Raw genomic sequence first — 72,089 nt, forward strand, 5'->3', positions numbered from 1 at the left:
GACAAACATTACATAAGCAAGGGTTTTGTTTGGGGAAACTGGTTATTTAAGAGTGATGGGCATAATAGTGACTGTGAACTATTCACATGTGTCACTGTCCATGTGTTTGCTGCCACTTGTCAAGCTTTTTCTTTCTACTGACTTAAAGTCTGTGTTTGGGTTTTTCTAATTATGGTAGCATTTAAACACCATGAGAGACATTTCATTGGTCCCTTTCTAGTGTCCAGAGTAGTATTTTCACATCAACACCATACAGGAGAAAATTTTTTTTTTAAAGAATTACTTAGAGACTAAAGAAATGTCTCAGTTATATGGTGGTGCCTTCACAAAGCCTGAAGGAGAGAATCTGCTCCCAGAAATTGTCCTCTGATGTCCACATGTGTGATGTGACACCTCCCAAGTAAATAAATATCATTTAAAACTTTAAAAATTAAATTTCTAGTTTGACCTATTTATTCATTAGTAGTGATAGTCTCAGGGTATTTTAACATCTGTCAGCAGTCTTCTTTCCTATAATACATCCATTCTTCTGTGAATGATGTCTTCAAGCAACGTATGCACTATTATTACTTTATTTCAATTAAACTCAAATACTTTTTTTCAAGATAACTAGTTAGATCTGCTTTATCTAGCATATGAATTTCACTCAGAAGAGAGAACTTTTAAATCCTTAAATCATCCAAGAAATCTCTTCAATTCTTTCATGTCAAGGTTAATAATTAAATGTTTAATACCTCTTTAAGCTATTAAGCTAGCAATAAAAATGCAATATTTTAACCCAATTTACTCGATTAAAGAACAATCCCAGATGTTATTTAACATGAAGAATTGCACTGATCTGCATTTCATTAACATCTGAATGCTAGAAAGAGAATTTCAAATATGCAAGAAGCCCGTTTGACCCTTTTCCTATAACTGAATAGTATCTCCATTTCCCTTGGTGCACATCTCTCAATGCTAGGTACCATGTGCACCTGACATAGTTTCTACTGTTTACTACCAAACTGTATCCTAGCAGGGGTGACCCAACCAATAATCATCTTAAATTTACATGGAGGTTTTAGTTACTATTTGTGACAGTATTTTTTCTACTGCTTCTTGTTTGTTGGTTTTCATGAACTGAACATTACTTTGGTTTGGAAATCAATGATACATATAAAATTTATTTGCCATGTGATTCTCAGTTCTGAGAAGTTATGTGTAAATTATGGAAGAAGCAACACATCTGGGCAGGGTGGTGTAAACCTTTAATATCAGCAATTGGGAAGCAGAGGTAGGCAGATTTCTATGAGTTCTAGGCCAGACTTATCTATATTTGACTTTGTTCCCAGAACAAACAAACAAACAAACAAAGGAAAAAAATTGTGACTGGAAAGATTGCTCAGTGCTTAAAAGCATATAATGCATTTACAGAGGACACCATTTTAGTTCATAGCACCAATGCCAAGTGGCTCACAACCACCTTTTTGCAAGTGATCCCTGTGGGCTCCATAGGCTCTGGAACTCATGTGCACATACTCATATGCACATACACAGGCAGACAATTAAAAACTATACAAATGAACTTAAAAAAGAAAACATGGTGTTCTTTGCAACAAATCTGTTCACTTTTTCTAACAATGCACATGGTCAGTAAAACAGTAAAGAACATTTAAGGATATTGCTAATACTTCCTAGGTTATCTTGTTTCATTTGAGGAAAATTGAAAAATATAGCCATTTGTGAATGTTAAGATTTAAAGAGAAACAAACATTAAATATCCTAGACTGATGTTCTCCTCTCATAATTGACTAATATACTTGTATGTTAACCACCTCTAAACGATGTGACTGTCAAAAAGACATACTGTGCTGCTTCTTAACCCTTAGTGTGCAGTGAATCTGAGTTGTGGTGCCACTCTAAAACTCTTGTCTAAATTCTAAGGCCCACTTAAACCAAGACCTGGCTTAGCTGAACAAATAAGACCGTGATAAAAAATGCCTTTCAGTTTTATTGTTCAGCTTCAGATGAAGTTGTTTTTTCTTTAGTTTTAGGTACATGGATGCTAAAATCTAGCTCTTACCTCATGCCTTGGGAGCAGTGAATTTCTCTAGGAAATCATTGTTCTTTATGGCAGGTCAACCACAGCACAAACCTGCAAATATTTATAGAGCTTTTACCTAGTACTGCTCTCTGGTCAACCCTGTGGAGAACTCAACTAGGAATAAGGCTTTTACCAACAGAAAGAATTGGTCTGCTCAGAAAGGTCGAAATTTACATTGTTGATAAAAAAGGAAGATGTACAATAAATCTAATTGGACAAACCACTAAGAAGGAATGACATGGGAAGATTTATGAAGGAAAAAAACCAAGGCTGGTGGGCCTGGGTTCTATAAGAAAACAGGCTGAGCAAGCCATGGAGGGCAAGGTAGTAAGCAACACTTCTCTATGGCCTCTCTATCAGCTCCTATCTCCAAGTTTCTTCCCTGTTTGAGTTCCTGCCCTGACCTCCTTAGGTGAGGGACTACAATGTGGAAGTGGAAGCCAAGTTAACCTTTTCCTCCCCACCTTATTGTGGTCATGGTGTTTCATCACAGCAATAGAAACCCCAATTAAGAGAGAAATCTCTTCCTGCCTGTGGATCAGGATCCAAGACCTTTTCTAAGCTACTTTTCTAGTGCTGTGTTTGCTGCCATGCTCCTTGCCATAATAATAATGGACTAAACCTCTGAGGCTATAAGCCAGCTCCCAATTAAATATTATATTTTAAAAGGGTTGCCTTGGTTGGTCATAGTGTCTCGTCATAGCATTAGGACAGTGGAGAAGACAGAAATTGGTACCATGACAGTGGGGTATTGCTGTAGCATACCTTACTATGCTGCTTTGGGGAGGGTTGTGGAAGAGCTCTGGAACTTTGGGCTAGAAAAGCCATTAAGTGTTACAAGCTTGGTAAGCTTTCTGTGGAAACCTGGAAGATAAGAATATTGAGAGCAATGCAGATGATGAAGGCCTAGCTTTCAAAGTTCTGGAGGGAAGATTGAGAATCATTTAAAGACTATCAGGGCCATTTTTTCAAGTTGAGACTCTGTTGTTCTGATCAGTTGTGGCTAAAGAAACAGCTGTGATTACCAGTAAACTTGAACCACTGAAATGAAATCTTTGCTTTACTCAACAACTGATGGTGGTCAACTGGAGCTGAGAAATTAGCAATGATTAAAACCATACTCATTGAGGTAAAATATTCTGGAAAGTGTTCTCAAAGTCAGTGCACACAAGATGTTATCCTGAGGTGGCCAAGGCTGTATCTACACTAGCAGCCAAACTTGGGTAGTATAAGAGTGCCCCTGCTGTGGGATACTGTTTTTGTACACTGCTTTAATAAAATGCTGATTGACCAGTAGCAAGGCAGAAATTATAAGTGGGATGAGCAGACAAGAAGAATTCTGGGAAGAGGAAGGCCTGAGTCAGAAGATGCCAGCCCACCATCCAGGGAGCAACATGTAATAGCACACAAGTAAAGCCATGGAAAATGTAACAACACATAGATTAACAGAAATGGGATGAGTTTAAGTATAAGAGCTAGTCAGTAGTAAGTGTGAGCTAATGGCCAGGAGTTTTAATTAATATAAGCCTCTGTGTGTTTACTTGGGTCTGAGCGGCTGCAGACTGGGCAGGACACAGTAAAACTTCTGGCTACATTCACCAGGTGGTATATGTTTTGAAGGCATGAAGGGGTCATGAAAAACAGCTGAAGCTTGGCACTATGAGATGTCAGAAAAGGTCATTGTTGAAGATGCACCCTCAGAAGCAGTTGGAATCCCAAGATTGAGGTGATCATGCAGAGAGTTTCAGGCTTGTCATGACAGAGTCCAAAAGAGGCTATTGGTGAAAGTTCAGCTAAATTACATCAGACATCCCAGCATCATGGAGATGCTAGTACCAAGGGGTGAACACTTACAGCAGCAGCAGTGGTGGAGTAGAGCCATCCAGAGCTTAGAAGACTAGTCATGTGTGCTGCAGAGTAGAGCCAGAGAAGTGATCTAAGCCTCTTACAGAAGCCCAGAAGATCATGAGTGAGTCCCAGATATTGGACATTGAATTATTTACATTGTTGGATTTGGATTTTACTTTGTGCAGTTTGTGATTGTAACCTGTTTTTTTCCCCTCTTGAAGTAAGAAACTACTTATTTTTTATTTTGTATACTTTTAAAATTAAAAAGAGAACTTGGAGTTTACAGAGATTTTCAATTTTAAAAGATACTGGATGTTTTTAAAGAGAAAATTTTTAAAAGTTTGAATTACTAAGGATGTGTGTTTTTTCAGTTTGTAAAATGTTTTCTATTTTCATGTCTATTAATATGTGATCTTGGGGATGAACAAGAAAGAAAAGGTTGAGTGATATGTTTATTTTTCAAGTTAACAAGGAGTCAGTTGTGCTGGCTAGTTTAATGCCAAATTGAAGAAAGCCAGGGTCATCAGAGAGGAAGGAGTTCAGCTGAGAAAATATTTCCATAAGATTGGGCTTGTAGAGATCACAGCTGCTCCCTGAGACACAGACTGCCAGCTCCAAGTAGACCAAAAGGTGAGTCTTTATCCTCTAGGCTGATCACCCAGCCTCTAGGCTTTAGGCTCAGGGGCACAACCCTCTCCCCCATACCCTCACCCATTGCAGTCTCAGTTGCTGGCCAGCGGACAGGACTCCTGCCGGCAGATTGGACTAACACCATCACCTACCAGACCCTGTAAGGTACAAGCCCCACCCCATCCACCAAACACACACATCCTCTGAGATCACAGCTGCTCCCTGAGACACAGACTGTGCCAGCTCTTAGTGGACCAAGAGCTCCCATTGGACCAAGAGTGCCAACTGGAATAAAACAGGTTCCCTCAACTGGAATAAAACAGGTTCCCTCTAACACAGACATCATTTGCATTAATTGGAGGAAGAGATGGGTAGGCATCAGTGCAAAAGTACAGCCAACAACATAAAGACCAATGTGGCACCACCAGAAGCTAGTGGTTCTACATCATCAAGACCTGAAAACCCCAACACAGAAGAAGCAGGAGAAATTGACCTTAAAAATGACTTTAAGAAGGTGATAGAGGATTTAAGGAGAAAATGAAAAATTCCTATAAAGAAATTGAGGAAAAGACAAACAAAAAATGTAAGAAATCATAAATCCCTTAAAGAAAACCAAGAAAAAGCAATCAAACAGGTAAGGAAACAGTTCAAGACTTGAAATCAGAAATAGAGCAATAAAGAAGACATAAATTGATGGAATGCTGGAAATGGAAAATCTGAGTAAAGGGACAGAAACTACAGATGCAAATATAACCAACAGAAAGGAAGAGAGGAAAGAGAGAATCTCTAGAGTTGAAGAAATAATAGAGAAAATAGATTCATTGGTCAAAGAAAACATTAAAGCCAACAAAGTCATAACACAAAATGTCCAAGAAATCTGGGACACTATGAAAGACCAAATCTAAGAATAATAGGGATAGAAGAAGGAGAAGAAAACCAGATCAAAGGCACAGATAATATATTCAACAAAGTCATAGAAGAAAACTTTTCCAACCTAAAGAAAGAAATGCCTATGAATATACAAGAAGCTTATAGAACATCAAATAGATTAAACCCCCCAGAAATCCCCTCACCACATAATAATAAAACCATTAAACATACAAAATAAAGAAAAAAATATTAAGAGCTATGAAGGAAAAAGGCCACGTAACTCATAAAGGCAGGCCCATCAGAATAACACCTTACTTCTCAATGGAGACTCTGGAAGCCAGAAGGTCTTGGGCAGATATTATGCAGATCCTAAGAGACCATGGATGCCAACCCAGACTGTTATAGCCAGCAAAACTCTCAATCACCATAGAAGGAGCAAACAAAATATTCCATGATAAAACAAGATTTAAACAATACCTATCCAAAAATCCAGAAAAGCATTAGAAGGAAAAATCCAACCTAAAGAAGTTAAATATACTCATGAAAACATAGACAATAGATAATCTCACACCAACAAATACCAAAGAAGGGAAACATACAACATTACCACCAAAAAATAACGAGAATTAACAATCACTGGTCATTAATATCCCTTAATATTTGGGATATTAATGAGGGATTCAATTTGCCTATAAAAAGACACAGGCTAACAGAATGGCTATGAAAACAGGATCCATCCTTTTGCTGCATACAAGAAACACACCTCAACTTCAAAGACAGATACTGCCTCAGAATAACAGGCTGGGAAAAGACATTCCAATCAAATGGATTCAAGAAGCAAGGTGGTGTCGCTATCCTAATATCTAACAAAATTAACTTCAATCAAAAATCAATCAAAAGAGATCAGGAAGGACAAAATATATTCATAGAAAAAATTCACCAAGATGAAGTCTCAATTCTGAACATTTATGCCCCAAAGGGCACCCACATTTGTAAAAGAAACATTACTAAAGCCTAAATCTCACATCAAACCCCACACACTAGTAGTGGGAGGCTTCAACACCCTATTGTCACCAATGGACTGGTCTGCCAGACAGAAACTTAACAGAGAAATAAGGGAAATAATGGATACAATGAGTCAAATGGACTTTATAGATACCTACAGAACATTCCACCCTAACAAAAAAGAATATACCTTCTTTTCAGCAATCCATGGAAACTGCTCTAAAATTGACCACATACTCAGTCACAAAGAAAATCTCAACAGATACAAAAAAACTTGGAATAACCTCCTGTATTTTATCAGACCTCCATGGCTTAAAGTTAGATCTCAACAACAACAAAAACTACAGAATACCTACAATCTCATGGAAATGGAATAATGCTCAACTGAATCACCAATGGGTCAAGGAAGAAATAAAGAAAGAAATTAAAGATTTCCTAGAATTCAATGAAAATGAATGTGCAAAATACCCAAACTTATGGGACACTATGAAAGTAGTGCTAAGAGGAAAATTCATAGCACTAAATGCCCACATAAAGAAGTTGGAGAAATCTCACACTAGTGACTTAACAGCATACCTGAAAGTTCTAGAACAAAAAGAAGCAAACTCACCTAGGAGGAATAGATGCCAGGAAATAATCAAATTGAGGGCTGAAATCAATAAAATAGAAACAAAGAGAACAATACAAAGAATCAATGAAACAAAGAGTTGGTTCTTTGAGAAAATCAACAAGATAGATTAACCCTTATCCACATGAACCAAAAAGCAGAGAGAGAACATCCAAATTAACAATATAAGAAATGAAGCGGGGCGGTGGTGGCGCACGCCTTTAATCTCAGCACTTGGGAGGCAGAGGCAGGCGGATCTCTGTGAGTTCGAGGCCAGCCTGGGCTACCAAGTGAGTTCCAGGACAGGCGCAAAGCTACACAGAGAAACCCTGTCTCAAAAAACCAAAAAAAAAAAAAAAAAAAAAAGAAATGAAAAGGGAGACATAACAACAGACAATGAGTAATTACAGAGAATCATCAGGTCATACTTCAAAAACCTGTACTCCACAAAATTGGAAAATCTAAAAAAATGGACAATTTTCTGAATAAGTAACACATGCCAAAATTAAATCAAAATCAGAAAAACAATTTACATAGACGAGTAGTCCCTAAGGAAACAGAAACAGTCATTAAAAGTCTCCCAACCAAAAAAAAAGCCCAGGACCAGATGGTTTCAGCAAAGAATTCTACCAGATTTTCAAACAAAAGCTAATACCACCGGGCAGTGGTGGCGCATGCCTTTAATCCCAGCACTCGGGAGGCAGAGCCAGGTGGATCTCTGTGAGTTTGAGGCCAGCCTGGTCTACTGAGTGAGATCCAGGAAAGGCACAAAGCTACACAGAGAAACCCTGTCTCGAAAAAAACCAAAAAAAAAAAAAAAAAAAAAAAAAAACCCAATACTTTTCAAATTGTTCCACACAACCAAACTTCTTTCATGAGACTGCACTTACCCCGATACCCAAACCACACAAAGAGGCAACAAAGAAAGAGATTACAGACCAATCTACCTCTTGAACATTGGTGCAAAAATAGTCAATAAAATATTGGCAAACTGAACCAAGAACACATCAAAAACATTATCCATCATAAGCAAGTAGGCTTCATCACAGAGACGCAAGGATGGTTCAACATAGGAAAATTGTCAATGTAATATACCATAAAAACAAACTAAAAGAAAAAGAAAAACCACATGATCATCTCAGTAGATGCTGAAAAAGCCTTTGACAAAATCCAACACCCCTTCATGATAAAAGTCTTGGATAGATCAGGAATACGAAGAACATACCTAAACATAATAAAGGCAATTTACAGCAAGCCAACAACCAACATCAAATTAAATGGAGAGAAACTCAAAGTGATTCCACTAAAATCAGGAACAAGACAAGGCTGTCCACTCTCCCAATATTTATTCGACATAGTACTTGAAGTCCTAGCTAGAGCAATAAGACAACAAAAAGAGATCAAGGGAATACAAATTGGAAAGGAAGAAGTCAAACTTCTCTATTTGCAGACAATATAATAGTACATATAAGTGACCCCAAAAATTCTTTGCCCTGGAGGAGATTGGAATGGGGGGCGGGCTGGGGGAAAGGTGAGGGGGGCGGGAGGGGGGAGAACAAGGGAATCTGTGCCTGTATGTAGAACTTAATTGTATTGCAAAATAAAAATTAAAAAAAAAATTCTACCAAGGAACTCCCAAAGCTGACAAACACCTTCAGTAATGTAGCAGGATACAAGATTAACTAAAAAAAATCAGTAGCCCTCCTATATACAAATGATAAATGGGCTGAGAAAGAAATCAGAGAAGCATCACCCTTTACAATAGCCACAAATAAAATAAAATACCTTGGGATAACTCTAAGCAAATGAAAGACCTGTATGATAAGAACTTTAAGTCTCTGAAGAAAGAAAATGAAGAAGATATCAGAAAACGAAAAGATCTCCCATGCTCATGGATAGGTAGGATTAACATAGTGAAAATGGCAATCTTACCGAAAACAATCTCCAATTTCAATTCAATCCCCATTAAAATCCCAACACAACTCTTCACAGACCTGGAAAGAACAATACTCAACTTCATATCGAAAAACAAAAACCCAGGATAGCTAAAAGAATCCTGTACAATAAAGCAACCTCTGGAGGCATCACCATCCCTGACCTCAAGCTCTACTATAGAGCTACAGTAATAAAAACAGCTTGGTATTGGCAAAAAAAAAAAAAAAAAAAAAAAAAAAAAACGACATATGGATCAATGGAATTGAATTGAAGACCCTGACTTTAATCCCCATACCTATGAACACCTGGTTTTTGACAAAGAAGCCCAAACTGTACAATGAAAAAAAGAAAGCATCTTCAACAAATGGTGCTGACATAATTGGATGTCACCATGTAGAAGATTGCAAATAGATCCATATCTATTGCCATGCACAAAACTCAAGTCCAAGTGGACCAAAGACCTCCACATAAATCCAATTACACTGAACTTGATAGAAGAGAAAGTGGGAAGTGGTCTTGAATGCCTTGCCAAATGAGACCACTTCCTAAATATAACACCAGTAGCACAGACACTGAGAGCAACAATTAATAAATGGAACCTCCTGAAACTGAGAAGTTTTTGTAAGGCAAAGGACACAGTCAATAAGACAAAATGACAGCCTACAGAATTGGAAATGATCTTCACCAACTCCATATCTGACTGAGGGCTGATCTCCAAAATATATAAAGAACTCAAAAAACTAGACATCAAAATACCTAATAATCCAATTGAAAAATGGGCTATAGGGCTAAACAGAGAATTATCAAGGAAAAAATCAAATGACCAAAAGACATTTAAGGAGTTGCTTAACATCCTTAGTCATCAGGGAAATGCAAATCAAAATGACTCTGAGATATCATCTTGCACCTGTCAGAATGGCTAAGGTCAAAAACACCGAAGACAGCTTATGTTGGAGAGGATGTGGAGCAAGGGAAATACTCCTCCACTGTTCAAGTGAGTGCAAACTTGTACAGCCACTTTGGAAATCAGTATGGTGTTTTCTCAGAAAACTGGGAATAAGTCTTCCTCAAGACCCAGCTATACACTCTTCGGCATATACCCAAGTAATGCTCAGTCATACCACAAGGGCACATGCTCAACTATGTTCATAGCAGCATTATTCATAATAGCCAGAACCTGGAAACCACCTAGATGCCCCTCAACTGAAGAATGGATAAAGAAAATGTGGCACATATACACAATGGAGTACTACTCAGCAGTAAAAAACAATGACATCATGAAATTTGCAGGCAAATGGATGGAGCTAGAAAACATGATCCTGAATGAGGGAACCCAGACTCAGAAGGACAAACTTGATATGTACTCACTCATAAGTGGATAATAGATGTAAAGCAAAGGATAACCAGACTACAACCCACAGCTCCAGAGAAGCTAGCTAACAAGGAGAACCCTAAGAGGGATGCATGGATTGCTCTGGGAAGGGAAAATAGATGAGATCTCCATGAGTAAACTGGGAGTGAGGGGGGGCAATAGAGGGTAGGGGATGGGGGATGAGAACAAAAGGGAATGGGATGGTCCAACTGGAACAGGGATAGAGTTGGAGAGCAAGGAAAGAGATACCATGATAGAGGGAGACATCAAAAGAACAAAGAGAAACAGGATGCTAGGGAAGTTCCCAGGAATCCACAAGGATGACCCCACCTTAGACTAATAGCAATAGTGGAGAGGATGCCTGAACTCACCTTCTCCGGTAATCAGATTGGTGAATACCCTAACTGTCATCATAGAACCTCCATCCAGTAACTGGTGGAAGCAGATACAGAGATCCACAGCCAAGGAGCAGGCTGAGCTCCAGGAGTCCAGTTGAAGAGAGAGAAGAGGGATTCTATGAGCAAGGGCCATCAAGATCATGATGGGGAAACCTACAGAGACAAACAAACCAAACTAGTGGGAACTCATGAACTGTGGCCAGTAGCTGTTGGAGCCTCTATGGGACTGGATTAGGTCCTCTGCATATGTGAGCTCCTGTCAGTGGGATCAGGATCCATCCCTGTTGCATGACCTGGCTTTTTGGAGCCCAGTATCTGTGGTGGGACACCTTACACAGCCTTGATTCATGGTGAGGGGCTTGGACCTGCCTCAACTGAATGTACCAAGATCATCTGACTCCCCATGGGAGTCCTTGCCTTGGAGAAGGTGAGAATGAGGGGTGGTTGTGGAGGAAGGCTGAAGGAGGAACAGGAAGAGGGAAGAGAGGGACATCTGTGGTTGGTATGTAAAATGAACAGAAAGTCTCTTAATAATTAAAAAAAAAAAAGAAGACAAAGATTAGGCTGTAGGCAAGTATATAGGGCATTTTCTTAATCAGTAATTGATTTGGGAGGGCCCAGTCCATTGTGGATGGGGCTACCCCTGGGTGGGTTGTCCTGGGTTCCATAATAAAGCAGACTAAGCAAGCCATGGAAGGCAAGTTTGTAAGCAGCACCCCTCTATGGCCTCTACATCGGTTCTTGCCACCAGGTGCCTGCCCTGTTTGACTTCCTGATTTGACTTCCTTCAGTGATGGAAGTTAAGATAAATAAACCTTTCTTCCCCAATTGCTTTGGCCATGGTGTTTCATCATAACAATAAAAACCCTAACTAGGATGAAGGTAGAAAGTTCTAATAGAACTTAATTTGGAAAAACTTGTGGAGCTCACATGACTTGGTCATATGTGATAACCTGCTAGTATCTAGATACATTTTAAAAAGTTTGCTGAAAATACATACAAATGCATAATTGCTGTGTTATATAAATGTATAAACATAATACACATATGCACTTATTTATACATTTGTATATTTGGAAAGAATAAATCATACTCACGAGTAAATAAATCATTGCTTTTAGAGACTTGTTGTAAAGTTGAAGGAAAGAAGATAGAGTCATATTCTGTTCAACACGTGGCTTGCTTTTTTGTGGACTAAAGTATTACCTGTCTCATTATTACACTGAATCCTAATACTTCATAATTCCCAAATGATATTTGATGACAAAGCCTTTGAGAAGTAATTAGGTCATGAGGCTTGAGCCCTCCTTAGTGGGATTAGTGTTCTTAAATGAAGAATAGAAGAGAGTTAGCCTCCTGTTTCCTCCACCATTCCCCATCATGGTAGTACTCCAGTCATGAGCTTGTAACTCTCAGAGCTGTGGAAAATAAATCCCACTTGTTTAAGCTATCCAGATGGTGTTCCCTTGTGCAGCCCAAGTCAAGTAAGATCACTTTCCCTGCTTGTTTCTCTGATCCTCACCCTGATTTTTGCTTCACAAAGGCTCATAAAGAACTTCAATCTCCAGAAGTTATTTGTGGCTGAGTTTCTACATCTATTATAGTTTATTGTACACTTCAGTTATGTTATTGAAACTACATATGCACACAATATTGAACCATTTGGTGGTTTATTTTAACGTATGGCCAACCTGTTATTCTGATGTGGTTTTCAAAATATTTTTTCTTGACTGTAGTAGTGTCATAAATTCTATAAACTTCATTTTCTTTAGGCAAGAAGAAAAAGCCCTCTCTGTTATAGATAGAGGGCCTTCAAATTAACTCAGTTTTCACCACTGACCATTTTCCCTATGATTCTACTAAAGGTACCATCCTAACCTTAACTCTCAGAGAAACAACCTGAATTTTCCTTACGGTTACAAGATTTACCTGTTCCCACTTTTAACTTGAAGAAGAGAATATTTACAATGGTTTGGTTGTTGTTGCTATTGCTGTAAGACAAGGGATGGTTATAGGGAGCAAGTTCAGTCTTGAGTGAATGTGCATTAATTGACATGGGTCTAGCCATGTCATGGGTACCAATGTCTCAGGCTTGTGAGAATGGCAAAGTTTTTCCTAGGTGTGGTTCAGAGGGATGGCAAACCTTTCCTCTGCTTACTGTGCAGATGTTAATAGGATATGCAGAATATGTTTACCTTAGCACCTCCCCTACCCTCTCATGTTCATGGTTTTAAGACTGCTGGCCTAAAACATACAGGGACTACTCCTATTGACAGCAGAACCAGCCTCCTTGTTCATGTTCAAATAGTAACCATGCCTCATTGTTTATCTGTCTGCAATAACCCCGCTCCTTTGTTCACCTGTGTGTGATAACCTTGTCTCCCTATTCAACTATATTTTATAATCATACTGAGCTTCCAGAGTATCGCGGTTTCTCCATATGAGGTTCCACCCACCCCAGCTTTTCTGTATTCATGTGTGTGTATATTTGTCCCTTTTTCATTCCCTGCTGCCCCAGTTAGGTCAAATCCTTGAGCCATACAAGAGCATACAGCATCTGGTAGTATAATTAATCTTAAAATAAACCTAACCTATATATATATTTTGTCTGTTCCCCCTCTTTCTAAAGATGGTGCAAGCATTGCTTTTTAAAGCATGCACACCTGTGTTATCACCCCATTCTTTGATAATCCTTGAAATAGATGCTTAGTAAGTTTTTTTTTTAAACTGAACTTAGAGGAGAGGCTACTGCTTTGTGTCATCAGAGGCCAATCACAGGCCCATTTCTGTTTCATGTTTTAATATTGACTCCCAGATGTCTATTGAACTCCTTCATATACAAAGCTTTCTCCGTAAATTGGTGTTTAATTGTCTATAAGATTTTTGAAAAGTGAGTATTTTGAAGCCAAAAGTAAACACATTGATTTTCACCTCAGAAAACAATTATAGGGATGGCTTGATTTTTTGATAGATTGTTTCTTATATGTATGGTAATGAAGGGCAAGGACACAAATGAAAATGTAATTATCACTACTTCACGCTGAATTGTGTCCTTTTTCTTCTTTTGCCTATAGTGTCAAATAGTCCTCTCAACTAGGGAAATCCAGCGAGGACATGGAAGTTGCTTGTGGGAAATAAGTGACAGTGGCAACTTTATTTTCAAATATTTGTTGATTCAGTTAGTTTTTGGTTTGTGACTTAGAAAAAATTCCTTCTGTAATCCAGGCTGGCCTTGAGTTTGCCGTGTAGCCCTGGATGTTCTTGAACTCATGGCAATCATGCCTCTTCCTTTAGAAGGCTAGAATTACAGGGGTGAGCTGCCATTCCTGATTATTGCAACACCATCTCTCTCTTCACTTTCTTTATTAGGAGTTAAAGTTTATTTTGATCTTATTAAACCAGGGCTTGCAATGGAACTGCTTCACCAGCAAAATATAGAGGAACTGACACTATCTATGTCCATATTTTAAAAGAGCTATGATTTACCTTCCCACTTCCTTGGAATGTACCCAGGATTTGGAAGCAGAGGATGCTACTCTGAAATATCGTTAATATCATAAAGTTATCATTTTCTTAGAATATCAAGCTACATCACTAAAACACTTTGACTAGATTGGCTTTTCATACAAAAGCTATTTTAAAGTGTGTTTATTTTTTTATTCAATCATATAGCAAATGTACATTGAGTGCAGTTTAAGATGTAAAGATAAAATATGATACTTTTATATAAGAAATTGTCATCATAATCTGGGAAACGGAGAACCAAATATATGAAAGTAATAAAATATTGTAGGAAATAAGGCCCCAAAATATCTGGGTACAAATTGGGATACTAGGATATTAAGACACAACTTGAAGGGGCTGGATCTCTTCATCTACTCTGTGAGTCCTGGGTACCAAATTCAGGTAGTTAGGCTTAACACTAAGCATCTTTATAGACCATTTTGTGGTTTCTTATTTTTAAGAAAAATTTTCAATGTGTTTCTCAGACTGGCCTTAAAGTACTGGCCTTACACAATCATCTTGCCTGTCAAATTGCTGAGATTATAAATACTACATGCTATTTCATCCAATTTTATACATAATTACTGCTGCATATTTTTATGTTATCAATTGTAATGATTACTTTATATATATTGAGTATGTATACCAGGAATTATTTTCAATTTTATTTTATGAGTAAGGATGTTCTGCCTGCATGTATGTCTGTGTATCACTTATGTGCCTGACACCAATGGAAGCCGGAAAAGGCCATTGGATCCCCTGGAACTGGAGCTACAGATGGTTATAAACTACCAGATGTATGCTGGGAATCTAATTCAGGTGCTCCTAATTGCTCATCTGTTTTTCCAGCTCCAGAAATTGTTTTTAATATTATATTTTATGTTTAAGTATGTGTGTATGCACACATATACATATGTGTGTGTGCCCAGGGGGACCACAAGAGAATGTCACACACCTGGCAGCTAGCGTTACAGTTAATTGTGTGATACGTGCCCAATGAGTGTGCTGGGAACTAAACTTGGTCCTCTGAAAGAGCAGAAAGGACTTTGCACCACTTATATGTCTCTCCAACCTAATGCATACCAGCAATTATGCAGATGATATACTATGTTGCTTCTGTGAGGAATAAGTTAATTCTAACAAATATTTTCATTTAAAATTGTTCTTTTAAGGTCATATGACACCTAGATCAATCAAGCTTTTAGAGAAAAGGGGATAGGTAGATTATAAAACAGGATATTAAAAAATAAAATAAAATAGGATATTTCATCAAGCCTTGTCCTCTTGACAATAGTTCCCTATATAGTCACAATGAATGGTACAAGTATTTAAGATTCATTACTGACATTGTGCTACAAACATTCAACTGCCATTAACATTTTTCTCTGACAAAATCCTGTTTTATTCTCTGGATTGATGGAAATCCATGCTGAAGGAGCTGGTCTCATTAAGACAACTTCTATAATAACATATAAAAGCTACTAACAAATGTCTTCATCAGTGTGTCTTGACAAGCCTTTCTGAATGAGATAATTTGTAATTTCTACTTAATTGTTTTGAGAAGAGGAGAGTGTTAGGAATGTGACTTTTAAAAGAATTGAACATAACTTTAACCCTTTATTTTTCATAGTTTCAGTTCAAACTCCCTTGCTTTATTTTCTCATGGGTGATACAAATCAAAATTGTTAACCTAGAGCTTTCAGAAAATTATGTCTGAACCAGAATAGAGCCTAATATCATATGTTTTACTCCTGATGTCTTCTATAGGATTGAGTCCCAAATTTAACATCTTCTAGCTGCATGAATGATATATTTGAAATCACAAATGCCCATCAAAGATGAATAGGTTTTATGGTTGGTTCACAGTGCGAAACTATTGGGATGCAGTAGAGTATTCATATAGAACCCAAAGGAGTCCTTTAGGTTTTTAAGGCTACACCTTGAAGGGAATAAAAAACTCTAGGCTCTTTCCACTTTTACATCTTTGCCATGAGGTGAGTGGCTTTGCTACACGACATATCCCCTCAGCACATGTGGCCTAAAATCTTTGAGCTTATAGAAGACATTTATCTTCTATAAATTGATTTTCCTCACATATTTTACAGGGATAAAAATTTACTAATAATATGACTTCATTCCAGTCTGTGCTGTTTCCCATAGACCTTATGAGTATCAAAAGGTTTTCTTTTGTGATTTTGCTATTAAGAATCATTTTTTCTGAGAATTTCATTCCTTAAATTACTGCTAATTCATAAGACAAATATGTAAAGCACATAACCTTGGGATTACATGAAGAATCACTTATCAGTACAACTTTACATTTTTTATATATAATATAGAACATTGTAACAGTATAATCACTCATAATGTGAACCTCATTATTTTCCTGTTGACCTCCAAGGATCAAATATTTATTGCATTTATGCTTCTCACAATACTAGTGAATACACTAATTCCCATATGGGATATGGGTTTATAATTTCACTATGGAATAGATTCTTCACTAAATATTGTGCAATTGAGTTCATTGTCATAGAAAGAAGAAATGATCAGATGAAGGATATATTTCAAACATATGCAGGTATTTTAGCAGTATTTGTTTTAGGGATTACACAAGTAGACTAATAAAATACATTTGAGAGATGACTGGATAAGAAAGTTACACACATTGATCACAGAGCTTATCAGATGATTACATGTACTAATATGTGTCCTTCCTCTGCTAAAACTATCAACAAGCTACTGAACTTAATTAGAACAGAAGCTTACTTTATACATTGCTGTATATTCAGTGCCTTCCATAACATTTGATCTGTAATTAGTAATCAATATATAAGTTGACATAATTAAAATCTCTGGGATTTGGTTTCTGTGCTGCTTTCCCCCTCTTCTGACATCTGGAGAAGAATTTGTGCTCAATGTGCAAGTGGTGTCTAACATAGGAAGACAGATCTATTTAACTGTACCAATGTTTCTCCCCATTTACTGTCTTTTACTGCTTTTTTTTTTAACAAGAGACGCTTAACATACAGTTGCCTACCTTTAACAGACTTCATTGTAGAAGAGCCATTACATTGGTTTTATCTTTTTTTTAAATTGCTGTCTCATACAATGCATCCAGACCACAATTTTCCTTTTCTCCAATCCTCCTTGTCCCTCCCTGACCTCCCTTCTTCCCCAGATCCACTCCTTCTCCATTTCCCTTGAAAAAAGAGCAAGCCTTCCAGGAATAACAACCAAACACAGCATAACAAGTTACAATAAGACCAGGCACAAGCAACCTGGACAGGGCCACCCAGAAGGAAGAAAAGGGTCCCAAGACTAAGACATCCTTGTTCTCATGTTAGAAGTCCCACTAAAACAACAAACTAATAACTATAACATATTTGCAGGGGACCTAGCTCAGACCATATGGGCTCTGTGATTGCCATTTCAGTCTCTGTGAGCCCATATTATCCCTGCTTAGTTGATCCTGTGTTCTAGGTTCTCCTGGTATCCTCGGCCCCACTAACCCATACAGTTCTTCCTTCCCATCTTCTTCGAGGTTCCTGAACTCAAAGGGCAGGGATCCGATGGAGATCTTCAATTTGATCTTTCAGGCTAATGCATGGCTGTGGGTCTCTGTATCTGCTCCCATTGGTTGTTGAGAAAGCCTCCCTGATGATGATTGGACAAGGTACCAATATGTGAGTATAGTAGAATATCATTTGGAATCATTTTATTGATTTTTTTCCCTATCCCATGTCTGTGGGCTTTACAGCCTTGGGTTCCTGGTCATTCCAGGCAGTGTAAGGCATGAGTTTCCTCTCTTGGCTTGGGCCTCAAATTAGATCAGTCATTGGTTGGCCATTCTCACAAGTTTGGGCCTCATTATCCCAGCACATCTTTCAAGCAGGACAGATTATAGGTGGATGGTTTTGTGGCTGAGTTGGTGTCCCAGTCCCATCATTGGTAGTTGCCTGGTTGTAAAAGATGTTCAGACTCCATATCCTCCATTACTAGGATTTCTTGCTAGGATCACCCTTGTAGAATCCTGGGAGTTTCTACCGGACTGGGTTTTCACATTGCCCCCCAAATGCCCTCCAGTTTCAGTCGTCTCTCCCTATACTCTCTCCCTCCATCCCTCTCCATCCTGATCCCTCCTGTGCCCATTCTCACCTCTGGTTTTATCTTTTAAAGACCATTTAAAGAAGCTCAGAAATCTCTACTATGGACATTGTTGAAAATAGATGTGTAGAAAAGATTGTTCCCATTTTAATGTTTTATTATTTTTTAGCATGTACTGTTTTTAGCATTATTGATCAATAGGAACAGATAGAATTTAAAATGCTATACATTCTTTAATATAGTGTAATTGTTAATTACTCTAGCATTTCATGATAGAAAGAATTTGGTCTTTATTTCCTTAATGAGGAAAACAATTAAGGTTGCTAAGCATTATAGACTTTTTCAAATGGTAGAATCAGTTTTATTCTGATTACAAATCATACAGTCATATAGTAGAAACTAGAAATACAAAAATCAACATTTATCTCTACTATGGCTTCATTATTTTACTAGAAGCTATCAAAAATAGTCTTCTGTGTTAAAAATTTTCATCTTTTAATCAGAGTAATATAAACAAATGCACAGGGCATACATGAACATACATAGTAAACAAACAAATTAATGTTTCTATATTTCAATGCATACACACTTCATCATGTATTTGTGCTTTGTGAATTTATTCCCAAAGTGATGGATGAGTTCAAAGAGACAGACATTAGGGAATGGAATATTAATATCTGAGATCTCAAATGATTTTCTTCCTACTCTGACAGTATTGGATGAGCTCAAACTAATGTTAGCATCAGAATCTCTGAAACATAATTCATCCTGCAGAAAAGGGAATCAATATCAACATGAATATCTTCTTTCTTAGAACTTTAATTCATTTCTATATACAGATTGTATAATCTCAATCAACTATTAAATTTCATTTATGACATTTCATATAACTTTTCTTTTTAGATTTATCCTGTACAACTTCATTGGTTCTTGCAAACACACCTTTTCTCATTAAACAGTGACTCTTATGTTGTAGGTTCTAGGATATGTCAGTGGGCATAAAAGATAACAATTTATAACAATATGGTTTGGATGTTGAAACCTGCCATAAATAAAACAAATTCATTTTATACCATGTGAGAAGGTTATAAATAATATAGGAGAAAATAACTTGGCAAAGGTAGATGAAATGTTTAGGAGAAATGAAATAGATGTGGATTTTAATTAAGTACTCCAGTAAAGACTTATTTAAATGGCAAAAGTTGAAAAATACCTGAAAGTTGAATAAATGAACCAGTTATGTATTGCCTTGAAACTATGTCAGCTGAGAAAAAAAGGCTGGGAAGAGGGATTCTGAAAGAAAGTAGATTGTGAGGAAACAAATATCAGATATTGTAGGACTGAACACTAGCACAATTGTGCATTGAAGGGCCAGACTTTAGTAATTGAAGTTTTGATGGCCATGCTGTCTTACTCATGTCTACTCAACTCTGGAGTCACAGGGTGCTTTAAGTTGGAGGTTTGTGCTGTGAAGGTCCTGCAGTGGTTTAACTGAGAGGTGGTAGAACGTTTATGAGGTGGGGCCTCGGTGAAGGCAGTCTAGGTCTCTAGATGTGTGTGTCTCAAAAGTAGGGTGTGCTACTGCAAGGCTTCCTTTCTTCTTCCTGCCTCGTGTGGATATTGCTCAGTCACTGATACTGCAAGCATTTGCTTTCTCACCAGTGGTCCAAAACTAGAAAAACTCATTTTGGGACTGCAGCCTGCAAAACAATAAGCCACAATTTCCATTTTCTTTATAATTGTTTCATATATTTTGTATTAGAATAATACAAACTAATGCAGAGTTAAAAGTGATCATGTATAGTATGTAAATAAAAATGTGACTATATTTGAAACCATGCAAATGATCTGAAAAATGTGTTGTATACTATTTGCATACCAGTAGGTTATTATTATCATTATTTTGTACTCTGATGTTAGGATTGGTTTGTCAGTTGTTATTGAGATTACTGCACAGTCTTCTGATTTTTGTCTTCAGTCTTTTTCCAGCTGGGAAGTAGCTAGAGTTTTCCTGTCTGGCCCACAGTCAGGACAAATCTCTCTCACCTGCCAGTCCCACAGCTGCTCAGACCCGACCAAGTAAACACAGAGACTTATATTGTTTACAAACTGTATGGCTGTGGCAGGCTTCTTGCTAACTGTTCTTACAGCTTAAATTAATCCATTTCTATTAATCTATACCTTGCCACGTGGCTCGTGGCTTACCGGCATCTTCACATGCTGTTTGTCATCATGGCAGCTGGCAGTGTCTCTCTGACTCAGCCTTCCACTTCCCAGCTTTATTCTCCTCCTTGTCCCGCCTATACTTCCTGCCTAGCCAACAGCCAATCAGTGTTTTATTGACCAATCAGCAACACATTTGCCATACAGAACATCCCACAGCAGGTTATTATTATCATTGTTTTGTACTCTGATGTTAGGATTGGTTTGTCAGTTGTTATTGAGATTACTGCACAGTCTTCTGATTTTTGTCTTCAGTCTTTTTCCAACTGGGAAGTGGCTCTACACCTTGCTGATGTTGGCTGGGGTTCTGAGCACAAACCTAGGTCATACAATTTATATCCAATTTCCACTGTTCACTTCTCCTTTCTCTTTTGTTAAATTGTGGGTTTGCTTTAGGGATTTATTTATTTATTTATTTATTTATTTATTTATTTATTTATTAGTGTGAACATGATTTTTCTATGCCGCCAAATCTGAACTAGAGCTCTGGAACTTATAGTGTACCTCAGGCTGGCCTTGAACTTGTTGTCTTCCCCCTTCAGTGTTCAAAGTTCTAGGATTACAATTCTAGGTCAAAATATTAGAGCACATACATTTGAAGAGGGTAGGCCTGCCTGCTCTACTCTCTCTCTCTACAAAAAGCAGACTATCACTTAAGTTCCTGATTACTCTAAGGGTGTCATATTGGAAAGACCCCATGAAAATGTCTCAAGGGAGATAGAGACACGTCTGATGAACCCCAACTTTCAGTGTCCTGTATTTGTGCCATGACAGTTCAAACATCAAAACTCTGAGTCAAATAGACTTGGTAGTGACTTAGGCCTTGCCTCTGACAAATTTCCTGAGTATTTGGGTCAGATCAACCCAGCTGAGCATAACTGATTACAGGACCTTGAGCCAGTAAGTAGATATCATCTTTTAAACACTTGATGTCAGGGCAGCATTTGTTATACAATACTGAATAACTGAAACTAGCTATCTTTTGAGCATTTGAATAATAGGACACTTATCTGCATTTTTTCAGTATCTCTTGGCCTTGGAAGAGGAGATACAGGAATTGGGGAAACAATTCTGATACTGGAAATGGCAGATATTACTGGCTTACAGTCCAGTTGAAATAGTGAGAGTCACAGAAAGGGATAGAATTATTACCATATGAGCTTTGAATGTATAGGCCTCAGCTATTTGGGACAAATTAGATACACAGGCTGAATATCCCTGTGGTGGTATTGTGTTCCCCAAAATATTGTGCACGCTAATAAACTTATCTGGGGTCAGAGAAGAGAACAGCCACAATATTAAACATAGAGGATAGGCAGTGGTATCACACGTCTTTAATCCTAGCATTCTAGAGGCAGAAATCCCTCTGGATCTCTGTGAGTTCAAGGCCACATTGGAAATAGCCAGGCATGGTGACTCACGCCTTTAATCCCAGAAAGTGAGCCTTTAATCCCAGGGAGTGATGGCAGAAAGCAAAAAGATATATAAGGCATGAGGACCAGAAACTAGAAGCATTTTGGCTTGTTAAGCTTTCAGGCTTCTAGCAGCAGTTCAGCTGAGATTCATTCTGGATGAGGACGCAGAGGCTTCCAGTCTGAGGAAACAGGACCAGGTGAGGAACTGGCGAGGTAAACTAGCTGTGACTTGTTCTGCTTCTCTGATCTTCTAGCATTCACCCCAATAATTGGCTTCAGGTTTGATTTTATTAATAAGAACTTTGACGATTCATGCTACATATCCCTAACACCAAAATCAGAAATCTGAAATGTAATCTTTGAGTACTGACAATATGACACAAATACAAAATTCCAAATCTGAACTTAGATCATGGGTCACTCATAATGCAGCTGCTGTAAAATTATAACTATATTTCCTGTCTGTATATATATGTGAAACACAAATTAATTCATGTTTAGTATTGTGGTTCCTTTCTAAGTTATCATATTTTGTATACGCTAATATCCTGAAATTAAATTAAAAAATGAAATTACCGACATTGCTGGTCCCAACCACTTTCGGAAAGAGCCATTCACTCTCTTGGCAATAAAATTTAGAATAGAATTCACATTTCACCTAGAAGACTGAGCATCTATCAAAATGAATGAAGTTATCATTTACTGAGATTTAGGAGGTTTAAAAAAAGTGATACTAAGCCGGGCGGTGGTGGCGCATGCCTTTAATCCCAGCACTCGGGAGGCAGAGGCAGGTGGATCTCTGTGAGTTCGAGGCCAGCCTGGTCTCCAAAGCGAGTTCCAGGAAAGGCACAAAGCTACACAGAGAAACCCTGTCTCGAAAAAACAAAAACAAAAACAAAAAAAAACAAAAAAATTTTAATTTTTCTTTTAGTTCTGGACTTGGATTTTGGATTTGTTAAGCTTGTTTGCTAGTTTACATGCAGAGAACAAAAAGATAGGCAAATCTATGAACAATCTTCCTATCTAGAATCCTATTTGGAGACTTAAGTGGATGCTACTGGCATATAAAAAAAATACTGAACCATGAAAGTTGATGAAAGCACAATGGGAAAATATGCAGACCAAAATGTTAGAGCACATGCATTTGAATAGGGTAGGCCGATGTGGTGAGTTCAGCAGATATGTGCAAGAGAGCCAAGGACTGGAAGGTGAGATTCCTAGGACTGATTTCCAAGGAGGCCATGTGCAAGCAGTGCCAACTCCTGAACCAAGGCTCATTTGTTAGCACACTGAGAACCAGAAAAACAGTGTGAAAAGGTAGTGTCTGTGTATCTTCATTCATAAAAATTCCAATAGTACCTTGAATCTGCAGTGTAGACAAGTGTCAGGAAACCTTGAACAAACGTTCTTAGATACTGTGCATTCAGGGTTGGTTGATGTGAATTGGAGACATTTTGATAAAGATGGTATTAAATGATAAACAAGAGGAAATATTGGAAGGGGATTCTTCAGTCATGTTTTTATTATGTGTCAGAAGCTGTCCACAACCATAGTGCTTTAAGTAAAAACAGTCTTACAAGATGCCGTCTTCATCAAACTATATTGTATTGGCAGGCCAAAACTGTATTAGTGACAGAAGGTTTAATTTTTCAATATGTGTGTGTGTGTGTGTGTGTGTGTGTGTGTGTGTGTGTGTGTGCGTGCCCAGCCAAGACACAAATGCTGAAATCAAAGGAAAATCTTTTTTTTTTTTTTTAACCACCACATGGGTCTTCAGGATCTAGCTCAGGTAGTCAGGCTTACTAGCAAGTGCCTGTACCTGCTGAGTGATTCTGTCCTCCTGGGTAGCATATTTTTGTCTCACATGTTACATGTGGTTATAGATTCAATTATGCAAGCAACAGAAAAAGGGTATTCAATCTCTCTCTCTCTCTTTTTTTTTTTTTTTTTGCCTTCAGGATAAGGACAGTTAAACTTCACTTTGCTGATTTTTCTTTGCTTTATTTTCACATGTGTTTCTTTTCATTAAAATTCTGATGTCAAAGACTTGTTATTTTACCCCTTTAACTGCACTGCTATTAAATACAATGTTTAGTCAAAAATAATGCATGATAATACATAGGGTTTGAAAATAAAAATGAGCATTGTACCTCTCAGTGATTGAATCTGTCAGCAAGTGTTCTGCTTTCAAATAAACAGCTACTATACCTCATGGTTAGATTCTGAAACCACCCTCATTATTCATCCAATGACTTGGGGAATTAAGATCACCCTTTCTTCTACCAACGAATCAAAGATTAATTTAAATTTTAAATTCGATACCTGTTTCTTTCTCATTATTAAGGATTAGTATTGGGCCAGATGCACATGACAGTCAAATATTTAGCAAAATATGGGTTGAAGAAATCAAGATAGTGTATTCATGGATAATATGTAAGTGGATGTTATGATTCTTCAGGAAGAGCAGGACAGGTACCATTTTCATCTGTGGTGATATTGATAGAGTTTAGGAACAAAAGACAACTTTAAAGGCAGGGCATCGAATTGGATTTACAGAGGTTTCTTGGTATATGATGGGTGACAAGTCCCAATTAATCTAGAGAACTGAGTATAATGCCCCATACCAGCTGATCAGCCTGCCTTGGCAACACTGTATACTGTGGTCAGTTGTTTACCCAGATGTCATATAGCTGGTTTACAGCTTTCTTCCATTCTCTAACATGATAAGAATGTCTGCCAATAAACCACTACATAGGGAAATGGCCCAAATTCAAAGTGTTTTTCTTAAAGTCTTTGGACATGTGCATGTTTATTTTTGTAATTGTGGGTATGACTGTGTGCCTGTGGATGTCAGAGAGCAGCCTGGGTGTTTATCCTTCAATTTCTGTCTTGTTTGAGATATAGCCTTTTGGTGTTTGTTGTTATATACACTATGCTAACTGGTCTGCAAAGTTCCCAGGATTCTCCTGTCTCTGCACACCATCTCACTACAGGTGAATGGATTAAAGATAAGTGATACAGCTATTGGTCCCTGAAATAAAATTCTCAGGATTCTGCTGGGGACCAAAGAAAAAGGACTTGTTCTGTTTATTTGTTTATTTGTTTGTTTGTTTGTTTTGCATGTGAGTATCTTCTAACATATTTTTCTTTCTGGTTAAATAACCTGAGCAAGTCCTGTCAATATTTCCTATGTACAGGGCTATGTTATAGGTCCAGGCATGGGTGAAGATGTAAGCATGGTTGGTACACACCCCTTCTTTCAGGGAGCTCCAGTCAATGAGGTGCAATCACAGATGCAACTTGCAGAGTGGGATTCTCATGGAACTGTGTACAAACCTGAGAGGACTCCAAGGAAATTAATGCCTTTGGATGGAGATTATCTTTACTCCTCCAGCAATGAAAAGAAGCTAAAGTCAGAATTAAGATAGCATCAAAATTATACTAGGCCACTTAAAAAATATAGATGATATAGATATACAACTCCATTTCAACTGTGTATGGGCCCTGGAGATCCAGTCAGGTTCAAGTTGGCTTGACCACGCTTTCAATATTTAATCTTCTCCTCCACCCTTCAAAGTATGTTTTCTGATAAACAAATACCATTTTTTCATCACATTAAGACTGAAACAAATCCAAAGTGGAGCCATGAGAAAGCTTATGCCCAAGCAGGTATTGATAAATACTTTAAATATTGTAAGTTTTGCCAGTTTTTTCTTTGCATAATTCATTTAGGTTGTAAATATGATCTTTTAGGTTCTATTTTGTTTGGGTTGGTTAGGGACTAATATTAACATTTGACTTGTTAGTTAATATGGCTAGAGGGTGTAAATTCCATAGATCATTTTAAATGAACCAGCTTTCAGTTTTGTTGTTTTTCTCAATTGATTTCATGTTTTCAATCACATTGATTTTTGGTCTAATTTTTATTTATTTTCTTCTGATTACTTTAGATTTAATTGTGCACTTTTGTGGAGAGGAAGTTTAGATAAATTAGTTTAGTTCTTGCTTATCTTTTGATACATATACTCAATGCTGTAAATTTCCTTCTAAGCATCACTTGCAAAAAAATTATAAGTTGTATTTCAATTTATTTCAAACGATTACTGGCCTATTTCCCCTACAAGAAGACCCCTTCTCACTTTCATGGAATGTGTGTATGTATGTGTATACATATATAAATGATATGTGTCTTTATATAAAATATATAATCCTAAATACATAGTATACCTGCTCAATGTGTATAATCTTACTTGTATGCAATAATTTGAATTTAATCTGAAAGTATCTTTGTATTTAATGTGAGTTTCCTGTGTGTAGTATATATTTGGAAACTTTTTTTATTCATTCTGAGGCTATGTCTTATAATTAGTATATTTAGATCACTGATGTTTAAAATGATTGTATATTTGGACTAATATTAACTATATTCCTTGTTTTTTATTTTTTGTTGTTGTATGTTTGTTCATATCTTTTCTTCTGCTGTTTTATTGCCTTTTGTAACTTTAAGAACTTTCTCTCCTTGCTTAGTATTTTAGTGTCCTTCTGACAATTCTTAATGATTGCTGTAGAGTTTTCAAGACATAATCAATCCAAACCCAATTTGAGACAGTGACATAACACATCATAAAGAATAGATTCTATAATTTGCATCAGAAATGTTTCTCAGGGGCCTGTGGAACAAAGGTTGGTTCCAAGCACACAGAATTATTGAGAGATGATGGGATAATAAGACTTTTGAGAGGTGGGAGCCTGGAGTGTGAAAGTTATGATACTGTTGATGTGCTCATGAATATTACCTCTTGTTCCTCCTTTCTTTTTAAAATATCATGTATTTCTAACACATTTACATCATTCCACCCTCCCTCTCCTTCTTCTCATCCAACTCTACATCCCCCAATTCCCTCTCAAATTCATGGTCCCTTTTGTCTTTAATTGTTATTGTCATATACATGTGTATATGAATTAATATATGAATATAACTTGCTGAGTTCATTTAGTGTTACTCATAGGCATATGTTTTTATGGCAGCACAGTTGACAGGGGATAACCAATTAGAAGGCTCATGCCTGGGGAACATTGGTTCTCCCTCTCTCAGAAGTCATTAATTCCTTGTAGCTATTCTAGTTTAGTTTTCTCCCATCAGGGATGCTAGCTGGTGTTTCCATTACTCAGATCTCGTTTCGGCAACCATGTTGTTGATGTTGCATGGCTGCAGTTTCCCTGGCATGTATAAAAGACAATCTCTAAGCAGACATCCTGGTTCTCTGGCTCACAGTCTTTCTGCCACCCACCCCCACCTCATCTTTAATGATGCCTAATCATAGATGTATTGGTTATATTATAGATGTATCAGTTGGGGTTAGCTGCCCATGGTCAGTTATTCTCTGCATTTTGACAAGTTTTTGCCTTTCTGCAATGGTCTCCATATGTTCAGAAAGAAACATCTTATGTGGGATAAGGCTCTCCTTATCTGTGAGTATAAGGATAAATACCTAAACTCAGCTAGAATTCGTAGTGTAGTAGTGGTAGGTTCTCCTCTCAGTTCTATGTCCTCACCAGCAACAAGTAGATGACTCAGTAAATTGTACCAGACATGAATTCACTCCTGTTGAGCAGTCCCTAAGCTCAGTTAGACAACTACTATTTACTACAAAAAAAAATGTAAGTGCTATTATTGCACCTTTAGAGATATCTTGCCATGCTCTTCACATTGTTCTTGGTGTCACAGTTGGGTAGGATTTTTGATTGCTTAACTCCCTGGGAGTTTGCATAGCACCTTCCCATACTGTGAAAGCTAGTTATCAGGAAGGAGTCTTCCAGGTCAGATCCAGCTCAATTCCTCCAAACTCTGAGTCTGAAATATGCAATGTCTTCACCTATAGTAGTACATCCTCAAAGTTGTTTGGACTCCAAAGACCAGTAACCATAAACAGAGTTTTCATGCCAGATACTGGGGTTTTTGTTAGATGGTCTATGGCTTTTGCTTGTCCTCTTTGTCTTTTTATGTAAGCCAAGAAATGAATGGGCTTTCTTTCTGCATAGTTTCCCATCAAGGACAGCATTGCCATAGACCCAGAGTAGTGGGCAAACTGATCATGGACTGAATCCCCAAAACTGTGAGCTGAGATAAACATTTCTCTTCTTTACGTTGATTTACCCCTCTACAGTTTTACAACAATAGAAACCTATTCCAATTACATAGGTACTTTATAATAATGAAACAATTCTAATTTTTTTCTCCCGTCTCTTGGATTATTTCCTTCATCTACTTCTCGTATAACTGAGTATACTAAACATATCTGTTTACATGCTGTATAGGCATGTATATAGATACATATATATGTATCTATATACATATACATACATATATAGTCACTGTTACTGTAATAAACTAATATGTGCCATATGTAAAACAAAGGACATGGTTCTATTTTGTATTCACTTATTCCCTCTTCAATGCTCTTTCTTTTCAATGCAGAACAAAGTTTAAAATAGCATTTTCCTTTTCTCTTATAACATGCCTTCTGAGGTGTTATTGGCAACAGAGCACTTTAATTTTGTCTGTGGAAGTTTTCTTTTTCCCTTGCTTTTGAAGGACAATTTTAGAAAGTCTAGACTGTGAATACTTTTTTTCTTCTCTCGGTACTTTAATATTCTACTCTCCATCTTTTGGATATTGTGATTTCTGAGGAGAAGCATGTCTTTGATCATTGAAAGCTGATTTTTTTCCCATTTCCATAAGGATACTTGTTTTCTTTTCTCCTTGATTTTAGTTTTTTTCTTGTTTAACTATGATATGTGGAAATATGTTTTTTGTTTTTTAAAGATTTATTATGTGTATGAGTAGATGCATAGGTAGATATACACATACACATTCCTGCAAAATAAATTAATAAACTAAATTATTTATATACATACATATATACATATACACATACAATTATACACATATACATATATACATAAACAGACATACATATATACACATATACATATATGTGTATGTGCATATATTTGTGTGTGTGTGTGTGTGTGTGTGTGTGTGTGTGTGTGTGTGTGTGTGTAAGTACCATGGAGGGCAACAGTGGATTTGGATCACCTGGAGATGGAGATACAGGCTAATGGACATGGACCCTGAGAATCACATACTGATCCTCTGAAAGAGCAGTAAGTGCCGAACAAGTGGTTCTTATCCCTTGAACCAGCTCTGCAGTCCTGAAGTGTAATTTTGTTGGCATTTATTCCACTGGCTGTTTTCTCAGTGTTCTGGGTGTGTGATTTCACTTCTGATATTGTTGCTGAGGAGTTTTCAGTCATTATTACTGCTGAATCTTCTTATCCCTTCTCTAGATTTTCTTTAGGATTTTCATTACAGATATGATCAATTGTCTGGTTTTTCACAGTTCTTGAGTTGACTTCTTGTTGATTGCCTCCTCCCCCACCTTCAACCTTTCCTTTACACTTTTATTTTTCAATTTTGGAAGTATCTATCCATGTACTTGTAAGCTCAAAACTGTTTCCAAACTTGTCTAACCAGTCTGTGTATGAACCTATTAAGAAGAGGAAGAAAAATCCTCTTTTTGTGTGTGACTTTTATCTCTGGGGTTTCATTTTGAAATTTCTTCTTGGCGTTTTCATTTGCTTATGATGCCCATTAGTCATTTCTTGAAGTTTACTTTATCTTGAGAGTTAGTAGCATTATAATCACAGTTTCTTCAAATTCTATTACTGCTAAGGAGTAGTGGAGTCCCCAACAAGGAATAACAATATTTGGAAAGCATCCATGGTCACTATTGTCCTTAGGTGTTGATCTTTCATTGTTAGGCTATTGTTGGAGTAGAGCTGCTTGCTTCCTGAGTTTACTGCGTCAGTTATTTAAGAGTTGTGAGTTCATATAAATTGAAAGTGTTCATAATGATTATGAAAGCTTACTTTCCTTTTACTTTCAAGAGGCATTATTCCAGTCTTTCTTGATTCTCTAAATTCAGAATTTACTCTGCCAACAAGTGATTTTGTTGAGGGTTAATTTCTTATGGAAATATATAATACGGAATGTAGGTTATTTTGTCATTGTGAAGAGGTCATAAAGTATAGTTACTTAGTCCCAACATTATAGTCAGCTATGAACCAAGCCATATACACTATAGTATATGCAGTCTTTCATTGACTGAATTCTTAAGCTGCAAATGGCTGTCAATCTTTAAGACACAAAATGCAATAGTGTTACTTGTCAAAATTTGAAACTGTACCTCTGTCTTGTTTCTCTGATTTCAATGTCTGATCCTTCATGTCAACATATTTCTATTTTACAGTTCATTTCTGTGTGCTAAAAGAAACAACTTCTAGCCAGGCGGTGGTGACCCACATCTTTAATCCCAGCACTTGGGAGGCAGAGGCAGGTAGATCTCTGTGAGTTTGAGGCCAGTCTGGTCTATAAAACGAGTTCCAGGAAAGGCACAAAGCTACACAGAGAAATCCTGTCTAGAAAAAACAAAAAAAATAAAATAAAAAATTAAAAATTAAAAAAATTAAAAGAAACAACTTCTAAAATGATATCTTTGTGTTTACATAAAATGTTCAAAAATGTTAGTGTTTTTCGGAAAAACATTGTTCAATTGTCCAGCAGCCAAATAATATTAAATATATTAACTATATAATTTTAAACCAGACCAACAAAATTTAATAGTTAACTAACATCTTCTCTGTATAGATGTGTGTGTGGGGTGTGTGTGTGTGTGTGTGTGTGTGTGTGTGTGTGTGTGTATGTGCTAAATTTGGGGCTGAGGAAATAGCTTAGTACAGTGCATAGCATGTGCGCAGTGAGGACCAGAGTTTGATTCCCAGAACCCATGTGGCCTAGTTTCTCTTATACTTCTGTGATGAAACCCTCTAATAAAGAGCAAACTAGCAAGGGAAGGTATTGTTTGGCTTGTACCAGATTGGGGGATGCTACGTGCAGGCTCGTTTCCCAATTTGCTGACAGGCTGATTCTTGGTTAGCATTCTTATTTTTGGTTTTTCGAGACAGGGTTTCTCTGTGTAGCTTTGCGCCTTTCCTGGGACTCACTTGGTAGCCCAGAGATCCTCCTGGCTCTGCCTCCCGAGTGCTGGGATTAAAGGCGTGCGCCACCACCGCCCGGCTAGCATTCTTATAAAGCCTTCTACAGCAGGATAGTCTTCACAGACCTTATGCTCCAAGCCCAGGCCTTAGCAGCTGCCCTGAGGCCACTGGGCCCCCCACAAACAGGACAAGGGAAGTCAACCACAAGGCTCTATCCCGCTGGAGCTCAGTCCATGTGGACTCCATCAGAAGCCTGCTTCAAGTGCAACCAGCAGGACCATTGGTCAAGGTATTGCCCTGACCCTCAGCTTCCCAGAAGGCCATGCCCTGTCTACTGACAGCCTGGGCACTGGAAATTGGAATGCCCCAGTGCAGGCTCATCCTCTATGCCAAGCCACGGAAGTCAAACCTCACCAATACTGGCAACTGAGACTCTTCCAGCCTTTGAACTCAGCCTGGTGAAGGACTTACGTGGTCTAGACTTGGTGACTCTCATTGCCCTCTCTAAGCCTAGGGTGACTATGCAGGTATCAGGTAAGTCCATTGACTTTCTTTCAGACATGGGAGTTACCTATTCTGTTTTGACATCTCACTCAGTTCCTACAGTTCCCTCACCAATTTCTGTCAATGGGGTGGATAGGATCCCTTCCTTCCCACTTAAGACCCTGACATTTCCCTGCATTATGCAGGGTGATTTTTCTCACACTCTTTTCTGATCATACCTGCTTGCCTTGCACCTCTGCTTGGTCACAATATTCTCACCCACTTTGGGGCCACACTCAGCTTGGACCCCCACACTCTCTCCAGAGTATTTTGCAGATCCATTCCTCCTGCCAGACATGTGCCAAGGCCAAATCTACAGAAGGCCCTGCAGATATGTCAGCCTGTGCACCAGCTCTGAGGACACCAACCAGGTGAGGATTTGAAGGGTCATGGAGTTCCTGTTGGAAGATCTCAACATCTTCAGGAAGCTTCACATTCCCTATCACCCACAATCCTCAGGAAAGGTTGAGAAGGCCAATGCAGGCATCAAACAACAGCTCACCAAACTCTCTATTGAACTCCTGGTTATCTTGGCCCTCCCTTCCCCCCATTGCCCTTACCCACCTTCAGACCACCTTGTGTTCTCCTACAGGCCTCAGCCCTTTTGAACTCCTTGACAGAAGGCCCTTCCGCCTCAATCACCACCTCCCTGCCCAAACTCCTCCACTGGCCAAGTACCTTCCCTACTTCTCCCTTCTGAGGTCCCTTCTCTGTTCACATGCTGACAGCTATCTTCCTGCCCCCACACAAATGGACTCAGCTGTCCCTGAGCTTGCCCCGCTCTCCCTGGGGGACAGAGTACTCCTCAAACAGCTAGTTCCTAAGTCTCTCAAGCCCCAATGGACAGGGCCTTATGTTGTGATCCTCACCAGCCCCTCAGCTGCCAAGTTCCTGGGACATCCATGCTGGTACCATCTCTCCAGGCACCTATTCAGGATACATGTTCTGTGCAGCAGCTGGAACCCTCTACCCTCTGGTTTTCCAAAATGTCCCAATGAAGGATCTTCTGCCTTGTGAATTCATCTTTGTCAGTACAACTAGGAGAGATGTTAATAATATATTTTTTTCCCTAGCAACTTGCCTTCTCTGCTTCCTTAGATGTCTGAGGTCTCCATGATGATAGTTAACCTGATGCTCCTCTACTCATAGCTCCTGCTGAATGTGAGCCCACCAACTCCCGACTCACCCTTTCTTCACAACACCCCATGCCTGCAGGAAGTAGCCAGATTTGAACCAGTGCCCCTATACCCAAAGAGTCTGGAATGTTCTGGTGGAAGCCTCACCTCTCTGCCCAGACCCTGCTCCTCAAAAAGTCCTGCCAAACATGGCTCCTCCCCCAGAGATGCTCAAGACCACTCCCATAAGGTATTTAAACTGCACCCCAGAAAATAGACACATGGTTTTTCGGTCTCTTGTTTCTGTCTCCTCTCTAGGGGGTCAGAGAATCACTTGGGAACACTTTGACTATTAAACTGAGGCTTTTTCTAACTCGGTTTGATTTGGTCTGATTTGGATTGGGGCGTTGGTGGAGAGGCTTATTGGGGTACAAAAACTTTTCAACTAGGACCTATTTCTATACATAAACTGGCTTTTTAGAGGCCATTCCCTATGGTGGGATGCCTTAGCCTTGATGCAGGGCGCAGGGGCTTAGTCCTACCCCAACTTTGTATGCCAACTGTTGTTGACTACCCAAGGGAGGCCTTACACCCTATGAGGAGTGAATGGGGGTTTGGATGGGGGAAAGTGTGTGTGGAGGGGGATAAGAGAAGGGAGGGGGAACAGTGGTTGGTATGTAAAATAAAAAAAATAATTAAAAGACCAAAGTAAGCCCGTAAAAAAGTAAAGTCACATACATACACACATGAGAAATACATGTTTATTGAGAAATATTTAATATATATCATAGTACTTTCAACAGATTTTAAAAATAATTATAAATTTCAAGGGATTTAAGTTTCCCAGGAGCTTAGCACAGCCAGTTGTTAATTGTTTTAATGTTTTTGCACTGCATTTATACATCTGGGAGATTGCAGGTGTGCTGTTGTGTAGGCGTTGGAACTGCTCATGACATTTACTTAGTCAATATTTCCATCGTGAAAGGTAGATATCACTCTGAGATATGTATTCAGCCCTTACACTTACTGCAGAGAAAATCAAAGGGACATCTGCTGATAAGGGTGACAAATCACAGAGGCTTTGCAGTTGGTTCTGTGGATAGTCTTCTGTTATCCTATCTTCATTGTTGGAAGTTCTTTTTTTCTGGTTCCAGATACTATTTTCTTAGCTTAAATCCAAAAAATAACAGGCACAGCCTCTTTGCCAAATACTTTACATTTGGAAATTCGAGCTCTGTAACTCAGCTTTGGGGAGGTGATTACTGTGGCATGGATTCATTTTCTAAGGCCTGTTGTTGTGGATATTCATTGGTAAACTGGACTGCTTCCTGTGCAATATCTGTGGGTGACTATCACCTCCCAAACAAAAACAAACAAACAAACAAACAAACAAAACCCCAGAAACTTGCATATCTCTGGTTAGCCAGCAAATGCAAAATAAAGCAATTTTGCTTGGAGCTAAATATACACAGTTAAGTGTGTGGCTATTATAACAGCTGCAGAAACTTTTACATGCATGTTCATTTGCTTGTGGTGCTTTGGAAATGGAATTCAGGGGGAAGAGATGGGGAAGAGGAAGGAAGCAAGAGTGAGTGAGAGAGAGAGAGAGAGAGAGAGAGAGAGAGAGAGAGAGAGAGAGAGAGAGAGAGCAGACTTTCAACTTCATTGATTTTAATTAAGCTAACCATAGACCGGCAAGCACTGCAAAATTCGTGAACCTGATGAGATAAAAGCCATTATAAAATGAGGACAGAAACCAATGACTAGTCTTTAATTATCTGAAACTGACAAGACAATGGCCTGTCAAGATAATGCAAATTATTTTCCATAATGCCTAGATGATATCAATTTAAAATTTTTTGAAAATGAAACCTGCTTTAGAAATAAGTTCTTCCCCATTAAATAGAGAGGGAGATATGAAATTTAAATCTACTAAATTATTTTGACATTTCATTAATGTAGATTGCCCCTATGATCGCTTCTTGTTTATTTTCATTCTTTTCAATTAGCCAGGATCCATCCCATTGATAGGATTCCTAGCCACGCCCCCATGACCCAGCATGTACTGGAGAGACGCTTAGTCATTTCCAGGGCCATATGTCCTAACAGTAATCCATGTGCTGCGTCATCACGTAATTTGCACTCAGCATAATCTCGTAACCTATGTGCATGCATGGGGAAGTCCATAAAAGGCAGATCGCACATACCCTTCCGCCTCTTTCTGCACAGGTCTTCCAAATAGGCCTAAACACATTCTTTTCTGTCCCTCCCTTCTCCTAATGAACTCTTACAGTGGATTTTTGTTGTGCCTTGTGATTTATTCTTGCAGGGTAAATAGCGCCGCATAAAACTAACACCCATATGATTTGTCAGGAAATGGGATCTAGTACTGTGTGTCCTGACCAACACAGTAGTTACTATGCTCTGGAAACCAATGTTATTGCTACTTGTTGAACAACATTATTTTAAGATTAAAGATGAAAAAAAATCAGTGTCAGGAAAGGGATATCTGGTTGATTAAGACTCCTTCCAGAACGGCATTTATCAGACCTCGGACACCTGGTTCATCTTAGAGCACTCTCCTTTGCCCATCCTTACATCACAAACACAACTGGGGAGCTAGTAAGGATAATACACCTGAAGTAATGTCCTTTCTGTACTCAGCTTTCTTTCTGGATGAAGCCTGAGTAACTGGGCTAACCCATCCCAGATTGCATTAATATGTATCCAAGGAGTTTCTGATGCCAGGGAATAACTGGCATTTTTAGTCTATTTTCTTTCCTGTCTCCAGTTACCTGGAATTTCTGCTATATTAGCTGCTTTTTGTTTTCTACTTATTTAACCCTAATTCCAGATAATGCATGAACCACTGCCTTAAATCCATATCTTGAACCTGATGAACATAGCATTAGATTTTTTTTTAAAAATATCAACATTTCTGATTGACAAAACACAATTCTGAAAGTCGTAAATGATCTTTACATTCACAATCTATGTGAGTTTCCATCTTTATACATGCTTATACTCAAGCAATATCATGTCATTGACTCTAAATGCCAAGTTCATTTTTTCCTATAATGCATACTGATCCTTATATATATAGAAGTCAAAGGAATTGTTTTTATTGTAAAAAAAATGGACAGTTATTTGTTGTACACTGTAAATGTGGAATATTTTCATTGCTTATAATATATGTGGTGAATATATATTTATATGTAGTTTTACATATTTATAGAAATACATAGCTGCTTAGCTCTAATTTGTGAACTTTGAGAGCATGAACAGCAAACAACTAGTATTGGGAAACAATATGCATGTGGGTGGGACTCAAGGAAAATCACAATTCAGTAAACATCTCTTGTTTGTCCCTGTCTTTTTCCCAGGTTTATGTGGTAGAAAACTATTACACTGACTCCTGAATGACCTTCCTTTCAAAGTTCCAGAGTTGAGAGATGAGATAATAAGAGGACATTCAAAAATAAGCAACTTTTCTCTAAAATGTACCTAAACATAGGAAAAGAAAAAAGTATCTTTGATTTTAATTTTTAGAGAATTGTTTTGTGTTCTCAAACTTGGTAGATTTGTCCCCTTGCACAGTGCCCACATAGAGTATATATTACAGGAACAAGAGGATGTCATTCAGGTAAATGTGCTGTTTTATTGCAGTATCTACAGTTTCAACATAGGGATCCTACAAGTTTTCAGTCTTTGAGCTTTTATTATCCTTCTTTGTTTGTTTAACAACAGTGAGCATTCTGGACAGTGAGAATCAGTGATATGCAGGAGATGAAGGAATAATCAATAATAATTAACAGCAGTATTAACCTCTCAAGATATTACCCAGAAACACATAAAATCCCACCTACCTACCAGGCATTTGCAAAGCAGCTTATTATTTTACTCTGTCTTGATAACGTAGGCAGTAAATTAAACTGTATTTCCTTAAATATATCATAAAGAGCAATCTTTATTTTAGGCTTAGCCTCCTGGCTAAAAAAGATAAAATTGGGTTTTGGCAGTAAAGAACACAAATAAATAACACAAAGTGTAAATGAAAGTCCTTTGGACCATGTTGGCAGTAGATATCCTGAAGTTCATCTTTTTGCTTTAAAAGTCGCTTAACTTGTGTGTGATAAACATAAACTTTTCTATGTTGTTATTCAAAATGCTGTTGGAAGTGGATTTTCCTCATTTTGTCCAATATTCCTATCTTTTCATGCTCTGCTTATCTTTGGGAAGTGTCTGTCCAACTAGAGCTCTGCTAAAAGATATTTGGCAAGGACATCTTCTGTTCCTAGATATAAAAGCAAGTCAAACATCGCTATTATTTTTACCCTTCCAGAAAAACCTTCTGTGAGCAGTCTGATTTCATTTCCTTTTTATAAGATTCCCTCTTGTATTTATTAACTGAAAGGTTTGGGTCAAATCAGCACATGTATTCTCTGTAGTTTATCAACAAAAGGATTCATTGAAAGATTAAATTGCATGGGACTAACTTTTAAAGTGCAATAGTGGAAAATATCTAGTAAAAATGCTAGAACTTTTGCTTCCTTGAGAAATGCAGAATTTTAGCAATTTAAATACATTATATTTAAGCCCATTTGTAATTCACAGAGGCCTGCTTATGATGCATTTGTGTGTAGAGATAAGCGTGGAAAATAATCTTAATTATCCATAACTGTGTCTTACCTTTACTGAAATTTTCATCAAAAATATCAGTAAAATTAAGTATGGATTAAATATTTTATTTTGGTAGTATATTGAAAATTAAGATTTCTGAAAGTCTTTATGAATGATTTCTAGCCAACATAATCCTACTAGCATATTTTAAAATGCACATTCACTTTTTCTTTATTCGATTTCCACATCTATGTTAGTGTTTTTCTTTTCTACATCTGACTGAAACAATGTAGAAATCAAAGTAATGTCTTTTTTCTTCCTCTTTAAAGGATTTATTTATTTATGTTTTAAATGTATGAGTAGTTTTACTATATGGATTATAAGTGCACCTCATTCTTTTTCAGGTGCCAAAGTGTGTCAGATTTCCCTGGAACTGGAGTTATAGAGAGTTGTGAGCCATCTGCTGTGGAAGATGGGAATAAACCTTGGCCCCACCACAAGAGCAACAAATGGTTTTTACCTCCAAGGCATCTCTCTAGCCCCTAAAGGAGATTTCTTATATATACCTATTTTCTTTCTTAGACATAATTAAATGTTGACATACAGATTTTGAGTTCTATCACACTAGATATTTTGTCTGAAATTGTTCTCAGTCTGAATGAGAAGAGAGCTGTGGATTATCCCTCCCCAACCCCTCACCATCTCCCCCAACCCCTCATCATCTCCCCTCAACCATTCATCATTGCCTCCCAACTCCTTATCATCTTCCTCCAACCCCTCATCATCTCCCTCAACCCTTCATTTTCCCCCAACCCCTCATCATGCCCCCAACAACTCATCATCTCTCCCAACCCTTCATCATTTCCTCCCAACCCCTCATTATCTCCCCTCAACCACTCATCATCTCCCCACAACCCCCAATCTTCCCCCCTCAAGCCCTCATTATCTCTCCCAGCCCCTCATGCAGATGTAGTTCATCCTTTTCTCTCTTGTACCTCATTCTCAAAAATTCCTTGCAGCTAAGGACACATAACAGCTCAGTCTTAGAGTTACGGAAGTATAAAGATGTGATTTAATCCCTAGAGTCTACAAGGAGGAAAGAGGAAGGGGGAAGGCAGGAGGGGAAGGAAAGGGAAGGGAGAGTCAGGGGGAAGCAGAGTAGTAGGAAGATGAAAAGAAGATGCAGCAGCCTGTTTGGTGGCATGCTCCTAATCCCAGCATTAGGGAGATGAGGAAAAACCCATCCCTCAGTCTTGTCTGCTTAAAAATTTGCAAGCCAATAAGATACTTTTTATCAAAAACAAAGTGAAATCTACTTGAGGAAGTTAAGTTGACTTATAAACATGTGAGAAGATAGATACACGATTTTAACATTTCACAGTATATACAGAGATGAAAAATAAATAGGTACTATTTTTGTGGTTCAGTTATACATTACCAAAAGAAAGAAAGCCCTTGATCCTATCTTCTTAAGATTCTCCTGGGCCCATCTCCATTTTAGTATCCTTTGTTCTCAGTCTTATCACCATACTGGGTTCACCACATTCCCACCCTCTTAGCCTGAGTGGCTCTTGTTTTATCCCTCTACAAACCACATCTTCCATTTGCATGCATTAGAAAGCAAGCTTTGTGCTAAGAGTTCACACTATTGCATCTCCACTTCACTTGCACGCAGCCCTACACACACATACTGTCATCTGAGGTTTGCCCACGAGAAAACAGAAGGCTTCTTAGGGCTTAGATACTGTCCTGTTTTTAAAACATGAACTTTAGACATAACTCTCTGCACAGCCCTTTTCGAAAACCGCAGTGCTGAACATATTCCATTCTCTGGCATATAAGTCCTCAGGGGATCTCAATACATGTAGACTTAAGTAAAAATTCCACAGCGTAGCACCAAGGCTCTTAATTACCTGATTTCTCTCCTGTGTTTCTGCTCTCAATTTCAAGGACATTCCAAGTCGTTCCTTACAATTCAGGTTAACCAGGAATATGTTATCACCTGGATGTTCTACCTACAGCTTGACTGCATCTTTGCCTACCCTGGTCTCTGCAACCAGAAATCCTTTTACTTAGCATTGCTTTTAATCCCTTAGCTCTATAGAAATTTTAACTTCCAGTTTGAACTGATCCCTCCCCTCTCTGATCCTCTTTACATCTTTGCAGTGAATTCCTTGTTGAGAGTGCTTACAGCTAGTACTTTATGTTCTGTGGGATCTGTCACCTTGCTTTGCTCATAATGGTACTAAAGAGAGAATTTTTAAAAATCGCTTATGTGGTCCTATTTTCCATGGAAATTTGAAGTCATTGTTTCCTTTATAACCCTATTCACTTCTACCCATTGTAGAAAGGTAGGTAGATTTTCCCACTATGATCTTCTTGGGCCAGTGTAACTCCCTCATTTAACACGTTCAGAATTCTTTATCTGTCTTTGTCTTTCTCTTTTTCTCTTTCTCTGTCTTTCTGTTGGGGTTGGGTTACAGGGGATGGCACAGATGACAATTTCAGATATTGTTCCTTAGGTACTTTCTCTCTACTGGCTAGCCAGGAAGTCCAAACGAATCCACCTGTCCCCACCCACACATGGGTAGGACAAGAACCCATGCTGTCATGCCCAGTGAAGGGACTCATTTTACCCCTTCTAGGTTTGTAGCTTTGCCAGTGCTACCGGACTACTGAAGTCTTGCTTTCACAGCTCCCATTTGACTTTACAACAATTATTTCTCTCAATTACATTTGATTCTCTGTGTTAGTATCTCCTGCCATGGGCCATGTTTAAAATTGAATGCCTTATGTCTCTTCCATGACTTTTCCTTTAAAGCTATTATTTAATTCATTTTTTCCTTAGACTTGTATTTGAAAATTTCTGCCGATGACACTTTTTCATAGTTTTTTTTTTTTTAATCCCCATTTTCTGGTTAAGCACAGTGCTTCATTAATATAGGCTGGGCAAAGTTTCAAGCTTTTAATCTTACATTTTTAATTATTCCTCACACTTTACAGTCTTGACACATTTACTATAATAAAGGGAAATCATTAATTCACTTAGAAATATGTGTGTGAAAACTACAGCTTTCTTTTTGATTAATTTCCATATTCATCCTTACTGCTAATTTACTATGCATTCAAGAGAATTACAGTTCAGAATATGATTTCCCCTCATTTGTTCAAAATTAACTCTCCTGGTAAGCAAATGGGGCTTAAAGCATTATTTGAGTTATGGTTGTCAAAGGGGAGTGGATTTGGTAAAGCACTTTCTTGCAAACAAGGGGACCTGAGTTTAATCCCGAGAATATACATTAGAAAGCTGGCATGGTGAAGTACACTCATAACCCCAGTTCTGGGGAGACAGAGACAGGCAGACTCTTGGGGAATCACTGTCCAGACAGCCTACCCTGTGTGACAAGCTCTGTGCCATGAAGAGACCCTGTCTCTAAAAGGCAAAATAGACAGCCTTTGGACACAGGTTGTCTCCTCTGGCACTCAACATGATACATGCCACATTTACACGCACACACACACACACACACACACACACACACACACACTTATGGTAGGGCGTGTCTTTCTATTCTGCTTACTGCTCTCATCTTCTATTTTCCTTTCCAATTTTTACTGACTCTTTTTTAAAGAAGAGACATGGTTATATTGCCCCCTTGGATATATGTTTATCCTTTATGGATATGAGAAATTTTCATTTCTCTTTGACTTTTAGGGAAAAAAATCATCTGAAATAAATAATGCAGTTTCAGCTTTAACTTAAACATTTAAAAATGATAACATTGTCATAAGACAATGTTGACACACTTGGTTGGGGCCTTATTAATTAATTAATTAATTAATTTATTTATTTATGGCCAAATAATTGATATTAATGTGGCCATTAGTAACACAAATTAAAATATGTCAATATTAATGGCAACAATCATGTTAGGAAGGAACCAGAATTAAAACTGTGAAATGCAGTCAGTTTTTAGAACAATGCTTAGCTTTACAGATATTTAGACTTCTAATGTTTAGTTTTATAGACTGCTCTCATTATATATACATTTGCAAGCCCCTTTCCATAAGTAAAGAAGTAAAGATCAATGACTCAAGGTAGTTCACTTTAGATATCACAGAGAAGAAGGCTGAGACTTCCTCCCAATCCTTAAATATATTCTCCAATATATTTAGCAACTGGATTGCCCTGTGATCTTTATCCACTGGAAGTAGTATCTGAATTATTAATCTTAGCATAATCATGAAAGTTACTACATGAGCGAGGCTGGTTCTGATAGTTCTTGACTCCATAGAAACTTCAAAGTTACCCCTTTTTTGTCTTCTTACATTTTCTTAGAATTGAGTGAAGGGTTATAATGATCTTAAAAGGTGGCTTTGACCTTGAATTCCTGAATCTGCATTTATTTTGGCATTTACAAGTCCTTAGAGATGCTCAAATGAACCAAATCTAAATGGAGATTAGAATATTAATTTCAATACTGGGTGGGAAGACTTATAGGATTAAAAAGAACATATATACATGTGTGTGTGTGTGTGTGTGTGTGTGTGTGTGTGTGTAATAGTTTAATGGAATTGGCATCTACTAGGTTCTCAAGAAATGACTACTCATTCCTTAAAATACCCTTGGGAGAGGAGATTAAACATACTCTTTATAATTCTAGAAGCCATACTCTGAAATCCAGATTCCAAACAATATTTTACCTATTTTATTTTACAAATGCATGAGAAATTTACACACTATTCTTTAATTTACATTGTTTTACATTAAAATAGTATAAGCAATTGTTTGTCCAAATTGGAATGTTGGGTTGCAGAATAAAGTAGCATAGAGTTACTGATGTGATAAAGACTGTTATATCAGTATGATCTTTGGCTGAATTTATTTTACATCTGTATAGTAGGCTCAGATGTTATGAACATAAATTTTCTTTGTTTTCTTATAAGAATGATAACTTATTAGCTTGGTTTGTAGAGTCTAAATTAATGACTAGAATTTTAAGAAAGTGATTCTTTTCTGGTTTCATTTTTTAAATCTACCTTCATAATAACAATAATTTGTTTTGGAATCCTAAGTGAAATAGACTGAAGGATGGTGGAAATTTTGCTTGAGTTGGTGTCCATTGAGATACTGTCAGATATGGTGACACCCAATAGATAAATGCTGCAGCTACAAAGTGGTGGCACTTTCTCCTGGACAGGACGGTCACATTTCAGGACTGCCAAAGTGCTATTGGTTACTGCTTATCTCCTAAGCAATCCCTGATGTCAGCTGTCACGAAGGAAATGAGATCTCTTCACCCTCAGAAAGGAAAACCGGAACTGCCTTCTACAGATGAAATCTGTAAACATGACGATTGTGGAATATGTTCTTGTTCTATATTAGTTACATTTTGGTTTATGACCCATCCCATATAATCTCTATACAGGAAAGACAGAGCATATTCTGAGTGGGTCCAGGGTTGATTCCAACAATACTGACACTAGAGTCCTTGGTTTTAGACACTGTTTCTTATTTATTAAGATACCAAACTCTAGAAGTATAGTATTACACTGTTCATAAAATATTACTGCATTATTTGTAGGTATGATTTTTTTTTAAAGCATGACATTAGAATTGTATATAGCTTTTATAAGGGGGTCAAGGGAAAGGGTAGAAATCCTGTAAATATCAAGTGTTCCAAGGTTGATAAATGCTTGATGACCTGCTTCTGTCAGGACTTGCTATGTTATTTGGGATGAGTTATAGCACACTCCATGCTCCCCAGAATTAAAGGTTGTCGTTTTTCATCTGCCATTTATACAGATAATTTATTGGAAGAAAAATAATGCATACATCACACTTCAAGGACTAAGATACAATTTGTAATCATACTAGCTGCACTTGGAAGAGCCTCATGCTGTCTTTGAATCCAGTGTGCTTCTGTATGCATTTGTATCTAGATGCAGGCTGTGAGTGTTGAAGGAAGGGCCCTGACACCATTGTTGTCTCTAACAGTTCTTCTCATCCACAGAAGCATAAGAACACCTTCAGAATATCACTTGGCAAGTTTGAAGAAACAGAATATTGAGAGAAAATCAGAAAGAACTTTGTTTCTTATAATGTATGCAGTACCGTAATAAAATGGATTTTATGTTAATAGTTATATTTTTTTATTGAAGATTGGGACTTTGTTTTTAATTCTCTAAGAACTCTCTCAACTAAAACCATTACTGTAAAACACACTTGTTTTTAATTATTTTTAAGTAGCAGAGAACATAATAGGTTTCATTATGACATTCTCACGTTTTACTCCTTTGAATCTCCTTCCCGTCTCCTCCTCTAGCTGTATGCCTATTGCCCCCTCTTTCTCCAGTAGCTCACTTTCTTCTTCCAGGTCCTGTGTATTTTGTTAGCCCCCTTTTTCTTCCCTCTTAGGATCATTTCTCTGGTTTAACTGACCAAAAGACACATGTGTACATGCACATAGACACACACAGTAAACATCTAGGCTTTGCATACAAAGAAAACATACAGTTTTTGTCTTTCTGTGTCTCATTTATTTCACTTAACCTAATTACTTCTAATTTCATCAATTTTGTTAAAAATACTATTATTTTATTTTTCTATGGCTGAATTAAAAAATATATGAATCATAGAATTTACCGTTTTAACTTCTTTTAATCTAGATAATTTAGTGTGTTCTTACACATCAGCATTATCCATCTTCAGCATTTTTAAAAATTTATTTTATTTTATGTGTATAGGTATTTTGCCTGCATGTGTGTCTATGCACCACAGAAGACAGAAACGGGTGTGATCTCACCTGGAACTGGAGTTAACACATGGTTGTGAGCCATCATGTGAGTGCTGGGAATTGAACCCAGGTCCTCTGGAAGACAGCCAATGGTCTTAACTGCTGATCTGTCTCAAGTCCCAGAAATTTTTCACCTCCCCTAATTGAAAGTCAGTACCCACTAGACAATAACTGTCTTCCTATTTTGTCCCCAAACACACTTTGTCTGTGATCTGCTGGTGCACATGAAGGGACTGGTCCTGCAAGAATCAAAGCTGCAGGATCTCCACAACACAGGGCAACAGCAGGATAACCAAGAGGAGTTCCAGTGAGGGTCCAGCATCGATAGTGTAGCAGAAACCAGAGGCCTCACACCAGACCAATGACTCTTTGTCATGAACATTGCAAGTAAAGATGTACGGACAAAGGGTGTTACTGTGTGACTCACTGTGTCACACTACAGCTTCCACAATGAAATTCCCCCACCTCCTGTTTTTTTCCCCCTTTTTCTCTTAAATTTTATCTTGGGGGTAGGACTGCAAGGGAAGAGGGTGGATACACAGGGAGGAGAAATGAAAGGGACTGAGATGCAGGAAGTGAAAGACACAAAGAATAAATAAAAAAGAAAGTTAAAAAAATGAGTTTTGTGACTTTGGACTCACGTCATATCCTTCTTAAGATTCATTTACTTCATATTAAAAGTAATAGATGATGCTTAACAAAAAATTGCTGTTTTGACCAAGTAAGCTAAAGCTTCTTTAGTGAACAAATGTTTCTTGGCATTGTTATAATTAAGGCAGCGTTTTGGGCACTGAGTGGCCTGTGTGACTGGCATAGAGAAAGCAGTGTTTTCCTCGCGGTACAGTGCCTGGCACAGGGGAGTGCTGGATTGATGTTAATTATCATAATGACTGGTTTACTGGTTACTTGTCTTGTTTCTGTGACAAAATAGCAGACTAATGCAACTCAAGGATGAAGAGTTTATGGAAAATCTGAAAGAATTCACAGGGGTGGACAGAAGGCTCAGTGGGGAAGAACACTTGCTGCTTCCCCAGAGGACCTGGGTTAGATTATTAGCGTGCACACGACTGCTCCCAATCAGGCTAACTCCAGTTCCTGCAGATCTCACACCCTCCTCTGTCCTCTGTGGTGCAATGTGATCAGCCACTTCCTGTTCCTGTCACTTTACCTACTCTGCCAGGAAGGGCAGTGTATCTCCAGATTCAGAGTTCACATTTCATCCTCAGTCAGGAAGCATAGAGTGATGAATGTGTGCTCTTGGCTTACTTTTTTCTCTCCCTCTTGTTCAGTCCAAGACTCTAGCCACAGTTCAGGTGGATCTTCCCACTGAGCAAATGTAGCTCAGTTTACAATGTTGAAAAGTAAGACAGCACAAACACATCAGGGAGCATTCTTTTATTGAGAATTTCTGTTAAAAAAAAAAAGGAAAAGAAAAGAAAAAAGAATTCTGAACTGTTTGGGTAAATCCAGTGATGCCGCTTTCCACTCTGAAGCATTGAGATTTTATTGATAAATTGTTTCATATTTGAGAAACTGAGTAAGTCTAAGATGGCCCCCATTGTCTAGAAAAAAAAAAAACAGATGTGAAATACGACCTCTATTATTTCCTTATGTCTCACCAAGATTTCTTTTTCAGAAGAGAATGTGAGCTTCCTATAATAACATCCTAACTCGTCCTGGATCACGAGGTAGTTAGGTACTAATCTAGGGCTGAGGGAAAGATTTTTGTGACAAGATTTATCAGAGACTTTCAGTGCTTCTCAGGAAGAAAATCCAGCCCAGGCTAGAGAGTTTCTATTTTTCCTGTGACTGTAACACATCACAATAAAGATGATATTCTGCTGATAGTCAAGATTCATGTTTTCCATGGGAAAACTTAAAGTGTTTTGTTCTTGATGACAGTGACATTGTGTCTGGAAATGCATAGGCAGGGGGAAATGGCACTTAGGCAACATTTACACAAAGAATAAAGGATCTAGAAAGCAACAATAATTATCACCAATGTTTGTTGTTTTTGTTTTTAGACGTAAGTGTTCTCAGTTTTTTGAGATGTTACATTGTTTGTAAAATGATTCTGTCTTTTCTTTCCTTCTTATTTGATTTGAAACTTTGAAGCAAGAATCACTTTATAATTACTGTGGGTTTCCCAAAGCCCACAAACCTCTTTATTTGGTTAAATATTCTTTGTAATTTGCTGTCTATAATCTATCCTTCAGTAGCGGTTAATTTAATATATTAACTTGACAAGGCCATGGAGTACTTGTTTCATTTGGTGTCTTTTGAGAAAGGGCCTTACTATATAAACCCATGTTAATCTGGAACTCATACACTTCAGGTTACTCTCTAAGATTGAATAATCCTGTCTCAGCCTGCTGAATGTGGGGATTACAGGCATGTGGCACCAAGCCCTGCCACAGTACCTTTTGTGCATTAGTGGACTTACCCTCTGTCACTAAAATTGGCTTCTGATAATTAGAGGATGAGTTTCAAAGAAGGAAAAGAGACTGACTTCCCTGAGGAAAATGGAATTCCACTGAAACAGACTTTGATCTCAAACTGCCCTATGAACTCCTTCTGCATCTCTATGGGGCATCCTATTTACTGGTACTCTCTGCATCTTTTGTATATGCTAGTTCACTGAAATCTAGGAGACATATCCTTTTGTCAAACAGACAAAATACATACACATACACACACAGGCACAGGCATGCATGCACAAACACAGAGCTTTGTCTCTTACAGTATCATCATTTATCAGCACATTGATTGGTTTTAATGGCCTGGGCTGGCCAGCTCTCTTGATCCATGTTAGGTCTCCTTGAGTGTTTTTGGTGGTCTTTTGAGGCTCTCAATTCCTAAAAGACAGCTTGGCCACAGAGACAGAGGTAGAAGAAAATGGCACCAAACAAGCAAACAAAAAAACGAACAAACAAAATGAAAGCTGCTAATGGGTCATTTTGGCATCACCTAGAGGAAGGAGGCATGATGTTGTCACAGGACCAGGTTTAAGTATATCCTCCCATTGATAAAGAAAAAGGTATGCAGTGTTAAGTGAGTCTATTACAAGCACACTGGAAGCATTCAAAATACATGTGCATGCTTTAAAACTAGATTATTTTACAGAGTCCTCTGTAACAACTGGGGACAGAAAACATAGCTCAGAGCACACTTGGCTTGAAAGTGCAAGGCCAAGACTTTAATCCCCTGCCTTGCAAAACCACAGCAAAAACATCTAATTAAGGATAGAATTGGGGCCTTCATTATATTGGGAATGTTAATAGTAAGAAACTTAAAGGTATGTCTAACCCAAGAACAACTGAATGTCTTTTAATAAAAACGGAAAATAGTACACATAGCCTATGAAAGGTGGAGCATCTTTTGCAGGAATGCTATATTCATAGCTGTGTAGAGTGGCCCAATTGTCCCTGTGTTCTTTCTAGTACATGTCAAGATTTTTCCTTTATTTGAAATAGCCTCAGGATGAATAAACTCAAGACAAAATTCTCTTCTCATGGCTCTTAGTGGAACATACTATTGAATATTTGCTACTTTACCTAATAAGTTTATTTTCAGTCTTATTTTGTATGCTGTACATCTGGCAACCATAATAATTATGACTTAAGAAACAAAAAAAGCATATAAATAAAGCCCCTTTATAACAAACTGTGAGCTGAAAACACCTTTTGATTCCTCATAAAGAAATAAAGTTGCTGTCTTCGTAACACAAACCAAACTTTCATACATTAAATTATCTCACTAAGTATTTTCAAGTTCATGTATTTAGTTATTTAAATGACCTTATTGGTGTGGACAGAAAATTTGCATCCTCGTTTGATTTGCAGAAATAAAAGCTTAAACCAATGAAAAGAATTCTATTTTAGTCTTTGTAGTCATAAGGATATATTTGACAGAAATTAAAGTAAAATTCATGTTGGTTTAGAAAATAGAGTTTTTAATTAGTCATTATTAAAGGTAGATAGAAACAGTCCTTGACTTATTAAGAGCACAGCTTTTCTGTTGTTCCTACTGGTCCTTATCCATTTGCTGGTTTTGGCTACTTTGATCATATCTTCAAGACAGCTTGCAGAACTGAGGCCATGTGTACACTTTGTGCTGTACATGTTCTGACAGTTTTGGACTTTTTGCTCTTAGGAACTGTCCCAAGCCAGTCTCGAAATCCACATAACACTACATGGTGACGACTGGTATCTGTTCTGCGAAAAGTTAACTAGTGTTAGTTAAGATTTAATCATCATTAGAGAAGACAATGCTGTCCTCATATTGAACAGATAGTATATACAAAAAAAATCTGGGGACTCAACCTAAGTAAAGTTTTGAAAAAAGTGGCTTAACATTTACAATATTACATATATTAAACACTGAACTCCATGCTGCCTTTTCAGTGACTGTTTCACTCTAAAGTAATTCATTTCATTGATTAGTACACATTTTAATGGGATGTCACAAATCTTTACTGCCTTTCCTAATTATGTGGCTAGTAAGCTGGAACACATTTTTATCATGATATGGTGATAACTCAAATGATTAATCCTCTTATGTCTTGATCCTTTATAGATAATTTATGTCAAATATTTGAGGCAAACCTTGACTTCTTTTAAGAGCCTATGTTTTAATGTTATCATATTTCCTGATGTTGTTGGATTGTAATTTTTGGTAAAATTCTTGTACTAGAATAAACGGATCATTTATTTCGTTTATGTAGACAAATCCTTAGCTGTTTAATGGCAAGTCTTGATTTGAAAGATATATCATTGTATATTAGAGAGCAATTTCACTTTCAGATTGCTCCCATGTCAGCAAATGTAGGTTTCATTTAGAATACATCACCACAATGTCTGGGGCTATGTGCTGTTGATATATGAAACCGCCTTAATGGCCGCCATCTTTACATCAACATGGATTTTATACTGGACAATTTAAGGACAATTTCTAGCCCAAAGCTTTTGGTCATTTTTTAGAGGCTCCATTAAATTTGCCAAGCTACTTAGAATACCATTTAGTAAATTGCTGCTTTAGGGCACTAGGCGATAATTTTATGGCTTAAAGACTTAATATGCTTAAATTGCCTGACAACTAAAATACCTAATTTCATGTATACACACACACACACACACACACACACACACACACACACAGCCTAGCAATTGCCTAAGCCACATTTACTGTAAGTCAGAGAAAAGTGTGAGGATTCCCAGGACCCAACAGAATGATAATTATTCAATTTTAACGTGATAGGGACATTAGAGACCATATTTTCCAAATTCTTCATTTCAAAGATGAGAAAATGGAATCAAAGGACTTAGTAGACCACTAGCCACTCCAGTATTCTGCAAGGATGTGGCTCCAGAGCTCTGAAAGCATACATCGTTTCATGAGTTAACATTTCCTTTTTTTGTGCAAAGTAAAATTTTCCCAAATTATGTTTGAAGATATGAAACTGATGAATCACAGGCCAGGAAAAGCTGTGGAAAATTTACCAAGGCAAGGCTGTGGGAAAAAAAGAAACATTTTACAGATTTCTTTCTTTGTCTCTCTCTTCTTCTCTCTCAAGTAAGGTATCATCTCCCTTCCCCATGAAACACTGTGTTTATTTTACATCCTATAATTCCTATAGAACAAAATAAAAATAATTTTTAAAATATTCACGGAGAATTTGGACATGGCGTATAATTCGTGCTGATTGAACTCTAGCTTAGTATTAACTCTTTGTCATGCACATCTACGGCTGCTTTCTCTGGGTTTTGACCCTTCAATTTACCATTTGACATTTTCTTTTGACCTTAGCTTCTTAATATTGCCTCTTTTTCTAAATGCTTCATTTTTCTTTTGTAGTTTAAAAATATATTCCTTTAACTAAAGATACCTGTCACATATACTGCCAGTGTGTAGGAAAATTATCACTATAACCAAAACTGTCTGCTTAGAGGCATTATATGCAATAATATTTAAAAATAATATTTTTGCCATTTCTGAATATGATCTTAAGATTCATGTTTCCAGCTTCTTGATGCTATTTTAATTTGTAACATGTATTCTCTCATCACTATAAAATTGCAAAAGTAAAAAGTTTCTCCTCTAAGAACCTACGTCAATACTTCCCTCCTTTCCTACATTGTTGAAAATTAATCAGTATTCTGTACTGTTCTTGCCTAGCCATATCTATTCCAACCAGTTTGCTAACACGAGCTCCATTAAATCATGCATCAGCTGTAATGTCTCAGATCAAAACAATATTTTTTCAACCTTAAGCTATGTTGCCTGCTTTCTGAAAAGCTCTCAATGTTGGAAAGGATGTTTTCTACATTTCCTTCTTACCTCTGTGACCAAGCTTCTTTAATCACCTTCCCTTGAACTGTTTATGCCCTGTAGGTAGCTTTGAATTATCCAATTCAATTCTTCATCTGCTTAACCTTTTCCCTGGCTTCAAAGTTCTCAGCTAGGACAATTTTATCCCCAGGACCGTGTGGAGCTCTCTTTCATTGTTAGAGCAGGAGGTAGAGCTCTGTCAGCCATTTTTTTTTCTCATCACCAAAATACTTTAAAGGAAACAAAACAGAATCAATGAAAAACACAGAACTTACAAAAATATCAAGGAAGGAATGGTTGGTTTTTGCTCACAGTTTCAGAAGTTTCAATCTGTGTCTTAGTGTTCCATTGCTATGGCAACTCTTATAAAATTAAAGGATTTAATTGGGACTTGCTTACAGTTTCAGAGGTTTAGTCCATTATTTTCATGGTGGGGAGCATGACAACACTCAGGCAGAGATGATAGTGGAGAAGTAACTGAGAGTTCTGCATCTTGGTCTAAAGACAGCAGAAGGAGAGAGCCACTGGGCTTGGCTTGAGCTTTTGAAACCTCAAAGCCCACCCTCACTTCCTCCAATAAGGCCACAGCTAACCCAATGAGGCCATTCCTCCTAATCCTTCTCAAATAGTGCCACTCCCTGATCAATCAAATATGTGAACTTATGGAGGCCATTTTTATCAAAACTACCACAATTTGTTACCCTTGGCTTCACTGATTCTTGGCCCTTGGTAAAACAATATCATATCATCACAGAAACCTATGAACTCATGGTGATAGCAAGGAGAGAAAGAGATAGAGGCTGGGGAGATGGAGACATTTGAGGACAAGGCACAAACCCCCAAGACTCCTTTACTGACCTTCCTCTAATGAAATCCCACCTCATCCAATTTCCAGGATCTCATATTATAACACCAGTTATTTCCTGAGCTTAAACATCTAACCCTATGGAATACACATTCGGATCAAACCAGCATCTTGCTGCCATTTAGTATGCAGATAATGTGAATCTAATCATTCCCATGGAGCAACCAGCTAGAATGTCAGTGGCACCCAGATTGAGTACTATTCTTATAAAGCATAGCATACTTACCTTCAATTCCTAGGGAACACTCACAGGCTTAGCTGATGTTCAGTGTGTACTTGGAGCCCATTTATTCCTCTCCTTAGCCCTTCCAATCATATTATACTTTTTAGAATCTTACTTTTTAAATGGTGCAACTTCTTTTTATGATTACAGCTATAATCTCTACTATATAGATTTGTGCAACATGTTGGCTGTTCCTTTTGGGAAGGATGAAGTCTTCTCGTTGTGGGATGGAGGGCACTTGCATCTATACCGTTGACATATAGGAATAACTGTTCTGGGAAAGCAGTGTCTTCCCTATTTGCCTTTATATTTGATAATTACATATGCTATGACTTCCAGTAACCACACTATACTTTTCTACAAAGGAAGACATTGGAAACCTTGTTAGCGAGGCCAAGGGCACCACTGATCCCTGTTTTGGTGTGTTTATGTGGTGTGTCTTAATATTTTCGTCAGAATTTCCTCACTGTGGCAAACACCAAAGAGAAAGAGTTAAAGGTAAAAAAAAATTTAATCTGACTTAGAGGTTCAGTGTGTCAATAGAGAATTGTGTGGCAGGGCAAAGTTGTTCACTTCTTAGCTTTAGGAAGCGGAGTGAGAGATAGCATGAGCATGCTTGCCAGAGCAAGCAAGTTCTTTTGGGGGCCCCAGAACTTTGGATAGTGCCATTTTCATATTCGGTGGATCCACTCCCTGCAGTAGCTTTTCCTCATGCCACTGGTCTCTGGGAATGCACTCAGGAACACACTCGTAAGACTGTTTTCCTAGTGTCCTAGGTGTACACTGAAGTACGGTCAAGTTGGCATAATTAACAGTCACGATGTACTTTAAAATAGTGAGGTTAGAGCTAATCTCATGAGTTTCAAAATTCACATTGTCTAGCCTTTTCTGTGTTATGCATTTATTTTCCTTTCATCAGTTATATTAATGTTCTCTTTTCATGCAGAGACAGACAAAAGATGGATAGATAGATGAGCACACACAACATGTACATGTATGTTTACAAATATATGTTTACATACATGTAAAAGTCTCTCTACAAATGTGATTGAAATCAACTGCTTTTGTGTTTCTCTAATAGTCCTTCACTTTTCAGAGTAGAGGTTGGGTACCAGTAGATGACAGATTTGTAAATTCGCTTTAATACAACCACCCTCTGATGACAATCCTACTGTGCTAATGGGGGAATTTGGGCTCCTTAGCAATGCAAAAATAGAGGCCAATTTAAGTAGATTAATGTGCACCAGCCTATAGATTTCAGTCCCCAGCACATGATGAACCAGGTGTGGAGGTTCATGCATCATAAACCAGGTGGAGGTTCATGCATGTAGTCCCAGCTCCTGAGAGGTAAAGGCAGGAGGACGGAAGTTCAGTTAGTTCAAAGTTATCCTTAGCCTCATATTGAGTCTAAGCCCAGTCTGAGCTCCATGAGACACTGTCCAAAAGAGAAAAAAAAAGTCAACCACTACCAGTTCATAGCCTCTTTTTTTTGATAAGCTTGTTCTCTGGCAAGGAAAAGACTGTCTAAAATGAGTCTTCATGAAATCACCTTGCAGCTTTCTGTAAACATGGATTCTATTTCTGGAGGCTCTTTGGACTTCATCCAGACTTAGATACTCTAACTGCTTGTAATAGGGCTTGTGCTTTATGTCATCATAGCATCAATCATCATCTCAAAGGGAAGGTTAGAGGCTGATATGTACAGGGATATTGTGTTAGTCCAGTTTCCATTACTGTAGCAAAACCTCTGTGATTACCCACTAAAAATGAAAAAAGTCTATTTCCCCTCACATTTTGGGAGATTTAAGTTCATGATCCCTAGGCCTGGTTTTTTTTTTTTTTTTTTTTTTTTTTTTGTACCTATGACAGGACAGAATGTCAGAATGTCATGCCAGAAATATTTGCTAGAAGAAGCTCCTTACTCTGTAGCTACTGGAAACAAACAGATAAAGCCAAGGGGGTGATGTCTTGATATCTCTTCAAGTGCCTACCTATAGTGACCTAAGCTCCTTCTACCAGACCCTACCACTTAAAGGTCCCACCAACAACTGCCAATATCACCATGGGCAGGAGCCCAAGCCTTTACACGAAACCATGTGTGATACCCAAACCACAACAGACATTTCTTCATTTGTCAAGTTACAATGTAAGGGAAATGCTACTTAGCTTGCTTTCTTTTCCAGTGGACACATGTTTCTGTTATAATTTTTTCCTACTTGATGTACCTCACAAAAATGGAATGCCATATTGTGTTTCCTGGAGCTTCCAGAACCAGGGAAGCAGTATTTCATCTGTGCAGTGGGTGAAGTGGTACTTCCCTGGGACTGTGATGCTAACCATGATCTAGATAATCTCTACCTCCGACACCAAGTAGCCATCCCAAGTTCCTATCTGTGTTTCCCTGTTCTTTTGAGGGTCTCACTATAAAACTAGTGAGAGAGCAAGGCTGGACAGCTTGTGAATGGGCGGAGACAGCTCTTTGGGAAGAGGATTAAGTATTACAACTCCTCGGCTTTATTCCAGAAAGAAAAGGGAATGTAAATACTGGGGACAATGACTGTGACACCACTTAATTTGCATTAAGTGGCACTCTCCTATCATTTGGCTTCCTATGTGGCAGCAGGTTCCTATAGCAGAGCTCCTAGTTTAAGTCTTAGTTACCATGTGTGCAGCAGGGGAGACTTCTAGCAGGCAACTGTGCCATCAAGGGTCATGCTAAAGATAAATCAGGCATCTAGGCTTAGAGACAGCTTTCAGATAAGGTCAGTCCTCCAGTGTCAGGGATATATTCCAGACAAGGGCAGGTAGAGAACAGGAAGTTTCTCTGGGAAGGGAGTCCCATGTCACCCAGCTTTGGAAAACACTGCCAGGCAATGATAGACTGCAACCTCAGACCAGCAAGGCTTCCCAACATACCTTGATATTAAACCATACTTTGATTCTCCATTTTATCTTTTAATAAGTAAAGTTTTCTAGAAAACAGGACATTGTGGGCTTTTTTTTTTTTTATTGTGTTCTGAAGTTTCATGGAGTCCTAGGGAAAGAATAAAGCTTCAGGCAAAGGCAGAACATTCAGCATTAGGTCCTTGAATTCTTCAGTATTTAACCTGACACTTTGAAATGCATAGGCCTTACGATTTGATAGAAACTGTTACATACCTTTACAAATATTTGGATTAAAGTGCTGTGGCAGACAGATGAAGTAGAAAGAGCAAGGATTCCCAGGAGCACCAATCCAATCTCATCTGTATCCAGTCTTCAGAACTAACAATGACAAGTGCATGGTTCTCCTTATCAATAAGGAGAAGGGTGTTAAAGAAATAGTGAGTCAGTTCCTCAAAATAATTTGTCATGATTTTTGGACATTGTTTAAATCCACATGTGCCTAGTTTAAAGTCTCAACAATATCAATTAATTTGTTAAGTATGGGAAAAATAAATAAAACAATTTGACTGAAGATGTGAAGATATAAAAGACAGTATTATTTAAATGGCAAGGGTAAAAAGGTAATATATATCTTAACTTTTATAAGATCTTTTATATCTTATCTTATATCTATATATCTACATATCTATATGTATCCATATATCTATATCTATATCTATCTATCTATCTATCTATCTATCTATCTATCTATTTATCTATAGATATCATGGAAGAATACCAGAATGGCGACTTAGCATTTTCAGTAATAAATATATGCATGCATGTACACACACATGCACACACATATAACCACACTCTACATATAAAAATTGCCTTACAGGGCTGGAGACAAGTCTCAGAAGTTAAAAGCACTTGCATACAGTATACAAAAATGTAAGTAGGCAAAAACATCCAAACACCTAAAAATATGTAAATATTTTTAAAATGTTGCTTTTAGGCCTTTTGGCCAAGACCAAGTGTGTGTGTGTGTGTGTGTGTGTGTGTGTGTGTGTGTGTGTGTGTGTCCTATAAGCAGCAGAAAATTTTGATGAGAAAAGAAAAAAAAACCTTGTTTTTAATTTCTACAATTTGTTAGTATGTTTAATCACATGACACACAGTTTGCTCATTATGAAATTTTCATATATGTGAAGAATTTTATAATGCATATGACCATATTGACTGCCATATGCTTGTGCAATGGAGCCCTCTGTGTCCCTTTTTCTTCCCATGTGGTCTTCTTTATAGGTTCATGTCCTTTCATTTTCTTATTAAATTTAGATTCCACATATGAGAGAAAATGTGATAGTTAAATAAAACTGACTTGAGTTGTTCCAGTTCCATCCATCTCCCTGTGGAAAATGTATTTTTGTGTTGTTTATGGGTTAATAGTAAGCCAGTGTGCAAATATTATTATTTCTTTACTCACCTATCAGCACCTAGGATGATTCCATAGCTAGGCCATTTTGAATAACACTGTACTAAATATGGTTGATTATGTGTTTATTGTGTGCCTATTTTAGGTGTCAGCCCAGGAATTCTAGAGCTGATGATGAACTACCATATATGTTTGAATACTTAGTTTTCTGCTAAAACCTTTAGATTTGTCTTGAAAAATAATTTAAATAAATTCAATGAATATATACATACATATTGATGTGTGTCTATGCATACTTACATATCAGATACTTTTGAGTGGTATTATGACACATTAAGACATGTGTTATTTAAAAATTGTCCTGGCTACATCATGTGAGAGTTTTAAGTGGAATAATGATTTTGGGCTTAGAGACCTAGAAATTGCTTAAGGTATGGTTGTGATAGCTCAGAGAAGAAATGAGAGTCTAAACCAGGGTAGTGTTTTGGGAATGGAGGGGAGGAGTAGATGGAAGAAATTAAAGCCATAAAGGTAGTTCATGTAACAAGCTCCTTGGGTGGTCTCCAAATCAGCCTTATCTGAGTGCAATACAGAACACTGTTCTTAAGCACTCCTACATGTTCTAAGTATGAGAATAAACCAGGGTATTTTGTAGGCATTGGGGAAATGAATGACAACTCACTTCCCCCACAAATTTAAAAGTTAAGAAAGTACCTTAATTGAGCGATAAGAGAGCCACCTTCGAAATATGACTCTTTGAAAAGGGATACTCTAATTCCACTAATTGGCTGTCACCACCCTCAGTAGTGTTTTCTTACCAATTCCAATCATGTCTAAGTCATCCAAGGTATAAAATTTGCCCTTTCTTCAGTGAAACTTATGGCTGCAGCCAACATGAAAGCTGGATTATTATTGATCACCTGGGTACATTTTGTTACTGTGTCATAGTTGGTCTGCAGGACTCAAAAAGATCCATACTGCATGCATAACGCTGAGTGCTAGGAGCAAAATGAAAAGTCGCCTATCAACCATGGTCTGAAGTCCTGCTGTGCTGTGGGCTTAGGGCAGATGCTGCTGGAAAGAGAAATTCAGAGTTTGGCAGAGAAAGAGTATTGGAATTAAAGCAAGAAAAGTTTATTTAAATTTTAATGAACAGTGGATAAGTATTTTAGATGATATGAACATTCAATTTATAAGTTAATTTTGGAGTGCTTAACTCAGAAATCCCACAATCTGAAATCCTTCTAATAAGAGTTTGGCTGTGACCCAACTCACAGTGAAAGGAGAGATGTTACTCTAAATTTAGTCTCAATTTTGGATCATGAAAATTCTTAGATTGGGTCGCATGCACTATGGTGTCCAAAAGTGCTTAGTTAACTTAATCGTCCGAGACTTCATTTTGAATGAGCCTTATGGGATTTGTGATATTGGTGTTGCATGATAGCAGATGCAAAAGCCCAGGACATGTCACCAGGTGGCGCTTCAGGACTTCCGTTCTCCCATGTCACTCAGCCAACTCAGGATTTATTGATGTGTGAAAGAAGTATCATGTAAAGGTATTCATTTCCGGATGGTGGCGTTGAACTTCTTAGAAACAATATACTCATCCTATTTGGTGAATTAAATGAACCAGATTTCTCTATTCACATATGCAAAAGAGACATAATATACAATAATAATGAAAACATCAGGGTTTGTTTGCATGCTTGTTCGGTGTATGACACTGAACTCAATAACTCATCATCTCAGGGATCACAATATAGTTTTGAGCTCATTATCTCAGCCTCACAATGGTCCTCTGAAGTAGGTATAATTATTATTTGCATCAGTCCTTTCCTAAAAGAGAATATAAGTGAGAATCCAGGGAGGTTACAGACTCATTTAGTTACAAAGCTGCAAATGAAACTCAAAAAAGCTTTCCACTCTAAACTGTCAATCTTACCCAGCATCCGTCTGTCTATGAGGTCAGCACATGGCTCACATTCAGAGAACTGTTCCAGTCGCAACAAGTGATGTTTGGAATTGAGGGCAAATTCTAAATTTTCATCTGACTTCAAAGTTTCTAAATTTGTTTCCTTATAAAAAGAAAGACAAAATGGTAGGGAACAACTCCATTCATTAAGAGACACATAAAGACTGTCACAGTGAGGATAATACACTGGGGCTGCCTTTGTGAATGAATTTAAATAGTCTCATGCTTAATTGCTTAATAAGAACATCCCCATAGAAGAAGCCTTGCATTTCCCTTCCTTGTTAATAGGATTGTCACTTTTTTCTCTTTCTGACTCTGTGCAACAGATAACATTCTATAACAGCTGTCCCCAAAGAGGCTTCAACTCAGCAGAGAGCTGAGTTGACAAATATACATGCCTGCTCACAAGCTTGTTTTCTGAAAAAAAACCTATTGGGAAAAAGCTTAATCACAAACAGAAATGTAATTCAGTATGGAGACTAGTTCCTTCCCCATTCTGACAATAGCCTTAATCTTAATTACTGGATTCACTCCAAGTAAGAGTCAGATTAATGTACCTGCTAGAACACCACCAAGTTTCTCTAATTAATGGAAAACGTTTGGGAGGTGTTCTGAAGCAAGATGTGGTTTGTTCTTACCATTTGAAAACGTCCTAATTAAGATGTGTTCTTGAAAAAAGCTTTCCTTATATGTGACCTCTTGGAAAACCAGGAAAATTTACAAGAAACAAACCACAAAAATCTTAAGCTAAAGCCACAGTGGAAATACATTAGAATTCAGAATGTAGGCTTATTCAATGATAGTGTCAATGATAGGTCAGCCCTTGCTCCCACATCAGTTCAACCCCCCCAGTTATTAGGCATTGGAGGGTGTAGGAAGTACAGTTCAGGTATCTGAATATATTAGAAAGACTTTCTGTTCATTAGGAAGTAATCATTTATAAGTGTTTATTTAATGAGCTGAAGAGATGGCCCAGTGATTAGTAGTGCATGCTGTTCTTCAGAGGTCCCAAAATCCATACCCAGAACACAAGTCAGGTAGTTTACAACTGCGTATAATTCCAGTTTATGGGACTTGGTGCCCTCTTCTGGCCTCCACAGGCACCTGCACTCACATGGATATACTCACACACAGACACATTATTAAAAAGAAAATGAATTGTTAAAACAACAATAACGAGAAAACGAGTGTTTATTTAAAATAATGTAGAAAATGGAAATTAGGACTGGGGCGATGGCTCAGCTATTAAGAGCAAGCAATGCTGTTACAGAAGACTTAAGTTCAGTTTCTAGCATCCACATCAGGTTGCTCATAACTGTTTGTAACTCTATTTCCAGGAAATTCAACACCTTCTTTTGAACTCTCTGCTCACATGCATTCATGTATAATTAAAACAAAAGAAATATTTTAAAAAGCAGAAATCAAATAAACACTGTCACTTAACTGTGAGTTGAGTATCTGGGTATAAAAGGTAGAAGTCTTCATTTTATTTTGTGTTAGACATATGAATTTTGCTAATGTTTAGTATAACACCGGGTACGATGGCAAATATATAAATACTATTGGAGAATTAAACCGTCCTTCCTAAATGTTTTTACTAATTAGTTGTCTTTATTATTAATGTATGATCTAATTCATTTTATTAATATATTAGTACATTATGTATATATGTGGTGATATTTTATTTATGCTGAAATGTGGTGATATTTTATTTGTACGTTAATAAATAAAGCTTGCCTGGAGATGAGGGGGAAAAGGCCAACCATTTTAACTAAACAAAGAAGTCAGGCAGCATATGCCCTTAATCCCTTAGCTGGCAGGATCTCTGTGTGTTCAAGGTCACACTAGGGAACCAAGCCAAGTGTGGTGACATGCTCCTTTAATCCCAGTACCAACCATAGAGACCTGGAGGGCTGTACAGACAGACAGACAGTGACAGAGCTGTGTAGAAAGAGGAAGTGAGGTAGCTGGGCTAATGAGAGGGCAGAAAAACAAGGCATATAAGCCTGGGTAGACAGGAAGCCGTTCTCTCCTTGGAAACTGTGGAGTTGGTAAGATGAGGTTAGCTAGTGGCTTCTGTATTCCCCTTATCTCTCTAAGACTCTACCCCAAATTTCTGGCTCTGTGTTTTTTATTTAATAAGACCATTTAGAAATTGATCTACATATATATATATATATATATATATATATATATATATATATAAAATTTCTGCTAAATTTAGTTTTTAAATTTTATTTATATTTGTGTGTATGTGGTGCATGTATTACGAATGCTGTATGCATACATGTGCATATGTGGTGACCAAAGGTGGGTGCCTGGTATCTTACTCTATTGCTCCTCTGACTTATTCCCCTGAGACACAGTGTCTCAATATACTTGGAATTTTTCTTTGAAACAAAATTTGTGTAGCTCCTGATTCCTCTCTATCTTCCAATGCTATAGCCACAGGTATGTGCCAGCACACTTGGTTAGGAAAACACATTTAATACTTAATACATTATAATGTATAAGACATAATGCCATTTTGGCAGGTTGAATTTTGAAGAGCACATAATAGGGCTTCATAAAGCAGCTAGTAGGAAAACTTGGAATTTTAGTACTGCTGCATGTCTCTGACATTGGGACTGACATATTGCTTTTAGCTGAGGACTCTACTTCAGTTATATGAAACTTTCTAAATGTAGGGCTGGCAGGATGGGTCAGTATATAAAGGTGCTTGATGCCAAACCTGAATACCTGAGTTCAGTCCCTGGGACCCAGTCTAGAAGAGGAGAATGTACATGTGGAAATTTTCCTCTGGTCTCTACATGTGCACACCCACATATATACAAATGCAAATACATGCACACCTAAATAAATGTACTAAAATAATTTTTAATGTGAGTATAAATTGCCCACTGATAAGCACTTTTACTAGAAAGATAAAATTTACTTGAGGAATGTTTCATATCCACTTAGTAAATTCATTAGCTTCTGTCTTGTACATAATCATAGCATCATCATTGGGTTGGTTTACCAGCCCCAAAGAAATCTCAAGTAGCTAAAGAAAAAGAGTAGGAGGCTTAAAAGCAGAACAAATAACAGATAAAGTTTATTCTTTTGTGATGGTTTTGTCCTATGGTTTCTAAGTGCCTGATGCCAAGAATACCCTCTATTTGTAGAAAGTGTTTGGGAACTAAAAACAAGTTCTCAAGAGAGCATTGGGAACTTGTGTCATTTAACATTGTTTATCATAAATGCATATTTTACGAACCACACACTGTAATCAGCAATGTGACTTAATTGGGAAAATTAAATGACAAAAATCCACTTGCCTTAAATATGCTTTTAGATGAAGAAGCATACTTGTACTAACTTTATGTGAATGAGTAATAACTTGCCCACTCTCTTCCCCTCAGATACCTTCTTTACTCTTTCTCCCCTCTTCACTTTTATTCATCCTCTCATCATTTTTCTTAAATCTAAATGATTACCTCTAAAACAGAGATTCTTAGAAGTAATGATATTGTTTTATCTTAATTTATTATTTTTTTGCAGTTTGGAGATGGTCTAACATATAGGCTGGCCTTAAATTCAGTATGTAGCTGAGGGCAGAGGGTGACTTTCAGTTCTTGAATTCCTGATTCTCCTGCCTCTACCTCCCAAATATTGGGATTATAGTCAGGCACTACTATAAACAGGCTTGATAGTAATTTTTGTGAGAGTTAATTAATGTGGAGAAATGTCTTTCAGCTCACTTTCCTTAGAATTTTACCATATATATGTATATATATATATATATATATATATATATATTTACCATTTACCATTTATATATTTACCACATTTACCATTCTTTTACCATTCTTTTTCCTTGAAATACTTGAAGTCTTTTGTTTTGGAATATCATTTTAACTAGGCAAAGATGTGTGTATATATATATATATATATATATATATATAATAAGTGTATATATATCTACATATATATGCAAAAATATTTTGGGGGTAACATTAGGAAAGAAAAATAATTAGGACTGTATTTACATGGGTGTATCTCCTGTCTGTAGAACTAACATGAAGTGACTTATCAGAGCCTTTCTATTTAATGAGCAAACTGAAAAATAGCAAACAAGTAAAAGGAAAGAACAGACATTAATGAATGAAAACTTGCTTATTGTGTTGATGTTTTCATCTGTAACCCACTATTCATCATTTGTGCTCTGGCCATACCGGGAATCCATCCCTATGAAGGCTCTGATGATATGTCTATATTTGTATCCATTTTGCCTCTTCTGTCTGGATCACTCAACACAGTAGCACATTTACCATTCTTTTTCTTTGAAACACTTGAAGTCTTTTGATTTGGAATATCATTTTAACTAGGCAAAGATGTATTACTTTTGTTAATGCTGCAGAATATTACTTTAACTGTGTAAAGTTGTGTTTAATTTGTTTGGACTGCGTCTTTTTAATTATGAAAAATGTCTTTCATTTGTTTCACCTTGCCTGCCTAAGCCACCCGATGAGTCTAGTAAAAAGCAGAATGGCCAATAGCTAGGCAGGAGAGGGATAGATGGGGCTGGCAGGCAGAGAGAATAAATAAGAGGAGAAATCTAGGCTCAAGAAGAAAGAATGAGAGAAAAAAAAGGGAAGAGAGAGTGAGTGAGACACCCAGGGCCAGAAGCCAGCCAGCCTCTGGCCAGCTGACACAGAGGAAGAAATACAGAAAGAAAGAAAAGGTAAAATATCCTGAGGCAAAAGATAGATAAAGAGAAACAGGTTAAGTTAAAAGAGCTAGCCACAAATGAGCCTAAGCTAGGCTGAGCATTCAAAACTAATAATAAGTCTCTGTGTCATGATTTGGGAGCTGGTTGGAATCCCAAAAGAAAAAGCCTGGTACAGTCATTTACTTTTTGTTCTTAATATTCTCATGACAATTGGAATGTTTTATTACATAATTTAGTTTATATATATATATATACATATATATATATATATATATCTGCATATTTTATAGCAAGTGTGTTGAGGACAGGAGGCAAATTTCTGGTATAGTATCTCTCCTTCCATCATGTAGGTCCCAGGAATCAAAGTTGGTTTAGTAGACATGGGGACAGTTCTTTATCTCAGTGAGCCATCCCACTGGTCCATCAGGACATTCCGTGTGATAATATATATGCTCAAGCTCTTTCCTCCATTAGAATATCAATTTGGTAAGATCAGTGTCCTTGCCATTTTGTCCACCAATGCACAACTAATATGTGATGACTGCTCTGTGGATAGAGCTGTACAGTTTTTAGCAACATCACAAGTAAATAATTAGATCTCCTTAGACAGTTTTTTAGAAGCATAATAATGCTTGAGCAAAGGACAATTTCTATACCCCCGAATTAAAAGCCAATTTTCTATATTAATGTGATTATACAGTAAAAAATGTCGAATAATAACCTTAATTTATTTGATTTTTCTCTTTGTGGTCTTGCCATTAGGCTAGGCATTTCTTAAACTGACTGAAGTCTGGGCCATCATACCCAGAAACATTAAAATTTTAAAGTACTGACAAGCTGAACCTTGGGGGAAAGTAGACACAATGATTCATTCCTTAATTATAATGTGACAAAAATAAAGATGTGTAACAGTAGGTATGATATAGATGCTGATGAATATGGACAGTGATTGGCTGTAAGCTATATGACTTTCTTGGTAAGATCTGCTGAATATCAGCTTGCTGTGGGCTTAATTATGCCCTTCCTCATTCATATCTTACAGCTTTTTAAACTTTGTTGTGACTGAAAATTGAGCTTTTGTATGTTAATTAAGATTATTAAAATGGCCCTTATACAGTGTGGCTTGTGGCCTTATAAGAGCAAAAAGATACTTGACCACTACTCTACTCATGTATCCTCAGAGAAGAGAACATGTATAATGAGATTGTTCAAAAGACATTGAGAACGTTCTCAAAAGATCAAATCCCATCAAACATTGATCTTGGGATCTTCTAGTGGCAGGTTCTGAAAGAACACATTCCAGTTATTTATCTGCCCAGTATGCTGTATGTTTGAAGGGCAATTATTATCCCTTTGGGTTCTACTTGTGAAGAGCTTAGTCCTCAGCCTAATGCCCTTTGGAGGCCAGACTTTTTAAAAGATGAAACCAGACCTGATAGGAAGTTTTCAGTTTATTGGGGAAGTACCCTTGAATGGGCTCATGGGAACTCTGTCACATCCTTTGTCTCCCTTTCTCTCCCTTTTCTCTATCTCTCTTCTTGCCTCTCCTTCCTGGCTATGAGATGATCTGATTTACATTTCCACATTATTCTGCTATCTCGTGATGGCTGGCCACACAGACCAAAGAAAAGAAAGCCAGCCGTTCGTGAACTACAACCTCAAAGATGTGAGCTAAGACAAACATTTCCTCTTTATAGGTTGGTCATCTCAGATGCATTTGGACATCTGCAAAGTTGGATAATACATGAACATTCAGCATTTTATGTTGAATAAATATTCCAATTTATCTCCCCCAAAGAATCTTATTGCCAGCAACTAGATACATATGCCGTAGACAGAGTAAGATCAAACTTATCTTAAGTAAAACAAGAGAAAAAAATATGTGGATAGATTCTACATCATTTTAATAATATTTATTTAAAACTTAAACTCCTTTGGCAAGGATACTCTTTTGGATGCTGCATACTAGGTCTCACAATAGGAATGAATTATTTTTTATAGTATGTGAATCCTGGACAGACCTATGTAGTTAATTTTATTTCATGAATCAAAACATTCTTTTCTATGGAAATTTTCTATTTCAGGAAACAGTATAGCACGTCAGGCACTGCAGTGCAGAGCTTAGAATAGGCTAGCATTCCAAGATGCCCCCAAAAGGTGGTTAAAATAAAAAAAAAGAAATTCTTAGGATTAAGCTACTATAAAAATGATGCCTTGTCACAGTAAAATTAAGTAGGCTTATTTTCTTGCTAGATGTCATCAACTCTTGCTCAGCTAGTATGTTATTAGATCAAATAATAAATAATGTTCACTGTGTGTCTCAGGATAATTATCACATGAAAGCCTTTTCCAAATTTAGCTGAGAAGGGAATCTTTACTTAACATTTGTTGGTAAATTAGAGTCATCTAGAAAAAGGGAACATGAATTTAGTTACTATCTCTATCAAAATGATGTATTGTCATGTCTGAGGGAGAATTTTCTTGATTAATGATTGATGTGAATAGTGCTACCCCTGGACAAGTAGCCCTGGGTCGTATATAAAAAGTATCTGACCAAGTAATGAGGAACAAAGCCAGTCAACTGGTCCTTCACTGTCTCTGCTTCATTCCTGCCTTGAGTTCCATGACTTTATTCAGTGATGGATTGTTTATCTTCAAGCCAAATGTCCCCCATCTCAAATTGATTTTAGCCAATATTTGTTCACAGTAATTGAAAGCAAAGCAAGACACACTAAAAGCTAATGTTTGGCAAAAAAAAAAACAACAAAAAAAAAAACAAACAAAACAACAAAGAAAAAAACACAGTAATGTGTTTTCTATATGATATATCTCCCGTAGGTCATACATTTGAATACTTCATGTTCAATGAATGTTGTTATTTGGGGAAGTTGTAGAATCCTTTGAAGGTGGAGTCTTATTGGAGGAAATGGATCACTGGGGCTGGGCCTTGTCCTTTTAGATTTTGATCCTCATTCCTGTCTATTCTCTGATCTCTAACTTCACATGCAGTGTAGGCTTTCCCACCTCTGACACCACTGCTTCCCTGCCATGAAAAACAGTAGGCCCTCTAACTGTGAGTTAACATAAACATTTCCTCCCTTAGCTTGCTTTCTAGTGATCTCGTCACAGTAATACAAAAAGAAAATAATACATTCTACTGTAAACTCTGTTCTAAATATTGAACCCTTTTGCAAAAAGAGTAATACTGTATCAGTAGATCTCAGATAAGAAAAACCAATAGGAATTCAAAGCTTAAGATTAGGTTGCTAATAAAAGGGTTTGAAGAGTTGGCAGAAGTGGGAGATGGGTTTGGGGATTATTGCCACCATGTCTACATACCATATAAACTATATTCATAAGGTCGAGAAGGTGCTACTACTTCTAGCTTTTAAAAACACACCTCCCTCACCCCCCCCAAAAAAAAAAGAAAATAGAAGGAAAGGAAGGAAGTAAAGAAGGAAGGAAGGAAGGAAGTAAGGAAGGAAGGAAGGAAGGAAGGAAGGAAGAAAGGATTCACAGGTCTCCTCATTCCCAAAGGTAAGACTAGCCAGGGGACCTGAAGTTCAGACAGATGCTGCTACATTAGCTTTCACATCCTATAAATGAAGACTCTCTTTCTCGCATTTACATGCTACACCTGGTGTATTTCATTGGCTAAAGCATATTAATTGTAGAGCCCTGGATACATATGAGTCCGTGAAACTTAGGATTTAGTAATATAATCATCAACTATAGACTTAAAAATTATACATTTCTGAATTTATATTCATTTGTCAGTGAAACTCAGTATAAATACACACATGAAATTTAAGTCCTATTTTTATCTCCTTTGCTTCAATTGTTTATGATAAATAGAGAACACACCCCTCTATTGCCGTCTTTCAAGATTGCAGAGGTCATAGACACATAGTAGGAACTTCATATATACTTATCTATTGCTTAAATCAAGTAAGGACATGAAAATTGTTACATGATTGTGGCACAAAGAAAGTTCTATGATATGATAAAATGGTTAATCAGGAATGACTTTAATGTATAATCTACGTGTGACCTGCTTAAGGTAGCCTAAGTCCTTTTCAAAGTTACAACGAACTAAGCTACAAGGTACTCATAAAAACACAGGGCATATTTATTGTATATGAAGATACAAAGGTTAAGAATGAACAAAACAAGCTTCAATAATTTGTCCCTTTTTATCCTTGCCCTGACAGTCAGACTCATTGGATCTGACATTGGATCTGATCTTTCCACTGGTGGGGTCTTGTGGGTTCCTCCTGGAGCATGGGTCCAGTATGTGGGCTTTTAACTATCACTCTGTGAGAAAGCCAGAGGCTAGAGTGGAGCTAAAAGTATAAGCAGTATCCATGTACTTCTAATGGGATTAGATTAATCTATGTTGAGACTTCAAAACTTAAAGTTATTGGTTTTTATTTATGAATATGTTTGTATGCTTCCATGAGTTTATGTATATTAAGTGTCTGCAGATACCTGCAGAGCCTAGAAGGAATGGGGTTGGAATTATGGATGGTTGTGACCATCAGATGTGAGTGCTGAGAACAGAATCCAATTCCTCTGCAAGAGTAGTAGGCACTCAGCCACTGAGCAAGCCATCTCTACAGCCTGAAAATTGCAAAACTTTAATAGTGTCTTCCTAAGCTTTTCCTTGTTATTAAGAAATAAATAATCATTTACTTCTTTAGTCAACATTATTACATTAGTTTAACCTTGTGTATATGTGTGTGTGTATGTGTGTATGTGTGTGTGTGTGTGAGAGAGAGAGAGACAGAGAGAGACAGAGAGACAGAGAGAGAGAGAGAGAGAGAGAGAGAGAGAGAGAGAGAGAGAGAGAGAGAGAGAGAGAGAGAGACTCATTTCTCATTAATTTATATTCTAAAGTCCAGTAAAGGAGCTGAAACAGAAACTATGACTTGCTTACATAGGTGAATATTCTTATGAAACACAATATCCTCATGAATGGCTCTTTTTAGCCAACATAAAAGGACACACACACACACACACACACAAATAATCTAATTAAAGCAAAAAGGAAGTGTGCTTTCCTTCTGATCCAATAAAGTAGGACAGATTATGTACATATAATGTACAGTTTTCAGTGTTCAGTCATCTTGCTACTGTCTTTTCTTTCTCTCTTAGCATGTTTGAAATATCTGACTGATTTTGGCCCATTAACTTCAAGCAAAACCAATCTTGACATGCACACTTTGGATGGATTAATTACCATAGGCTTCTCCATCCTGAGCCTCCCTTTCTCCTTATTGTCTTGAGCTTGGCGATTATAAGCTCATGGTATTATTACCAGAGGATAGAAAGGTAAGTCTGATGAATGTAAGCCTTGATCTTGATGAGGTAGAAAACATCACACACACACACACACACACCAGTAGTATACTCGTAAATTTCAGAATCTGTTTGTTTCAGAAACTTGTATTCTTTACCTTGGGAAATGACAGAGGACATCAATGTTATTAAACATTCCACAAGACATCTGAATTCTAATTCACCTTTCCATCACAAATCCCTGATGAGATATACAGAAACTGAGTTTAAGAATTACCCTTATGCAACCTAGAAATTCTGTACACTCTCCTGTGTATACAGGCCTATAGCTCTATTTTCTCCAGAGAAAACAGAGTTAACTCTTATACAGGTCTTATAAGTGAAAAGAAAATCAAGATATACAGTGTAAAAAAAAAAATTGACTTTACTGTAGGGACTTTTCAGCTTCTGTAGAATTTGGAAATCGTGTGTACTGTCATCAAAATACAAGCATCCTGTTTAAATAGGAGCTCTCCTCTTTAGACTACTGCCTGTCTAAGAATCCGTGTGCTGGGGATATGGTTTGCAAGAAGCAGGCATGTGGCAGCTGATGGGAGCTCCGGTGATTAGGATGAATAGTTTAGAGCCAAGAGGCCTGTTCAATAATGAAACACAAAGGGATTAAAAGCAAAGAGGAAAGAAGTGTTGAGCAGTTCATCTTTGTGCTTGGGAGTCTTTTGTTTCCTTCTAATCTCCTTAAATGTGATTGCTGTGATGGTGAAGGCTCTTATATTTAATAGACTCTCAGGTTACTTTGGAGATGAAACATATTTTACACTTACATGAAACACTTTATACTGAACACAGATTCTACAATTGGTACCTTTGCCTTCCAAGACTCTTTCAAAAAGAGTCCCCAAAGACCTCAGGACTGCATTTGCCTTATATAAAGAATGATTACAATAATATGAAACTCCAGTATTAATAGAATGGCTATAGAACTGCATAGATGGTACTATTTTTTTCCTTGCTTATTGGAGAGCATCAGGAAAAAAGTGTCAAGAAATGTGCTCTCCTGCAACAAGGATAACTGCTTCAGGTATATAGATTTTTAGAAACTGTTCAAATGAACAATACAATTCTTTTCCAGCTTGGTTTTTGCTAATGAAGAATTATCAAAAAATATTGGCATCCTTCAGAAAGCAATATTGTTCTCAATAGCCTTGGTGTTACTTTAGGAAACCCACAGAGTATACATAACTTAAGAGTTCAGAGTGGAAGGCATCCTATTATTATTGCCCAAATCCTTGCTAGTATCCCCCAAAGCAAAAAAAAAAAAAATTAAATTATAAGGTTTGGCTTTTCTATTGTTTCAAAGCACCAATCAATAAAGCAGTAACATGGATGCTCTTTTTGAAAGGTGTAAAAATCACCTTGAACTCCAGATGAAATGCTTTAAATTGGTTAGTTTCCTTCTCAGGTTTCAAACATTTGATTACATACTACTTTGACTTTTTTTTTAAAAGGCAAGAAAGGTTGGAAGCAATGTATTTTACTCTTCTTCTTCTTCTTCTTCTTCTTCTTCTTCTTCTTCTTCTTCTTCTTCTTCTTCTTTTCCTCCTCTTTCTTTTTCTCCTTCTCCTCTTTTTTCTTCTTCTTCAACTGAGAATAGATTATTTTCTCATACAATACATCCTGACCACAGTTTCCCCCTTTTGCTTTCTTAAAAAACTTGAAGATTTGAGAAGACCCAGCAAGCCTCTGTGACTAGCTAATTCTTTGCAGAAGCCACTTTCTCTGTGTGTTCCTGTTTGGATAATAAGTAGGAGTGATCTTTCTGTCTACAGGTGGGAAGGAGGTACAGACAGGATAGGGTGTGATTTACAAAAAGAGGATGGATGGACTGTGCCTCTTTAAATCTAATCTAGCCAAAATAGTCCCTGAAGTCTAGATTTCAAAATAGGCTAAAACTTGTCTTTATTTTAAAGAATTATGAGCTTTTATGAAGTTGGCAAAACATGGAAGCAGTTGCCAAAAATATTAGCAGTGTAATCCCCAGATACTCCCTGCACTGGTAAATGATAGAAAGTTATTATTTTGTGCAGACTACTAGAGAGGAAACTCACTTAGATCTTCTCATTTGATGTAACTGACCATGGATAAGCAGCTCTAACAGTTTCTTAGGTGCACTCAGTAACCTTTTTTACCTAATGGACATCTGCATGTAACTTTGTCACATCAGAAAGTTAGAGTCCATCCCCAAGCATGTAAAATAGACATCTCCTTGCTTCTTGTTTGGGCACCTCTATTCTTCTGTTTAACCCTCTCTTCTTTTCTTCTTGTTTCCTTATATTCACTAATTCATCAAATAATAATTAATTTGGAAGCCCCATTAAAGACACTTGAATATAATAAAGATCATGTTATGCACAACCTCCAACTCTGCTCTCATAGACTTCATTTACATTTAAGGGGTAGAGACAAATATTAAGCTACAGATGCCAGAAGTGATTAAGCCCAGTATGACTTATGTTATAAAGAGTTGGCTAACATGCCTAAGAATTGATGAGGCTTAATACAGACCTTTCAAGCAAAGAAAATCTGATTCATGTGTTTATTTATTTCATGGGACTGTATGAGTTATTTAGATGGTTATTTTGAGGTTTGATTCTAAGTGATGGACATGCTTCTGTCATTATGATTGTAGTTTTAAAATTATGCTTTGACAACACTTAAGAATCTCATAAATGCTACCAGTGACATGAGAAATTTTGGAACCTGTCTGAGGGATGGAGAAACAGTGTATGTTCTCTGGGACAAGCTGTTTAACTCCCACAGACTTTCCTCAGAGGACAGGTGTTTTCACTTTGCGCAGCCTGGTGCCAACACACACACACACACACACACACACACACACACACACACACACATACATGCATGTATAGCAACTTAATTGTTGTTGCTTGGCCTGTTTCTCATATGTTTCTGATGTGCTTTGGCTCTAGTGAGCATATATTCATCATAGTGTGTAGATGTAACCAATCGTCTTATTAAATAAGAAACACAGAACCAATGCAAAGAAGAAAGCCAAGAGATCAGAGCTAAGAGCCTTACCCTGCAGGTAGCCTCTTAAGCCAAGAGACCTCTCCGAAAGAGACCTACTTCCTGTGTGTTTGTCTTTATATAGTCTTTCTGTTCTGCCTTCTCATTGGTTGTAAACCCAAACACATGACTGCCTCGTCACTGCCTGTCTGTAGAGACTTCCAGGTCTTCTATGTTTGGGATTGAGATTAAAGGCATGTGTCTCCAATGCTGGCTGTATCCTTGAACACACAGAGATCTACCTAGCTCTGTCTACCAAGTGCTGGGATTAAAGGTATGCGCCACCACCACCACACTCTTGCTATGGCTCTAATAGCTCTGACCCCCGGGCAACTTTATTTATTAACATACAATTAAAATCATATTTCAGTACAAATAAAATACCACCATAATAGTGAGCATGAGTGACCTCTTAATGTGTTTGAGAATACACATCTGACAAAGGCTGAATGATCAGTGAACACCGATTAAATTTTGAGTTGAAACATGATTTCTCTCAGATGTTCTGCAAAGGACATCTCATTCTGCCTTTACTTTCTGGGCTGTCGGTATCCCATTCTCTGTTTCTTGGAAGAATTGGCTCACTTGCCTTCACTACAATGGCCATCCCTTTACATGTGATTAACTTTTCAATGTCCTTTCTTAAAAATAAAGACTCCAAATTGTTCTTGAGTCTTAAAATGAATTGTTTTTTCTGTATGTGTTGCTATCTTAGGGACAAATCTACCTTGTTTACCATTATAAACTCAGTCTCTAGCATAGCACCTAGTGACTAATTAGCACTCAATTGTTACTTCATGGACAAAGACTCCAAATGAGGTGTAATCCCCCATAACATAGATGTCTATGTGTATAGCCATGCTACTATCACATTAGGTTTGCTATTAGCCACACAGCACAGTTGACTGCTTTTGAGTTTCCTATCAATTTATCATATTAGTTACATCTCATTTATGAAGTGCCTTGGGGAGATGACATACAATGAGTCAATTTGGTTGTTGGGGGGACTGTGAGAGCAAAAAGATATGAATTGGAAAAATCAGACCCAAACGGGATTCTAAAGTGGGAAGAAAGCTGTGGGAACAGCTTGACCTCTCTCATATAAATCCACGGTGCTTGGAGACTGGGAAGAATAAGGAAATCAGAAATAAAACTTGCACTGTATTCTGGAAATGCCA

This window comes from Peromyscus eremicus, chromosome 3 (genome assembly GCF_949786415.1).
Source record: "Peromyscus eremicus chromosome 3, PerEre_H2_v1, whole genome shotgun sequence".
Lineage (NCBI taxonomy): Eukaryota > Metazoa > Chordata > Mammalia > Rodentia > Cricetidae > Peromyscus > Peromyscus eremicus.